Source organism: Homo sapiens, chromosome 6 (genome assembly GCF_000001405.40).
Source record: "Homo sapiens chromosome 6, GRCh38.p14 Primary Assembly".
Classification (NCBI taxonomy): domain Eukaryota; kingdom Metazoa; phylum Chordata; class Mammalia; order Primates; family Hominidae; genus Homo; species Homo sapiens.
In genome coordinates this window covers 170,456,389-170,513,720 of record NC_000006.12, presented here as the reverse complement: position 1 = coordinate 170,513,720, position 57,332 = coordinate 170,456,389, and the positions used below count along the sequence as shown (strand labels likewise).

Below are 57,332 nucleotides of genomic sequence, written 5' to 3'. Positions count from 1 at the left end.
TATAAAGAAATAAGAGAGCCTCCCTTGTTCCCTAATTACCCTCTAGCTATTGTACCCTCTAGCTAATTCTTTTCATAGTCAAACCTCTCATAAATGTTGTCTATAAATGCTGATCCCACTTCTTTCCATCCTTTCCTGCTTTCTGATCTGGCTTTTGTCCCCACTACACTAAAATGATCTTGTCAAGGTACAAGTGATCTCCTTGTGGCCAAATAGCATGATAATTCTCTTGATTGAAACAGTCTATTCTCTTAGCTTTGGTGATGCCACATTCTCTGAAGTTTTCTCCCGTTTCATTAGCTGCTACTCAGTTTTCTGTACACTTTCTTTTTCTCTAGCCAACTTCTAGTTGTGGCCATTTCTCAAGGCTCAGTCTCCTTCCACTCTCTCCCTAGCTTTTCAACCAGCCCCATGATACTAAATGTCATCTATATGCTGATCAGTCCTAAATTTATATTTCTGGACTAAACCTATCCTTTGAATCCTAGACTAAAATATTCAATGACTATAACATCACTACTGAGATTCTCCAATAGAAACATGTCCCAAAGTGAATGTTGGTATCCAGCTTTTCCTACAATCTGTTCATCCAGGAGTCTTCTTCATGTGCCCTTTCATCAGTTGCTCACACTATAGACCTGAATGGCTTTCCTTTCATTCCTTACATCTAGTCCAGTACAGATCTTGTCAGTTCTACCTACCATACATATCTCAGACTCAACCACATCTTGTCGTCTTCAGTAACCATCATTTAACTTATCATCTGCACAGGTCTGGGCCATTCGGATAGCCACTGCACTAATTTATCTAGCTATTCCCCCACCAATCTCACCAAACAGCCAGAATGACCTTCTTAAAGCATATGGAATCATACCAATTTCTCCATTGTGTTGTGTTGCTCATCCACATGGGTTGTCCATGTGCGGCCCCTGTGTGTGTGTGTACCCTCCACATGGCTCATCCACATGTGGTCTCTGTGTGTGCATCCCCTCCAGGTGAATCATCCATATGTGGTTTTTGCGTGTGTGTGTGTGTCCCTCCTGCAGGTAGTTAATGCATGTGTGGTCTCTGTGTGTGTTTCCCCCTCAGCCGCCTCTCCTCCCTCATTTCATGCCCCTCTCCCACTGACCACCGTCCTCCAGCTCCCCTGACCTCATTTTTTCCCTTGAACCTATAGAGTTATTTTCTCTCAGTGGCTTTGGCCAGTTTGGTGTGTCAACCTTGCATGCTCATTCATGCATGGCTCCTCATTCTCACCTGTCAGTACTTGTTGCGCCTCCAAAGAGCAACCTTCCTAGTCCTCCTTTTAAGAAGAAATAGGTTCCATACTCCATTGTTCACTGTGGCCTAGCCTGTTTGTCTCCTTTATAACATTACTCCATTTGCATTTTTATTAGTTTTTAATTTCCTTGATCTCTCTCGGACAATAGATGATAAATTCCATGTGGGAAGAAACTATGTGTTCCATATATCAGTGTATTCCCAGCATCTACATAGTATCAAGTGTATAATAGGCATTCAATAAATATTCTTAACAAACTATTTGTAACTCTAACACTCAAGTTCCTTCACTGTTTCACACGTCTAAACTTTTGTGTTGTGGCGGTATTTTCTTGCCTAACTGATCCCACCTTCTTAAGGACTTTTTAGAATGAAAGGTATTGGAGGTCTCAATGATCATTGGCTTCATAGTTCATACATGGTCTTCTCTTACTGAGGATGCGAAGTACCCACAACCCCCACCGCACCTGCAGGAAAATGAGAGTGATGCTCACTGGCCATCAGAATGCAGGTGATGAGGCCGCACATGATCCAGTGTTCGGGACAGGTAGAGTGGAGACTGCCCTGTCTCCATAGCCAGACTGCCCCAGCTCAAAGAGGTTGCACATTTCAAGCATTGTAGTCGTAGTATAAGAAGAGATTCTTAGAGCTAAGAAAACTCGATTTTTGCCAGCTGCCATTTGAATTCAAATTTTAGATTAGATTTGAACTCAAATTTTTCTCTTTTTGTAAAGCTTAGTTTCAAGAGGAAATGACTGAGCTATAATTTTTCTCAGTTTCCCATGATGTTAATATATATCTACAATTTTGGTAATGAATGTATGAATTCAGACATATTCTGAAATCCGAGTCTGGGTGGCAAAATTTTGGCAATAATTTGAGACTGTCAAACTTGTGAAAGTATGTTGCTTTGGTAAAAGTGTTGAACTAGAAAGTTAAAGATTCTATCATTGATGTAAACCCCACAGTACAAATGACAGACCTCAAGTGATATAGCCCACAGTCTAGTAGAATAAGTTAGTCAATCACATGTCGGCGTGCATTTGCATTGGTTTTATTTTAGATTGAGGAACATGTGCATGTTTGTCACATGGGTATACTGCATGCTGGCGGGCACAGGGCTTGTAGTGTGCCCATTACCCAAATAGTGAACATTGTAACTGACAGCTAATTTTTCAACACTCACTCCCCTCCCAACCTCCCAACTTTTGGAGCTCCCAGTGTCTATTATTTCCATCTCTATGTCCATGTGTACCCATTGTTGTTAGCTCCCATTTATAATCAAGAACAAGCAGTGTTTGATTTTCTCTTTCTGAGTTAGTTCACTTAGCATAGTGGCCTCCAGCTGCATCCATGTTGTTGCAAAGGATGTGATTTCATTCTTTTTTATGGCTGCTGATTAAGATGGATCAAAGGCTTACACCAATCTGTAACTGGGCACTTGTGTATAAATAGTCAATTTTCCGTTGACTGCTTTGGGAAGAGCAGGAGAAGTGACAGGGAAGGGGCCCCCAGGAGAGGGTGCCAGACAAGAATGCAGAGCAGAGAAAGCCACGCATGCAGCAGGGCAGAGTGAGCACACGCAGCTCACACGGCGTGAACGCGCAGCAGAGCAGAGGGAGCGCCCGCAGCTCACACGGCGTGAACGCGCAGCGGAGCAGAGTGAGCGCGTGCAGCTCCCACGGCGTGAACGCGCAGTGAGTGGGGAAGGCTTGCAGAGGCAGCTCCTTTTGGGCCTTGGGGAGCATGTGACAGATGATGACCTTTTATCTCAAGACCACAAGACAGTCAGAGAAAGGAGCCACACAGCCAGCTGTTATCCTGGTTGCTGTGGGGAGTGGTCCAGGATAGTGCTAGTAAGAGTGATAATGGTACAGAGGCTGCTGTGGTGTCCAGATGAGAGATGGACAGCTAACAAGCTCTCCCTATTATGTCAATAAGGACCACGAGGCCACCCTTAAAGAAACTGGAAAATGCTTTGCTTTGTTATTTTAAATATTTTCATTTATACTCTGCAATGTAAATATATTAATATTTTCATTAAAAATACCCCACAGTTATATAAAGAGTGAAAATTCCACTAACCACTCACATACAGCCCCACTACTCTCCCCAGAACCAAATAGGCCCATAGCTGGCTTCTCCAGCCACCGTGCCACAGGCTGCTGGCAGCCTGGCCCCCTCTCCCTTCTCCACACTGTTGGCAACGGCTTCCCTCAGTTCTCCAGCACAGGTTACATCTCTCTCAGCTAGCCTGAGTATTCTTTTTCAGAGCAACCTGATTATTTTGTTCTAGAAAAAGCACAACCTGTAATTATTTGTTCACTTGAGTATAATCTGACTCCTCCATTATAATAAACCCTCTGAGGCAGCAACGTGGTCTCAGTGTTTCTGCCCCAGTGCTTGAAACAAACATGATGTAAGGGAGAAGCGCAGTAAAGGGCTGACAGCTTCTACTGGGCAAGCTTTGGGGTGCAAATATTCACATTTTTTTTCTCTCCACACGCGAGGTCTTTCCCTCTCTCTCTAGTTGACCCTCATTATTCATGGATTTCTTATTTGTGAATCTACCTACTCACCAACATTTATTGGTAACCCTCAAATCAACCCTCTCAAGTGCACAGAGAAGTGAAAAGTTTGTGTCTTCAGAGCACATGCCCCCAGCTGCATGAGGTGAAAGTTTGTCTTCAGAGCACATGCTTCCAGCTGAATGAGGCGAAAGTTTGTCTTCAGAGCACATGCTCCAAGATGAATGAGGTGAAAGTTTGTCTTCAGAGCACATGCTTCCAGCTGAATGAGTGAAAGTTTGTCTTCAGAGCACATGCTTCCAGCTGAATGAGGCGAAAGTTTGTCTTCAGAGCACATGCTCCAAGATGAATGAGGTGAAAGTTTGTCTTCAGAGCACATGCTTCCAGCTGAATGAGTGAAAGTTTGTCTTCAGAGCACATGCTTCCAGCTGAATGAGTGAAAGTTTGTCTTCAGTGCACATGCTCCCAGCTGAATGAGGCGAAAGTTTGTCTTCAGTGCACATGCTCCCAGATGAATGAGTGAAAGTTTGTCTTCAGAGCACATGCTTCCAGCTGAATGAGGTGAAAGTTTGTCTTCAGTGCACATGCTTCCAGCTGAATGAGTGAAAGTTTGTCTTCAGTGCACATGCTCCAAGATGAATGAGGTGAAAGTTTGTCTTCAGTGCACATGCTTCCAGCTGAATGAGTAAAAGTTTGTCTTCAGAGCACATGCTCCCAGCTGAATGAGTGAAAGTTTGTCTTCAGTGCACATGCTCCCAGCTGAATGAGTGAAAGTTTGTCTTCAGTGCACATGCTCCCAGCTGAATGAGGCGAAAGTTTGTCTTCAGAGCACATGCTCCCAGATGAATGAGGCGAAAGTTTGTCTTCAGAGCACATGCTCCCAGATGAATGAGGCGAAAGTTTGTCTTCAGAGCACATGCTTCCAGCTGAATGAGTGAAAGTTTGTCTTCAGTGCACATGCTTCCAGCTGAATGAGTGAAAGTTTGTCTTCAGAGCACATGCTTCCAGCTGAATGAGTGAAAGTTTGTCTTCAGAGCACATGCTTCCAGCTGAATGAGTGAAAGTTTGTCTTCAGTGCACATGCTCCCAGATGAATGAGGCGAAAGTTTGTCTTCAGTGCACATGCTTCCAGCTGAATGAGTGAAAGTTTGTCTTCAGAGCACATGCTCCCAGCTGAATGAGTGAAAGTTTGTCTTCAGTGCACATGCTCCCAGATGAATGAGGCGAAAGTTTGTCTTCAGTGCACATGCTCCCAGCTGAATGAGTGAAAGTTTGTCTTCAGTGCACATGCTCCCAGCTGAATGAGTGAAAGTTTGTCTTCAGTGCACATGCTCCCAGCTGAATGAGGGGAAAGTTTGTCTTCAGAGCACATGCTTCCAGCTGAATGAGTGAAAGTTTGTCTTCAGAGCACATGCTTCCAGCTGAATGAGTGAAAGTTTGTCTTCAGAGCACATGCTTCCAGCTGAATGAGTGAGTTTGTCTTCAGAGCACATGCTTCCAGCTGAATGAGTGAAAGTTTGTCTTCAGAGCACATGCTTCCAGCTGAATGAGTGAAAGTTTGTCTTCAGAGCACATGCTCCCAGCTGAATGAGTGAAAGTTTGTCTTCAGTGCACATGCTCCCAGATGAATGAGGCGAAAGTTTGTCTTCAGTGCACATGCTTCCAGCTGAATGAGTGAAAGTTTGTCTTCAGAGCACATGCTCCCAGCTGAATGAGTGAAAGTTTGTCTTCAGTGCACATGTTCCCAGATGAATGAGGCGAAAGTTTGTCTTCAGAGCACATGCTCCCAGCTGAATGAGTGAAAGTTTGTCTTCAGTGCACATGCTTCCAGCTGAATGAGTGAAAGTTTGTCTTCAGTGCACATGCTCCCAGCTGAATGAGGGGAAAGTTTGTCTTCAGAGCACATGCTTCCAGCTGAATGAGTGAAAGTTTATCTCCAGTGCACATGCTCCAAGATGAATGAGGTGAAAGTTTGTCTTCAGTGCACATGCTTCCAGTTGAATGAGTGAAAGTTTGTCTTCAGAGCACATGCTTCCAGCTGAATGAGTGAAAGTTTGTCTTCAGTGCACATGCTCCCAGCTGAATGAGGCGAAAGTTTGTCTTCAGTGCACATGCTCCCAGCTGAATGAGGTGATGCTCGGCCTTCTGGTTTTAACTCATACTGTAAGCAACTGTTTTCTTTTCACAGTTTATTTTTTATTTTTTATTTTATTTTATTTTTTGAGACGGAGTCTCGCTCTTTGGCCCAGGCCAGAGTGCAGTGGCGCAGTCTTGCCTCACCGCAAGCTCCGCCTCCCGGCATGAACCCTCAGCCTCCCTTGTAGCTGGGACTACATTCACAGTTTATTTAGTGCCACTTTTTTCGCCGCATTTTTATGCTTTTTGTTGGTGATTTCACTGTTTAAAATAGCCTCAAGCACAGTGCGGAAGTGCTGCTTAGCGTTCCTGAGAGCAAGAAGGCTGTGAGGTGCCTTTCGGAGAAAACACGCATTAGATAAGCTTCATTCAGACATGAGTTACAGTGCCGTTGGTCATGTTACTTACTCTACAATATATACTAAGTAAGGTGTCTTTAAACAGAAACATACATAAAACAAGGTTGTATATTGATGGGGTGATGCTGTGTCCTGAGGCTCACGGGAACCTAACGCGGTCTTTCCTCCATGAGCGATGGTTCACTGTTCACTAATTCAATGTTCGTGCTGAAAAAGAAAAATGACATCCTAAGCCCCTGAGCTGACTGAATGGACTCCTTGTTGGCCAAGGGGGCGCCAGAGAAATTTTAAAAGCTGAGTTCCTGGCCATGATGGAATGGGGAGTTTGGACACGCCTTGTTATACCCCCTCCCTCGCTAATCGCCATTAGACTTCCTTACGCGAGGGTCAATCAGAAGCCACAGCCCTTTCCAAAGACTTGCCAGACTCCCCTTCCGTGGTTTTGACACAGTGACGAACCGGCATTCCTTCCTGATAAGAGACCACCGACCGTGGACTGCTTCTGGCCGGTGTACAGTGGCTGCACACGGGATGCCTCTGCGCCCTCCATTTCATCTTCTACATACAGACCTAATTTTAGTGCATTTAAACGTTAAGTGCTCACCCCAGATTGAATGTGGACGGACATGCATGCATGTTTGCTCTCTATGCATGCATCCATCCATCATGAATAACCTGTTAGATACATGTACTTAGCCAACCCATTTGGCATAAATCCCTGTTCCAGCCTTTCCGCCCTCAAAGTGCCTGCTTTTGGTTTCTGCTTCCTAGCCTGCAAGATGGCCAGCCTGCAGGGTGCAATCCTTTGTCAGAAATAAAGCTCTCCTCTCCAAATGTATGAACCTCGTGATTCTTCAGTTGACAGCAGTGACTTTACAAAACACAGCTACTATAAGTAATGAGCATACTTGTTTATTTTGCTCAAACTTGCCTTCCCCTTACTAACAGTTGAGGAGGAGGTTGGAAAATAAATGTGTATGTGTATGTTTGTGTATATATTTGTATCTTGTCTGTCTTCTATGAATTGCCTGTGGTTTTTTTTTTTGCCCATTTTTCTGTTGAGTTGTCTTTTTCTTGTCAGTTTGAATAATTCATTTATATATTATTCATATTAATTTTTAACCTCTTAAATACTTTGCAAATATTTTATTCAAGTAGACACCTTAAAAGAAACTTCATTTATGTGGGCTTTTCTCATAGGGTGGTTTTAAGTGTGTATGTGATGAAGTTTGCCAGTATTTTCCTTTGTTACTCCTGGGTTTGTTTCTTCTATATTTTATTAGTATAGGTTGAAGGCTTTCTTCAAACTATACTAATAAAATATAATTCTCTGTTTTCACTAGGTTTTAAAAAGTGAGTCTTTTAATTCATCTGGGATATTTTCTGGTGTGCCATAGCATAGAAAACTATTGAATTTAAGCAACTAGTCAGTCTCCTTTTCCTATTCTTTTCAATTGATGTACAAATAATAATACCTTCAGTATTGTTGTATTGCTACCGAGTGAGGAGCTCATTCCTCCCTTTTTTTTCTTCCAGTATTGCCTCCTCCTGCTGCTGTCAGTCTAGAGAGTGGGCTCAAGCTACCATGGTGGGAGTTCTGACCCAGAGCTGATTCTCATTTGTGAGAAATCTCCATTCCATTCCACTCTCCAGCAGCAGGTCCCATGAGCTTACAGTTATACTTTATCTATACTTCAAACAAACCTTTAAAATCTTTATATATAAGTTTAGACTAAAGTCTAGACTTCAAATAAGACTTTAATGGGGAGAGACCCTTTTAAACCTGAAGAGACTGGGAAGAGCAGAGTGCTCCGATTCTGTCAACATAGATGCATGCTGCTCTCTTATGAATTATGTCCCCGAGTGCTCCTTGTTGGCCGCATGCCAGCGTCATCGTGAAGACGTCAGGCATCAGCCAACTGGGGCAGCAGGGCTTGGCACCTGCCCTGAATCCTTAGGTGTCTGATCACGTCACTGAAGAGAGACAACCTCAGCCGGACGCCTCTGGCAGGATCCTCCATGCACAGCAAGACAAACCCTCCCTGACCTGTCAGCTGGCCATGGGCTCTTTGTGGGTGAAATTAGGTTTCCTCACATCAGTGTGGGGCTAAACTTTGCTTTGGGGCCTTCACTGGGCAAGAAGTTAATGTGCACAGATGAGCTCCTGCTCCCATCGCCTTGTCCTTTTGTGTCCCTAGCTCAATAAAGCTAAGGATGGTTAGAAAAGAACTTGGAAACTCCAGAGATCTGTTCCTTCACTGATCCCAGGGCCACAGGGGTGCACAAACCTCCAGAAACAAAAGGAAGTGAGCAGAAAAAAACGTCATAACACAACGGCCATCAACATGCAAAATGCAGGAGCCTTAGGGTCTTCCTTCCAGATACTCGATGTGTTCCAATTTCAGGGTAGTCTCCAAAAGCCTCCCCAGTAGAAGGAACCTTCATTTCTTTCATCCTCCACAGGCCACATGTCCAGAACTGTTTACTGTTTTTCAGATTCTTTAATACAGTTAATTATTTTAAAGGGGAAAAATTGCCTAAAGAATTTGACCATTAGGGACTTAATCCAGGGCCATATTTTCCTGGTGATCAGATGTTCACAGACACAGTGCAATGATGGTGAGGGAGAAGAGGTTTAAGCATAAGAGCAGAAAGGATCTTGTTCCCTCCCTTCAGGGGGCCTCTGAATATTCTCCAGTGAGTTACGACGTTGGTACCATATCTCAGGAAGTCACACCAACTAGACACTTGTAGAAGCCAATGTGTTCCCTTGCTGTGGTGTATGTGGGTTAGAAAATAATTTTCAAGTGTTTGCTTTTCCATTAAGCTTCATGAGATCAGAAGAAAATCTTACTCCCTGTCCAGAGCACTTGCAGGTCTCTCGTGCCTCCTGCTCTGCTTTTCGCTGGTGCTCTGGTAAATGATGCATGTGCTCAGAGAGCCTGACCAAGAAGGGCAGCCTTGATTTCCCACTCAGCAGGCAGGAAGCCACCTTCTAGATCAGCAGAGGTCCTCCCTGGAAACTCCATAGGCCTGTGGGACACCAGCTTCTGTGGCTTCCTGTGGGACACCAGCTTCTGTGGCTTGCTTGGAAGACTGGAGGGGAGCTGGACAAGCTTGATGCCTGCTGTTTGGTGACCTAGGACTCATTCCAACTCCCCTTCCCAGGTGGCTGCAGGACTTGCATTTAATTTCCTTCTCCAGACAGCTGCAGGATGTACCCTTCATTCCCTTCCCCTGATGGCTGCAGGATGTGACCCACATTCCCTTCCCCAGAAGGCTGCAGGACATGCCCCTCATTCCCTTCCCCTGATGGGTGTGGAACATACCACTCATTCCCTTTCCTTAATGGGGGCAGAATGTGCCCATCATTCCCTTTTCCTGATGGGTGCAAGACATACCAGTCAGTCCCTTCTCCTGATGGCTGCAGGATGGGCCCATCGTTCCCTTTTCCTGATGGGTGTGGAACATACCACTCATTCCCTTTCCTTAATGGGGGCAGAATGTGCCCATCATTCCCTTTTCCTGATGGGTGCAAGACATACCGGTCAGTCCCTTCTCCTGATGGCTGCAGGATGGGCCCATCGTTCCTTTCCCCTAGTGGAGGCAGGACATGCCACTCATTCCCTTGCCTTAATGAGGGCAGAATGTGCCCACCATTCCCTTCCCCTGATGGGTGCAGGACATGCCCATCAGTCCCTTCTCATGATAGATGCAGGACATGCCCATCATTCCCTTCCCCTGATGGGTGCAGGACATGCCCATCATTCCCTTCCCCTGATGGCTGCAGGACATGCCCATCATTCCCTTCCCCTGATGGCTGCAGGATGTGCCCATCATTCCCTTCCCCTGATGGCTGCAGGATGTGCCCATCATTCCCTTCCCCTAGTGGGAGCAGGACATGCCACTGATTCTCTTCCCTTAATGGGTGCAGGACATGCCCCCTCATTTCTATGCCCCAATGGCTGCAGGATGTACCCCTCATTGCTGCAGGGCATGCCCTTCATTCCCTTTCCCAGATGGCTTCAGGATGTGACCTTCATTCCCTTCCCCGATGGCTGCAGGATATACTCCTCATTCCCATCCCAAGTTGGTTGCAGGACATGCCTCTTATTCCTTTTCCCAGATGGCTGCAGGACATATCCTATCCCTTTCCCCCAGATGGCTGCCAGATGTGACCCTTATTATTTTACCCAGATAGCTGCAGTACATTCCCCTCATTTCCTTTCTCTCATGGCTGCAGAACATGCCCCTCATTCCCTTCTCCTGATGGCTGCAGAACATGTCTCTCATTTCCTTTCCCTGATGGCTACAGAACATGCCCTTCCTTTCCTTCCCCTGATGGCTGTGGGACATGCCCCTCATTTCCTTCCCCTGATGGCTGCAGGACATGTTCCTCATTTCCTTCCCCTGATGGCTGCAGAACATGCCCCTCACTCCCTTCCCCTGATGGCTGCAGAACATGTCCCTTATTTCCTTTCCTTGATGGCTGCGGGACATGCCCCTACTTTCCTTCCCCTGATGGCTGCAGGACATGTTCCTCATTTCCTTCCCCTGATGGCTGCAGAACATGCCCCTCATTCCCTTCTCCTGATGGCTGCACAACATGTCCCTCATTTCCTCCCCCTGATGGCTGCAGAACATGCCCCTCATTCCCTTCTCCTGATGGCTGCACAACATGTCCCTCATTTCCTCCCCCTGATGGCTGCAGGACATGCCCCTCCTTTCCTTCCCCTGATGGCTGCAGGACATGTTCCTCATTTCCTTCCCTTGATGGCTGCAGAACATGTCCCTCATTTCCTTCCCCTGATGGCTGCAGAACGTGTCCCTCATTTTCATCCCCTGATGGCTGCAGAACATGTCCCTCCTTTCCTTCCCCTGATGGCTGCAGGACATGCCCCTCCTTTCCTTCCCCTGATGGCTGCAGGACATGTTCCTCATTTCCTTCCCCTGATGGCTGCAGAACATGTCCCTCATTTTCATCCCCTGATGGTGGCAGAACATGTCCCTCTTTTCCTTCCCCAGATGGCTGCAGAACATGTCCCTCATTTCCTTCCCCAGATGGCTGTAGGACATGCCCCTCATTCCCTTCCCCTGATGGCTGCAGAACATGTCCCTCATTTTCATCCCCTGGCGGTGGCAGAACATGTCGCTCATTTCCTTCCCCACATGGCTGCAGAACATGTCCCTCATTTCCTTCCCCTGATGGCTGTGGGACATGCCTCTTTTTTCCTTCCCCTGCTGTGAGACATGCCCCTCATTCCCTTCCCCTGATGGCTGCAGAACATATCCCTCATTTTCATCCCCTGACAGTGGCAGAACATGTCCCTCATTTCCTTCCCCTGGTGGCCGCAGGACAGTTCCCTTATTTCCTTCCCCTGACAGCTGGAGGACATGCTCCTCAGTCCCTTCTCCTGATGGCTGCAGAACATGTCCCTCATTTCCTTTCCCTGATGGCTGTGGGACATGCCCCTCATCTCCTTCCCCTGACGGCTGCAGAACACGTCCCTCATTTCCTTCCCCTGATGGTTGCGTGATATGCCTCTCATTTCCCTCCCCTGATGGGTACAGGACATGTCCCTCATTTCTTTCCCCTGATGGCTGCAGAACACATCCCTCATTTCGTTCCCTTGATGGCTGCAGAACATGTCCCTCATTTCCTTCCCCTGATGGCTGCAGAACACGTCCCTCATTTCCTTCCCCTGATGGTTGCGGGATATGCCTCTCATTTCCCTCCCCTGATGGGTACAGGACATGTCCCTCATTTCTTTCCCCCGATGGCTGCAGAACACATCCCTCATTTCGTTCCCTTGATGGCTGCAGAACATGGCCCTCATTTCCTTCCCCTGATGGCTGCAGGACATGTCTCTTATTTCCTTCCTCAGATGGCTACAGGACATGTTCCTCATTTCCTTCCCCTGATGGCTGCAGGACATGCCTCTCATTTCCTTCCCCTGATGGCTGCAGTGCATGCCCCTCTTTTTCTTCCCCTGGTGGCTGCAGGACATACTCCTCATTTCCCTCTCCTGATAGCTGTGGGACATGTCCCTCATTTCCTTCCCCTGATGTCTGTGGGACATGCCTCTCATTCCCTTTGGCTCTGGGATGGGACATGTCCCTCATTTCCTTCCCCTGATGGCCGTGGGACATGCCCCTCATTTCCTTCCCCTGGTGGCTGCAAGACATACTCCTCATTTCCCTCTCCTGATGGCTGCAGGACATACTTCTCATTTCCCTCTCCTGATGGCTGTGGGACATGTCCCTCATTTCCTTCCCCTGATGGCTGCAGGACACGCCTCTCATTTCCTTCCCCTGATGGCTGCAGGACACGCCTCTCATTTCCTTCCCCTGATGGCTGCAGTGCATGCCCCTCTTTTTCTTCCCTGATGGCTGCAGGACATGCCTCTCATTTCCTTTTCCTGAAGGCTGCAGTGCATGCCCCTCTTTTTCTTCCCCTAATGGCTACAGGACATACTCCTTATTTCCCTCTCCTGATGGCCGTGGGACATATCCCTCATTTCCCTCTCCTGATGGCCATGGGACATGCCTCTCATTCCCTTTGGCTCTGGGAAATGACGGTTCCTCAGAGAGGTCAGTACTACTCTGCTTTGCCAATGCCTGCTTTTTGGTCATGGGCTTGTTCTTTTTGGGCCGGACATTCTCTGTTCTGATCTAGTAGATGGGAGCCTGGCATTTAGTAGTGTTCAGTAAATGCTTGTGGAGTGAATGCATGGGTCCAGCTCTCCTACCTGTGCAGAAAAGCATTGGGGCTACATGGCCATGTGACATGGGACAGGTGATCTCTTGTCTCTGAGCCTCAGCTGCTCACACCACATGGTTTTTGAGGGAGACTTGTTGATTTGGTCATGGAAGTGCCTGAGAAGACAAAGCGACACCAGGAACCACAGGCAGAAAGTGAGGCATCTGGTTCCATCAGTGAGCAGACAGTGGGGAGTCATCCAAGACCAGAACTAGAACCACTGGGGCAGGGAGTTTCAGAAACAGCAGGGGCAGGGGGGTGTGACTGAGGAGACAAATATAATACCAAGAGGCCAGAAGAAAACACTCCTGGTTAAGGGTTTCAGACCCCTCTCTCATCGGGACCCTCATCCCACCCCAGAGAGCCCACTCTGGGTGGTTAAGGTTTTCAGACCCTTCTCTCATTGGGACCCTCATCCCACCCCAGGTAGCACTGCAGTTCCACAACTGAGAGATAAGCTTAGTCAGAAAACAAAACAGGACAGAAAGGGAGGGTCCAGTGGGGGTCTCAAGGGCCTACAGGCCAGGAGGCTTCCTGGAAGGCCTTAAGTGTCATGCAGGGGTCTTTGGGTCTTGTAGGGAAGGGCCACCTTCCTGAGGGGTTGACGGTCAGGGACAGATTTCAGGGAATGCCAGCAGGGAGGGATCTGGAGTGGGCTGAGGGCCTGTGTTAGCCGGGCCCAGCAGGGAAGGTGCTTTGGAGAACAGGCTTTTCCACTCACACTATGGTACGCCCTCCGGGGGAGGGTAGGGGATGGCTCCACGTGCCATACCTTCTCTGTCTGTCTCTCATTAGCTCTCCGGTGGCACTACAGTGCTCAAATCAGGATTGCCAAAGTTCAGAATTAGCTGTTCTGAAGAAACGTGAGCCCACAGAAGGGCCCCAAGCCTCATGGAAACTCTCTCTAAAGCAGTGGTCTGAGCTGGGGCACCCAAAACAGACATCTTTTGCTTTCAAAAGCCTCTGCACTCCAAACAATACATGTGAGTCCTTCCTCGCTCCCTCTCCACGCCAACCCTGAGTGTGGGCTGGATTTAGTGGCTTTAGAACAGAATGTTAAATAGAAAAACTAGTTACTTACAGTGGAGAAACCTGGCAGACCCACCTCAACCAGGAGATGAAGGCTAACATCACCCAAGTCACATTGCTATCCTGGGAAGGGCAGCTCACATTCTTCCCCAAAGCCCACAACCTCAATCTAATCATGAGGAAACAACAGACAAACCCAATTCACGGGATATTCAAGGAAAGACTGAGGAACTGTCACAGACCAGAGTACCTGAGAAGGCATAACAACTAAATGCAGCACAGGGTCCTGGATGTGTCCTGGGGCAAAAGAACGGGTGAAATCTGAATATGGTCTGGAGCTTAGTAGTGGTGATGTGCCAATGTTAACTGCTAGTTTTGATACATGTGCTAATGTTAATTCTTAGTTTTGATACAAATGTCAACATAAACTCTTAGTTTTCATACACGTGCCAATGTTCATTCTTGGTTTTGATACATATGCCAATGTTCATTCTTAGTTTTGACACGTGTCTATGCTAATTTTTATTTATTTTAATTGTATTTATTTGTTTATTAATTACCATCTATGGACTCACAGAACCAATGTTATTTCTTAGTTTTGGTACATGTACCAAGGTTACACAGAATTTTGACATTAGCGAAGCTGGGTGGAGGATATATAGAAACTCTGTACTATCTTTGCAACTACCCTATAAATCTCAAAGACTATTCGAGAACAAAAAGTTAGAGGAAGGCCCGCAGCAAGATTCCACTCTGTTTCACCTGGGGTGTCCTGGTCACTCAGGCCCTGGGGCAGCCATGCAGTGGGTCCTGCCTGCTTTGCTACCCCCTTCATTCTGTTCACGCATGTTAGCTGTGGGCTACCCCAACTCCACTCCCCAGCCTTACAGCCATGCCCTGGGCCTCCACATGTCCAAGAGGGTCTTCAGACTAGGTGGGGGACAGTGTCCAGGACCTTCCTCACAAGAGGGGCAGTTCAGGCCAGGTGTGGTGTCTCACACCTGTAATCCCAGCACTTTGGGAGGCCGAGGTGGGCAGATCACCTGAGGTCAGGAGTTCAAGACCAGCCTGGCTAAAATGACGAAACCCTGTCTCTACTAAATAGACAAAAATTAGCCAGGTGTGGTGGCACGTACCTGTAGTCCAGCTACTTGGGAGGCTGAGGCAGGAGAATCTCTTGAACCCAGGAGGTGGAGGTTGCAGTGAGCAGAGATCCAGCCACTGTACTCCAGCCTGGGCGACAAAGCAAGTCTCCATCTCAAAAAAAAAAAAAAAAAAAAGAGGGGTAGTTTGGGAATCTCGCCCAGGTCAGCTCCCTGGCCATCTCAGCTGCTGACAACCAGCCAACTGGAAAGTTTCAACTGAAATTCTGTGCCGTCATCAACCTGCCCTCATCAGTAAATTCCTGGAGGGCCCAGGCTCAGACAATGGTTGTATTCAACTTGAAAGCAGACATATTTGAAGACAAAGCCCCTGCCATATGTCTATGAGCAAGAGCCAAACAGAGCAGTGGGCTTAAGGGGAGGGGCACAGCTGACAGTCTCTCCTCTCTGGGAGACTCTGGGAGGAGGATTACTTAGGGCTGCAGACATAAAAGGAAAGTGCTTCTTGCTCCTCCCGGGTCTGCAACTGGGTTTTGTTAGCCACTGTAGGTCAACAAAGGTAAGAAAGGAGCTTCATGTTAACCCAACCGGCCCAGAATCCAGGACAATGAGTTGGCCCAGCAGGAGGCAGGAACATGAGAAGGCAGTGGAGCCTGGCTGTGTGCTCGCTGTGGTGCTGGGCTCTTTCCATCATTATTTCATTGCAGACAGCAACTCTGTTTTGTCACATAGATGGAGAACCTGGGACTCAGAGAGGTTAAATTCTTTTCCAAAGTCATGCTAGCTAGAAAGTGGAAGAAGTTGAATCTGACCCCAAAGCTTGTAAGATTACAGCTTTTAGCTTCTTACAGTTCACTGAAAACTACAAACAACAGCATAATGTTTAAGAGTTCAGACAGGATGTGAATCTTGGCTTTGTCATTCAGTAACTGTGCCACCTTGGATAAGTCAATCTATCCAATGCCTCAGTTTCCACATCTGTTAAAAAGGAGGGATAATGGTAGCATCTATTTCATTGGACCAAGTAAATCAATTAACATATACAACCTAAAAGAATACCTAACATGAAATAAGTGGTCACTATAAATAATAGCTGCTATTATTACATTTAAAGAGTTATTACAATGATTTAAAAATCTATCTTTGCAGATTTATCTCCTGTTGGTTGCTTAACTTCTAGAACAACCTGTAGTTTCTTGGACTTCCCCTGCTTTCCTGCCTCAACATCTTGATTCACTGTGTCTACAGGACTTTGTAGGTTACAGGTAACAGAAAAACCCAACTAAAAATGGCTTAAACAATAAAGCGACTTCAGGCGAGACTTGGTCCAGTCACTGAATCCAAGTTTTCCTTCATTTATCTGGTTTGCCTTGTGTATTTGCCTCTTGTGTATTATAACATCATTGATTCTAACTGGGCTACAAGCCTGTCCCTGAAGTAATGGCTCTGATCAGGAAGATGGGAAATGCTGATTGACTTAAGCCACTGAGGACCCAGTCCTGGAGCTGGGACTAAAGGTCAGCTTTCTCCAGTTATGTGAAGAGGAAGCAGTAGTTTCTGAGAGGACAACCAGGGCCCTGTTGTCAGAAGATAGAACCAATTCACTTTGCTGGCTGCCTTACCTACTATTCCCTCAGCCCCTCCATCCTCGTTTTCACCACCGCTCTGTAGTTCCTCCAACCCCGTCCCCCTCTTCACCACCGCTCTGTAGTTCCTCCAACCCCATCCTCCTTTTCACCACCGCTCTGTAGTTCCTCCAACCCCATCCTCCTCTTCACCACCGCTCTGTAGTTCCTCCAACCCCATCCTCCTTTTCACCACCGCTCTGTAGTTCCTCCAACCCCGTCCTCCTCTTCACCACCGCTCTGTAGTTCCTCCAACCCCATCCTCTTCACCACCGCTCTGTAGTTCCTCCAACCCCATCCTCCTCTTCACCACCGCTCTGTAGTTCCTCCAACCCCGTCCTCCTCTTCACCACCGCTCTGTAGTTCCTCCAACCCCATCCTCTTCACCACCGCTCTGTAGTTCCTCCAACCCCATCCTCTTCACCACCGCTCTGTAGTTCCTCCAACCCCATCCTCATTTTTACCACCGCTCTGTAGTTCCTCCAACCCCGTCCTCCTTTTCACCACCGCTCTGTAATTCCTCCAACCCCGTCCTCCTCTTCACCACCGCTCTGTAGTTCCTCCAACCCCATCCTCCTCTTCACCACCGCTCTGTAATTCCTCCAACCCCGTCCTCCTCTTCACCACCGCTCTGTAGTTCCTCCAACCCCATCCTCCTCTTCACCACCGCTCTGTAGTTCCTCCAACCCCGTCCTCCTTTTCACCACCGCTCTGTAGTTCCTCCAACCCCATCCTCCTCTTCACCACCGCTCTGTAGTTCCTCCAACCCCATCCTCCTTTTCACGACCCCTATGTAGTTCCTCCAACCCCATCCTCCTCTTCACCACCGCTCTGTAGTTCCTCCAACCCCATCCTCCTTTTTACCACCGCTCTGTAGTTCCTCCAACCCCATCCTCCTCTTCACCACCGCTCTGTAGTTCCTCCAACCCCGTCCTCCTCTTCACCACCTCTCTGTAGTTCCTCCAACCCCGTCCTCCTCTTCACCACCGCTCTGTAGTTCCTCCAACCCCATCCTCATTTTTACCACCGCTCTGTTGTTCCTCCAACCCCATCCTCCTTTTCACGACCCCTCTGTAGTTCCTCCAACCCCATCCTCCTCTTCACCACCGCTCTGTAGTTCCTCCAACCCCATCCTCCTCTTCACCACCGCTCTGTAGTTCCTCCAACCCCATCCTCCTCTTCACCACCGCTCTGTAGTTCCTCCAACCCCGTCCTCATTTTTACCACCGCTCTGTAGTTCCTCCAACCCCATCCTCTTCACCACCGCTCTGTAGTTCCTCCAACCCCATCCTCCTCTTCACCACCGCTCTGTAGTTCCTCCAACCCCATCCTCCTCTTCACCACCGCTCTGTAGTTCCTCCAACCCCATCCTCATTTTTACCACCGCTCTGTAGTTCCTCCAACCCCATCCTCTTCACCACCGCTCTGTAGTTCCTCCAACCCCATCCTCCTCTTCACCACTGCTCTGTAGTTCCTCCAACCCCATCCTCCTCTTCACCACCGCTCTGTAATTCCTCCAACCCCATCCTCCTTTTCGCCACCGCTCTGTAGTTCCTCCAACCCCATATCCTCTTCACCACCACTCTGTAGTTCCTCCAACCCCATCCTCCTCTTCACCACTGCTCTGTAATTCCTCCAACCCCATCCTCCTTTTCACCACCGCTCTGTAGTTCCTCCAACCCCATATCCTCTTCACCACCACTCTGTAGTTCCTCCAACCCCATCCTCCTCTTCACCACCGCTCTGTAGTTCCTCCAACCCCATCCTCCTCTTCACCACTGCTCTGTAATTCCTCCAACCCCATCCTCCTTTTCGCCACCGCTCTGTAGTTCCTCCAACCCCATATCCTCTTCACCACCGCTCTGTAGTTCCTCCAACCCCATCCTCCTCTTCACCACTGCTCTGTAATTCCTCCAACCCCATCCTCCTTTTCACCACCGCTCTGTAGTTCCTCCAACCCCATCCTCCTCTTCACCACCGCTCTGTAATTCCTCCAACCCCATCCTCCTTTTCACCACCCCTCTGTAGTTCCTCCAACCCAGTCAAAATTCGATTCACCCTTTTGGGTCCCTCCTAAATGCCTGTGTGCCTGGGACATAGTGGGTGTCCAATAAATTTCTGCTGAGTGAATGAACTTCCCTCTTCAAGAAACCCTTCCTGATGCTACCGATAAAACAATTTCTGCCTTCTCCCAACTTCCACAGATCTTGTATGTAACTTGCTTATGGCATTTAGTGTCTTTCTGTTGTTGCTTATGTGATTGTTCTGTTCTCTTCATTAGACTATTCAATACTTTATATGTGGTCTTTTTTTCCTACCCTTTCTTTCCTGGTATGCAAGAAACCCCATAAATCTTTGGTGATTTATTTAATAAATGAAAGAGGAAGTGAATGGCAGATTAATAGACTGAAAACAGCCATTTAGGTGCTGAATTGTTGTAGATTTAAAGCTTGGGTCTGGGTGAAATTCCTGGGGAAGAGAGAAGAGCCATAAAGAACCTGGGCACACCAGCATCTGAGGGCTCAGCAGGAGAGACTAAAAGAGCAGGAGCAGGAACAGCCGTCTGGCAACCTCTATGCTCAGCAGTGCATGTGGCCTTGTTGTGGCAGCTGGAAGCTCCCCAGCTGTAGGAAGATCAGTAACATTTTGCAAAGGAGAATGAGGAGAGGGCAGATGGAGAGCCCTGGACTTCATTCTGAAGGCTTCAGGAAGCCAACCAAGCATTTCAAGCAGGGGGATGAGTGGTGAGACTAGTGATTTTGATCCATCATTCCAGCAGTTGTTCAAGTTCAGCTGGAAGAAGAGATACCAAGTCAGAACCAAGGCTGGGTTCTAAAAAAGCGGCCGGGCGCGGTGGCTCACACTGTAATCCCAGCACTTCAGGAGGCCGAGGCGGGTGGATCATGAGGTCAGGAGTTCGAGACCAGCCTGGCCAACATGGCGAGGCCCCATGGCTACTAAAAATACAAAAATTAGCCAGGCGTGTTGGCACGCACCTGTAATCTCAGCTACTCGGGAGGCTGGGGCAGAATAATCGCTTGAACCAGGGAAACAGAGGTTGCAGTGAGCCAAGGTGGCGCCACTGCACTCCAGCCTGGGAAACACAGTGAGACCCTGTCTCAAAATAAATAAATAAATACATAAATATTAAAAAGAGAGTTATAGTGGAGAAAAGTGGTGAATTGAGAGGTGCTTAGGAGGCAGATCTGCAGGACATGGTGACTGGCAGGTGTGAGGAAGAGGAGCAGCTACAAATCCGCCTTTCATGGATTCTGAGATCCGGGAGCCTCAGTACTCACATGTCCACCATCCTCCTCACCTTCCTCTCCTCCTCCCCTCCTCACCTCCTCTCCTCCCCTCCTCCTCTCCTCCTCACCTCCTCACCTCCTCTCCTCCTCTCCTCCCCTCCTCCTCACCTCCTCCTCTTCCCCTCCTCACCTCCTCCTCTTCCCCTCCTGCCCTCCTCCTCTCCTCCTCTCTTCCTCCCCTCCTCTTCCCCTCCTCCCCTCCTCCTCCCCTCCTCCTCCTCTCCTCCCCTCCTCCCCTCCTCCTCCTCTCCTCCCCTCCTCCCCTCCTCCTCCTCTCCTCCCCTCCTCCTCCTCTCCTCCCCTCCTCCCCTCCTCCTCCTCTCCTCCCCTCCTCCTCCCCTCCTCACCTCCTCTCCTCCTCTCCTCCCCCCCTCCTCCTCACCTCCTTCTCCTCTCCTCCTTACCTCCTGGTCCTCATTAGAAATAGGCACAAAGAGCAGGGCTAGGAATTAAGGGTGGGTGATGGAGTAGTACCTTCATGGGACCAGGGAGGCTGCTCAGGTGTATGACTCTAGACAAAGGAGTCCCACAAGTTCCTGGAGCACAGCCCCATTTACTTGGATTCAACAGTCTCATCTGGGAAGAAAGTGAGTCTTGCAGAGCCCTGTCCCCTCTGGGCCCCTTGGGGCCCTGTTTGTGAGTGGCATGTCTGCCAGGGAGAGGGTGGCTGTGCTGTCACAGGCTAGAGGTCTGAGGTGGCCAGTAGAACCAGTAGCCAGGTAGAGAATTGCAAGAAGGCCTGGGCCAATGGCATCCAATGCCCAGGTTAAAGGGCTGTCCTGGGGGCTCCTCCAGTAAATGGGAATGAAATGTAGGACTTTTCCCAGAGCCTGGGATCTTTTATTCCTTGGCAGGGGTAGTAGCAATCACTTTCACTATCACCATAGTGACATTAATAGTCATGACTTACTGATATTGTGCATTGGTCACTATGATCCATGATTGACACATATTATCCAACGCAATCTTCACAACACTCCTTTGAGGTAGATACTATCATTATGCCCACTGTGTAGATGAGAAAACTGACGAGGCACAGTGGCTCAGGCCTGTAATCCCAGCACTTTGTGAAGCCCAGGGGGGCAGATCACCTGAGGTCAGGAGTTCTAGACCAGCTGGCCAACATGGTGAAACCGCATCTCTACTGAAAATACAAAAATTAGCCTGGCATGGTGGTGCATACCTGTAATCCCAGCTACTCGGGAGGCTGAGGCAGGAGTATTGCTTGAACCTGGGAGATGGAGGTTGCAGTGAGCTGAGATAGCACTACTGCACTCCAGCCTGAGTGACAGAGTGAAACTCTGTGTCAAAAAAAAAAAAAAGAGAACTGAGGCACATAAGTCAAGTAATGCATTTGTATATACCTGGATTTTTGACCTGCAGGTTAGGGATTAGGAAATGGTAACCACCGTAATCCATGTAAGCAAACACTATACTGAATTCTATGGGAAAATTTGGCTTTCCCAATGACAGGGGAAAGAAAGTTCTATTCCCCTTGGGAATTTTGGACAGTGTGTTAATGTGCCCTGGATGTAGAAGGAGATTAATATCTTTCAGAAAGAGAGAAAGCATGGCAAACATTACTAGAATACCTAGTATTCTAGCATTACTAGACAACCCTGCATGTGCCTTGTCTCTAACCCAGCATTCAAAGATTTCACTGAAAAGTGAAGATTTCCCACCCTGTGAACAAGAGTTGTCTGATGGCATCCATTAGAGTCAAACAGGCACCCCCAAAACCACAGCCCTGGGCTCATATAGGCACTGGAATGCATTATCCTGAACAAGAAACTGGCCCCACCAAAAGCAGTTGTATATCATTGTTTTCTGAGTCAGTCTGCGGGAGTTGAAACTACAGACTAGTGAAATAAATTAATTCCCTAATGTTAGCATACATACAAAGAAACTCTGATATAATTAACACAATGAATGTAACAGGTATTAGTTACAGAATACTAGCTACCATAATGAACAAACCTGAACTTTTAGTGGCAAAACACAATAGAAGTTTCTTTCTTGTGAAGCTCATGGTAGGAGTTCCTGATGAGTGGTTATAGCAGTGGTGGTGGTAGGTCTCTGCTCCATGTAGACATTCAGGCACCCAAGCTGATGGGGGTTCTGCCACCTTCCATGTGTGATTTCCAAGGTTATCCTGAGTCTCAATATCCAGCAGGCAGATTGGAAAAGAGGGAACATGGAGTATCTGTCTTAGTCTGCTCAGGCTGCCGTAACAAAATACCGTAGACGACTGGGTGACTTAAACAACAGGAATTTATTTTCTCCCAGTTCTGGAGGCTGGAAGTCTGAGATCAAGGCATCAGCAGGGTCAGGCTCTGGGGAGGGCTCTCTCCTTGGGTTGCAGATGGCTGCCTTCTTGCTGTGTCCTCACTTGGCCTTTCCTTGGTGTGTGCATGTGGAATGAGAAACACTTCTCTTCCTCTTCTTGTAAGGCCACCTATCCTATTGGCTCCCGGCGCTATTCTTTTGACCTCATTTAACTTTACCTCCTAAAAGCCCTATCTCCAAACATGGTCACACCGGGATTAGGCCTTCAACATGTGAATTCTGGGGTGCATTCAGTTTATAGCAGGCCACCTGGGAAGGTTTTATGAGTCAGGCTTGGAAGCAGTATAAACGCTTTGGCCCATATTCCACTGACGGTACCTCAGTCCCATTGCACCCAACTGCAAGGGGGCTGAGAAGTGCAGTCCAGCTGTGCCCTGGGAGAGTGAGGTGAGTTTGGGGAACAGCTTTGTCAGCTTTGTCATTCCACAGTGCCTGCGAGTCTCTGGTTTCACCGAGAGGGAGAGGGCATTTACGTTAAATTTCAGCCTTGGCAATTGTGGTATCTCATAATAGGCATAAGGTAGATAAAGGTGGATGTCTTAGTTATCTACTGATGCATGACAAATCACCCCCCAAATTAAATGGTTTAATCAATAACCAGTTATCCTCTAACACAGTCTGTAAGTGTAGCTTTGCTGGGTAGTTCGGGCTCAGGGTCTCTTAGGACACTGTCATGAAGCTGGGGCTGAAGTCGTCTGAAGGCTTGACCTTGACCTTGACCTGGTTGGAAGATCTGCTTCTAAAATGGCTGAATCCCATGCCTGGCCAGTTGGTATTGGCTGCTGGGTGGGGGTTTCAGCTTCTCACCACAAGGACTCTCCATAGTGCTGCTTGAGTGGCAGCTGGGTTCCCCCAGAGCAAGTGACCCAAGAAAGTGAGCAGGGTACACATGCTTTCTTATGACAAGTGACACCTCTTCATTGCTTCATGTTCGATTTGTATGAAGTGAGTTGTGAAGCACTGCCACGCTTAAGGGGAAAGGAATTAGACTGCCTTTTGAAGGGAAGAATATCAAAGAATTTGTGGACATATTTAAAAATCATTGTGATGGGTGTGTCTAAACTTAACCCATAAAACTTGACCCCCAAGCCACCTTATAAATATTACTTGGTGATCTTAATTTTGTTGGTAGGTTTGTAATGCAATATAACCTAGTCACATACCAGCTGTGGGAATTTGGGCTAATTCCTGAGCAGTTTTGTCATCTGTTGATTAGGGAAGACTTGTGGCAGCCCCACTCCCAACCCCAGGGGACACCTCGTGTCTCTAGTGTGCACAAAGGTCTGGATAGTAGCAGAATCTACCTCATAGCAGCTGGGTGAAGACTAAAGGCAGTAAGAGAAGCTGGCACGTAGCATAGCATGGACTTCCCCACTGTGAGCTGTTTTTGTTACTAATGGCTGCGCCTGTGCCTGGGATCTCGCTATCTCTGAGCTCTGTTCGTTTTGCAAAGACCCATGGCTGCTCCGCTTTCCTCCTTTTCTCCAACTTCAGGCCTTAAGAATGAAAAAGCGGTGGAGTAAGAGTTCGATTAACTGGACTTATACGCCCCTTGGAGATTGATGGTTCTGCCACTCAAACAAAATGGTTCTGTGGAAATTAGCGAGGATGTGCGAAGTTTTGACATGGCCACAGTGTGGCTCTGCCTGAATTTTCCATCTGCACTTTGTTTTCGTCCTTCTTTTGTGCTGGGGTTGCTGGTTTGGAGTTTTCTGGGCAGCATACCCTCCATGGAGGTTCAGTGTCTGAAGGAAGGAAGGCCAAGCAGCTTGGATGTCACCTGCTGAGCCTGAAGAAGAACTTGAGTGAAAATAATCCCACTCTCCTTTGTTCTTCTCTGTTTGCTTTTTGTTTGCCTGACAGATGTTCAGCCTGGTCCATAGGCACCGACTGGCTTCTCAAAGCCTCCTGAGTGAGTCTCGGCTTATTGATTTCTGCACATCCGTGTTTTTGTCATTGTTACTTATGATGCCTGAGATCCCCAGCACCTCCGGCCTTCCCTTGGAACCCCTCACTCTCTCCTGGTACACCCCAAACATGGGGCCAACACCAGGAAGCTTGGAAAGCATAACTGCAGATAGTTTGGGACAGCCCTTATTTGGAGGATCTTTCCTCATGACTTTACCAGATGCTATAATACTAGTGCTCCTATTTCTGATGTAGAAGATATTATCATTCTTCTAGAGGACTCTTCTTTCTCTGTGGTTCTTATTATTCTTTCTGGTGTGCTCAGATGTTCACATTAATAAAAATTAGGAGTAAAGTCTGAAGCTAGAGTGGAACAGAAAACCTGGAATTAGAGTCTAGGTTCTTGCTTTGTTCAGTCTATTTAGCAAAACCTCCCAATCTGTGTCTCTTGCTTTGTTCAGTCTATTTAGCAAAACCCCCCAGTCATGTTGTAACTTCTAAGAATTTGCAACTTAACCAAACAGAATTAGGAACTCAGAGTACTGTATTATCTTAGGTTGAGATTAAAATTATATTGATATCATGTCAATAATGATATCCATCCTGTGAGCTAGGGCAGAGACCCAGAAATATGACCCAGAAAATACAAGTTTATTCTAGAAAGCTTAGAAAATACAAATAAGTAAAAAGAAAAACAAAGCAATATACTAACCAAGACAACCACTGTTAACCTTTTCTTCAACATTCTTTTTGACCTTTCCTACACACTCCGCATCACTCTCTCTCACGCATCCACCACGACCATGCTCAAGCCACTGTGATCTCTTGCAGGATTTATCTGGAAACTCTCTTTCCATTTGTGTATAAATGAATCTCACTGGCTGCCACAGCTATTTCTTGGAGGAATAAAAGCAAACGCTTGGACACTGAGGAGTGGATTGGTAGGTGAAAATAGTGGGTTTTGATGATACTTCTAAAATTTTGATTGTATATTTAAAATATGTTTAGAAAATCAAGTTGGAATCATGCTCTGCATATCAGCCCAGACTCCTTTAATCCCAAATGACAGGAAACTCAATTCGTCTGGACCCAAGCAGTAATAGAATGCATAGACTTACCAAACTGAAACTCCAGAGCAGGGTTACCTTCTGGGAGACAAGAATAAGTGGCTTGAATGAGTTGGTTTCTCTTTCTCTTCACTCTGCTCTCTGAGCTGTTGGGTCCACTGTCCCCAACCATCAAACATGGCAGCAAAGTACCTGTCATCATTCTGTACCACTCGGGGCAAGAGAGGATCCTGAGTGGCTCCTTAAGAAGAAACATATTTTCTTTTTTACAGAAGCCTCAGGAAACTCTTGCAATCTTATTTTTCATAATTGGGTGCCATAGCCACAGATGTGGCCAGTTGGGTGGGATGTGCTGACTGGCTTATGCAAGGGGACACTCCTGAGAAGCCAAACCACCAGCCATGTGGTGAAGATGGAAAGAGGTGGTTCTTAGAAACAAGTTTTGGTGCTGTTCCTAGAAAAAAGGAATGAACTTTGGACAGCAAACTTTTCTTTTGAGCTTTTTTTCTTTACTTAATAATGCTGGCTGGGTGCAGTGGCTCGCGCCTGTAATCCCAGCACTTCGGGAAGCCAAGGTGGGTGGATCACCTAAGGTCAGGAGTTCGAGATCAGCCTGGCCAACATGGTGAAACCCCGTCTCTACTAAAAATACAAAAGTTAGCTGGGCTTAGTGGCATGTCTATAGTCCCAGCTACTCGGGAGGCTGAGGCAGGAGAATGGCTTGAACATGGGAGGTGGAGGTTGCAGTGAGCCGAGATCACGCCACTGAACTCCAGCCTAGTGACACAGCGAGACTCTGTCTCAAATAAATAAATAAATAATGCGACATCAGCCAGGCACAGTCACTCACACCTGTAATCCTAACATTTTGGGAGGCAAAGATGGGCAGATCACTTAAGCCCATGAGTTCCAGACCAGCCAGGGAAAAATGGTGAAACATTGTCTCTACCCAAAATGCAAATATTAGCCAGGCGTGGTGGCATGTGTCTGTAGTCTCAGCTACTAGAGAGGCTGAGGCATGAGAATTGCTTGAGCCCAGGAGGCAGAGGTTGCAGCGAGCCAAGATGGCACTATTGCATTCCAGCCTGAGCTACAGAGCAAGACCTTGTCTCAAAAAAAAAGAAGGAAAGAAAGAAAGAATAAAGAAAATGTTACATCATGAACAACTTTGTGTGCACAAGCACATTGTTAGAGTTTTGTTGATTTATTTGTTTATTTTTATTCATTTGTTTTTGAGACAGGGTCTCACTCCGTTGCCCAGGCTGGAGTGCCGTGGCTCAATCACGGCTCATTGCAGGCTTGACCTCCCAGGCTCAAGTGATTTTTCCCACCTCAGCCTTCTGAGTAACCGGAGTAGCTGGGACTATAGGTGCATGCCACTATGCCCGGCAAATTTTTTTATTTTTTGTAAATCAGGGCTTCACCATGTTGCCCAGGCTGATCTTAAACTCTTGGGTTCAAGGGATCCACCTGTTTCAGCCTTCCAAAGACTGGGATTAAAGGCACGAGCCACCCAGAGTTTTATTTTTAATGGATGCATGGCTCAAAATATTTCCAAAGGTTATATAATCTATCCTGTGTGTGTGTGTGTGTGTATATATATATATATATATATATATTTTTTTTTTTTTGAGACAGAGTTTCACTATTGTTGCCCAGGCTGGAGTGCAATGGCACGATCTTGGCTCACTGCAACTTCTCCCTCCCAGGTTCAAGCGAATCTCCTGTCTCAGCCTCCTGAGTAGCTGGGATTACAGGCGCCCACCACTACGCCCAGCTAATTTTTGGTGTTTTAGTAGAGACGGGGTTTCACCATGTTGGCCAGGCTGATCTCGAACTCCTGACCTCAGGTGATCCAACCACCTCGGCCTCCCAAAATGCTGGGATTACAGGCGTGAGCCATCGTGCCCGGCTCCTATCATATACTGTTATTTAAATTGTTCACACTTTATTGATATAGTATTAATATTATACAAAGCCTCTTCAAGCATATCTTTTTGTTCACTTGTTTGATAATTTCATTAATTAATTTGAAAATTTTTCTTCAGTACCTACCATGTGTTGGTCACTCTGCTACGTACTGGGAATTATTTCGTGAGTGAAACAGATAAAACATGCTCCTTCATGGAGCCCATATTTTATGGCAGTAAACAAATGCATAGTATGTGAGTGGGTGGTGAGTGCTGAGAGTGAGTGCAGGGAAGAGATATTGTAAATCTTTTCTTCCTCTTCCTCCCAAATTATTTTGCACATAACTCTGTCATGCACCTGTCCCACGTTGAGAACATTGACCTCCCCTGTGAAAAGCACCTTGAAGGCAGACAGGGATGATAGAGCTTCTACACTCACATTCTCTATGTGAATGTAACTGCCAGGTGGTAGCTGATGTTCAGTAAGTACTCAGCAATGCAATTCCACTGCAATCAGTACTGGGCTAAGAAGGCATGAACTGTTTGTCACGGGGGTTGCACGAGCATTCCCTTTTCACTGTATCTATAGACTGGAGGACCATGCTAACTGACTTTTAGCTCCCTGATTGAGGTTGTGATGTCAGACATTTGTTAAGTAGGCTTATGTTACTCAGGCTCTAAGATTCACAGTGTGAGATGGGATTTGTGTCAGTCAGGGTCCAGACAGGAAAGTAAAAACTGCACTGGTAATTCAAACAGAGGGAATTTAACCAGATGAATTGGTTACATAGGTGTTGGAAGTCTGGAAGGGTAAAATGCGAGGTGAAACAACCCCGATATTAGGAACTAAAGAAGCTGCCCGTCCGTGGCTGGGGATGATGGTGCAAAAAAAGAGAGGGAAGGTTACCAGAACCTAAGGCAAGCAGTGCTCAGAGCAGGGTTCCTTGGCACTGGTGCTCAGCATGAAGTGGGTGGGACTCAACTGGGGCTGGAGCCAATTGACAGAAACAGGAGAATATGAGGAAGTCGCTCCTCTCTTCTCATCTTTCAAACTCCTAGGAGCTCCCATTGGCAGAACCTAATAAGAAGCCTGCTATGAAGGGAAATGCAAGTAATAAAAGCCAGCTATCTTGCAAGTGCAGTTTGCAGAGTGCTGTGGTTTGAGTGTTTGTCCCCTCCAAAAAACTTGTGCTAAAATTGAGCTGCCAGTGTGACAGTATTAAGAGGTGGAAACTTTGAGGGTGATTAGGCCATGCGGACTCCGACCTCATGGGCGGAATTAATGTTGTCATGAAAGGGTAAGTTTGACCCCTCTTGTCTGTGCCCTGCCTCCCTTCTCAGCCCATCTGCCTTCTATCATTAAAGGACACGGCAACGCGACCCTCGCCAAATGCTGTTGCCTGGATCTTGGACTCCCTGGCCTCCGTAATGGTAAGAAAATGAATTTCTGTTCATTGTAAATTATCCAGTCTCAGATATTCTGTTACAGCAACACAAACTAGACTGAGAAATGTAGTTTTAGCCCCAGCATTACAGAACAGAATATAGACAATGAGTCGAGAGACTAAGGTAAACAGTAGGCACAGTCCTCCTACTCGCTTCCATTGATTTCCTTTACCCGTGTTTGAACTGCCACACAAAACAACTCATGCTTATTCCCAATAAGACGCAGCCATAATTTGTACCAATGACATTGCTCAGCCAGAAAGGCGAGATGACAGTTCCATTAGTTGCTGCACCCATCTCAGTGTGACGTAAAGTCCCACTTGAGTCCAAGCAAAATCCCACCCAAATGTTCTAAATCTAAAAGCTAAGTTGTAAAGTTAACCACCATCAGTGATTATTACGTAAAACAATGGAAGAAAAGAGCAGAGGAAAATAATATATATAAACACATACATAACCAAAAGGAAGAAAATTCAAAGCTGCTATGGCCTTATTTATCCTGTAACTTATCTCTGGGCCACAGCTGACCTCAATAACATTCTTTTTAAAGAGAAATTTAGTAATTTACAGAATATACGCATCAGAGAGTATTGTATATCTATGAAAACACTGACATTAAGGGATGTCCATCAGGTATTATTGAATGAGAAAGGCAATTTTCAGAAAAGTGATACAATTATTACATGCTTGTTAAACAGTGACCCAAAAGGTCAAATATGTCTCTGTATCTATATTTGTATATGATTATATGTGTATTAAAAATATTGAAAAGTGGCCAGGCATGGTGGCTCATGCCTGTAATCCCAGCATTTTGGGAGGGCGAGGCAGATGGATCACTTGAGGTCAGGAGTTTGAGACTAGCCTGGCCAACATGGTGAAACCCTGCCTCTACTAAAAGTGGAAAAACTAGCTGGGCATGGTGGCACATGCCTGTAATCCCACCTACTCTGGAGGCTGAGGCAGGAGAATCTCTTGATTCTTCCCGAGAGGTGGAAGTTGCAGTGAGCCAAGATTGCACCACTGCACTCCAGCCTGGGTGACAGAGCGAGACCATGCCAAAAAGAAAAAAAAAGAAAAGAAAAAAATATATATAAAGGTATACAGAAATTTTGTAGAGCAGGTCTGCTGGTGATAAGTTCCTTCAACCTCCATATGTTTAAAAATGTCTTTACTTTGTTTTTTGAAAGATATTTTTGCTAGGCATGGAATTCTAGGTTGACAGCGTTGTTCTGTTGGTACTTGAAAAATGTGGATCCACTGCCTTCTGTCTTGCATTATTTCTGACGAGGAGTTGGCTGCCATTCTAATCTGTTCCTTTGCACATTATGTGTGTTTCTTGACTGTTTTTTGTGTTTTCTTTTTAATCATTGGTTTTAAGTAATTTATAATGTACCATGGTTTATTTTTTTTGTTTCTTGTGCTTGAGTTGTGTTGAGTTTTTTGAATCTATGGCCTATAGTTTTCATCAGATCTGAGACTTTTTCTACAGCCCACTGATGCATTATTCTTTACTTTAAATTAATAGACTATTTTTTTTTTAGACTGAGTCTTGCTCTGTCACCCAGGCTGGAGTGCCGTGGTGCAATCTTGGCTCACTGCAACCTCTGCCTCCCAGGTTCAAGTGATTCTCCTGTCTCAGCCTCCTGAGTAGCTGGGGCTACAGGTGTGCCCCAACATGCCTGGCTAATTTTTTGTATTTTTAGTAGAGACAGGGTTTCACTATGTTGGCCAGGCTAGTCTCGAACTCCTCACCTCAGGTGATCTGCCCGCCTTGGCTTCCCAAAGTGCTGGGATTACAGGTGTCAGCCACCATGCCTGTCTAATAGATTATGTTTAATGAACAATTTTAGACTTATAGAAAAATTGAACTATATGCAGAAAGTTCTCACATTACACCACTCCCCTCTCAGCACACACATTTTCTCTTATTGTTCACATTTTGCATTAGTGTGGTACATTTGTTCCAATTAGTAAACCATACTGATACATTATTGTTATTAACTAAAGTCCATGCTTTACAGTAGGGTTCACTCTTGGTGTTGCAAATTTCTATGGGTTTTGAGGAATATCATTTATCTATCATGACAGTACCATATGGAAGAGCTTCAGTGCCTTAAAACCCACCTGTGCTCTGCCCATTTTTTCCCTCCTTCTCCCAATCTTCCCTATGGAAGAGCTTCACTGTCCTAAACCCCCCTGTGCTCTGCCCATTTTTTCCTCCTTCTCTCAACCTCTAGAAACCACTGCTCTTTTCATTGTCTCCATAGTTTTGTCTTTTCCAGATTGTCATGTCATTGGAATCATATAGGATGTTGTCTTTTCAGACTGGTTTCTTTTACCTCATGACATGAATTTAAAGTTCTGCCACGTATTCACGGCTTCATAGCTCATTTCTTCTTATGGCTGAATAATATTTCATTGGATATACCACAGTTTGTTAACCCACTAGCCTACTGAAGGGCAGTTTTTGGTAATTATGAATAAAGCTGCTAAACATTTGTATGCAGTTTTTTTTGTGGACATATTTTTCAACTCATTTGAGTAAATACCTAGGTGCATGATTGCCAGATTGTATGTGAAGACAACACTTTGTTTTGTAAGAAACAGACTATCTTTCCAAGTGGCTGCACCGTTTTGCATTCCCACCAGCAATGAATGAGAGCTCCTCTTTCTACACATCCTCACCAGTGTTTGACGTCACTTTAAAGATTGTGGCCATTCTAATAGGTATGAACTGGTATTTCATTGGTTTAATCTGCACGTCCCTGATAACGTATGTTATTGACCGTCTTTTATTTGTTTTGGGCTTTTGTTTGTTTGTTTTTTGGAGAGAGGGTCTCAGTCACCCAGGCGTCAATGCAGTGGTGTAATCATGGCTCACTAAAGCCTCAAACTCTGGGCACATCTTTTATATACTTACTTGCCATCTGTGTATCTTCTTTAGTGAAGGGTCTGTTCAGATATTTTCCCCATTTTTAACAAGGTTACTTTTTAATTGTTGAGTTTGAGGAGTTCTTTGTGTACATTATATACAAGCCCTTTGCCATAATGTGTTTTGCAAATATTTTCTCCCGGTCCATTGCCTGTCTTTTCATTCTCTTGAGAATGTCTTTCACAAAACAGAAGCTTCTAATTTTAGTAAAGTCCAACTTACCAACATTTCATTTCACGCATCATTATTATGGTGTATTTACAAACTCATTGCCAAGCCTAAGGTCTCAGTATTTTCCCCTACATTATCTTCTGGAAGTTTTTTTTTTTTTTTTTAGACAGAGTCTCGCTCTGTCGACCAGGCTGGAGTGCAGTTGCGCGACCTTGGCTCACTGCAACTTCCGCCTTCCGGTTTCAAGCGATTCTCCTGCCTCAGCCTTCCTAGTAGCTGGGAGTACAGGCGCCCGCCACCACTCCCAGCTAATTTGTTTTTTTTTATTTTTGTATTTTAATAGAGATGAGGTTTCACCGTATTGCCCAGGCTGGTCTCGAACTCCTGAGTTTAGGCAATGCCCCCGCCTTGGCCTCCCAAAGTGCTAGGATTACAGGTATGAGCCACCGCATCCAGCCTTTGTTTTATGTTTAGGTCTATAATCTATTTTGAGTTAATTTTGAGAAAGGTATAAGGTCTGTACCTAGATTCATTTTTTTTTTGCATAATAATTTCCTTTTCCTACTTTTCTTCCCCCCTGGATTCCATTCGCCCTTATCTGTTACCTCAGCTTGATGGAGTTTTTTCACATTGTGAGGTAATCCAAGCCTTCATTTCTGAAGGGTCTGAATCCTTTGTGATTGTACCTTTGGTACATTGCTTAATTTTCCATTCATCTTTACTTGGATCTGGAAATATCCCTGAATTCCAGACATAGTCTCTCTTCTCTCCTTCCATAGCAGCAAAGCAATTTCCCCCGGGTAACTGGGATCAATTATCCCAGGGCACACAGTAACCCCTTTCTTTGTCTGTTGATTCAGTAGCATGAGGAGCGTGAAATGACCAGGTGGCAGTTTCAACTTCAATTCATCAGAACAATTCTGTCTTCTTTTGAGAACCAAAACCTCTAAATCAGCCTAAAGTTAAGGGGACACACAGCAAAGGTCCTCACATGGGTTATCAGACACTGCAGCAAGAGAGACCACTTTCACGTCTCTCCTTTGATTCTTGGGCTCTGGCTATAGGAGGAACCTTTGCTGGATCGAAGTTCATACGATATCCTGTTAGGGGAGCATTCAGATATTTGGGGTGTAACTAAGTTAAGCCATTCCATTATTCAACAGCCAGATGCTTGTAGCTGCTGGGGTGGGAGGAGATCCATGCTTGGTACACAACAGGGAAACTGAGTCTGTGTGGCTCCCTGCCACTGTGTTCCTGCCGTTTTAGAAGTGGGTGAACCAAGTCCTGGCTAGCCGCCAAGGTACTCAGAGGCCCTGGGCTCTGAACCTTTTCCAAGTTGTTCTGGAGGTCTTCCAGAATAAGTGGCTCTCTTTTCAGTTTCAGAGCATGAATGGTTTTGAAGCAGAAGTCAGTGAAGGCGATTGCTTAGAGCCAGAAGGGCCTGGTGGGGTTGTCTCAGGTTAGGAGCCCATTCTGTGAGCCCAATGTCCCTATGCAGAGACTCTGCCAGAAAGAGCAGGGGCCTGGCTGACCGTCCTGTTCTGGGATCCCCTTCAGCTGGAATGCAGTTTCTGTCACTGCTGCCCTCTAGGAGGCTTTGGGGAAACCGTCAGTATCTAACATTTCAGTTGTTTCTCCCTGTCCTCCTCTCTCTCTGACTCAAGGCTAGGGCCTGCCCTCTTCCCTCCAGTTCTTTCTGCTGCGTTGCCTTGAGACTTTTTCACTAGGAAACAAGCTGTTGATCCAGCTGCAAATACTCTCATTGGTTTTATTGTTGGATTTCTTCTTTTTCACAGGGAGGTAGTGGGGGACAGGACTGTTTTCCATGGCTCCAGGGTATATGGTGACTATGTTCACCTGGGACACACACAGTCCCAGGTATTAGCTTACCCATCCGAGCCCAGGGCCTTCACAGGAGGAGGCCTGTGATACGTAAGCTCTTTTCCTCAACCTTAAAAGGATATGGTGAAAAATATGACCCTCTGGTTCTCAAATCCAGTCCAAGGTTTAGTTTCCCCAGTTTCTTCTCTAATCTTCCAAATTCCCAAAAAGAGACTGGTCTAATTTTAGAGGCTGCTTGCGTCCCCACTGAGGAAAGTAGGAAAGGGCTGTTGAAGGAAGATTCCAGATCTGCGTTGGAAGTGACTCTAGACAGTTTTGCACCAACATTATCAAGGTCCCCAATGTCGGCCCAGGTCAGACGGCCACCAGAGGCAGGGCCTGCAGGAAGCCAACAAGGACCTGCACAGCCCCTGAGCTGTCAGGACAAGACAAGGCCGAATTCTGTCCTCAGGTTTGCCATGGCATGCCATAAAATCCCACCCAAGTGAAGAGGCAGGCCCAGAAGAGCAGTGTGGAGGCAGAGTGGATTAACTGGAAGATATCGCACATAGAAAGCATGAAGAAACCAACACCTCCCCAAACCTACCATGTTCCATGGCCTAAGGATGGGCGAATAATTGGGAGAGTGCTCAAATCTATTCTTTGGTTTGTGAGTACATAAAATTACTCAGGATAATTTAGAGAGATTTTTACTGTAAGACTATGAATAGTTCAGTGATCCAAAAGGCATAAAATTAGACAAAGGAGGAAAGCCTCATGGGTGGAGAGCAACCAGCCACAGAGAGCCTGCAGCAATGACAGGCAGGTCAGGATGCTCCTGGGAGGCCTGAACCACCTGGACTTGGTTTTTATGTCTCAAGCTGAGGAGACACCTGAGGGGTCTAAGACTGTGTCAGTTTAGACCTCGATAGGTCCATGATTAGTGGATGGCCCTGGCAGCACCAGCTAAGTGATGATGGGAAGGCTCTGAGAACCGCTGGGGAAGTCTGTACAGCTCCAGTCATCCCAATACTGTGAAGGGCCTCACCCCTGTTCATCTCGACACTGTGAAGGGCCTCACCCCTGTTCATCCCGACGCTGTGAAGGGCCTCACCCCTGTTCCTCCCGACGCTGTGAAGGGCCTCACCCCTGTTCCTCCCGACGCTGTGAAGGGCCTCACCCCTGTTCCTCCCGACGCTGTGAAGGGCCTCACCCCTGTTCCTCCCGACGCTGTGAAGGGCCTCACCCCTGTTCCTCCCGACGCTGTGAAGGGCCTCACCCCTGTTCCTCCCGACGCTGTGAAGGGCCTCACCCCTGTTCATCCCGACGCTGTGAAGGGCCTCACCCCTGTTCCTCCTGGTGGGGTAAGGGTCTCATTTCTGTTCGTCCTGATGGAGAAACAGTCTTATCTGTGATGATCTGGGTGGTAGGAACACCCTGACAAGTTTTGCTCATTTCGTGAGTGTGGCTAGGCCCTTGCTGCTCTTTTCATCCTTGATTGTGGAATGGTCCTCTGACCCCTGTTCATGCAACTGATGTTTAGATGACTGTGTATCATTAGTTTTCTGAGAATTCTGTTGAAAACATGCACCTTCCTGGGAGTGCCCAATTCTGCCTCAACTGCCAACAGAACACTACATGTGGGACCAGGAGATGAAGCCTGAAGAGGGTCCACTGGGGCTCCCCTTGGGTCCTGGACTCTCCCCTCCTTTTGGTGTCCGGAAGAGCTGCCCAAGCCATTTGTTTGCCTCTTTGCCAGGTGTTGTGTGGGGTGCTGGATCGTCAGGGCAGAGGAAGAGCGAGATGAGGGGAAACACTCAGAGTTCCACACAGCTGCTGTAACCAGATACCTCAGCCACAATTTTGTGATTGATAAAGGATGAAAGAAGATGAAAGAAGAACCTGGAAGAAAAGGAATTACCAACAGTCAGCTTTCAGAAATCAGTAGAAAGTTTTCAGAAACAATGTTTGATGCTTACTCTGGTAGGTAGAACACAGGTCAGCATATCCTGTGCATTTTCTCATTTTATTCTCAAAATTACGCTTGGAGGTTTTGCCAGCTTTTGCGACGATAATGCCCAAATCACCCCAGTGCTTGGTGATATACATGCATCATTTCTCACTCAGGGTCTTATGGCAGAATCCTGGGCTATTCCATGTGTCTCATCTGGAGCCTGGAGCCCGGGCAGGTTCTTCTCATGGGGTGGGAGTGGGGCAGCTCGGAGCAGAAATGCTGCTGTCCTTCAGCTGGGTGCAGACACGGTTCACTTTCCCTCCTGCCCAGGCCCCACTGGCCCAAGCAATCCTGTGTCCACCCAACACCCCTGAGGAGTGGACACGTGACCCTCCTATGGAGGGGAGATTCGGAGTGAGTGTTCACTGAACAATAACTCATTCTACCACCTATCATTTTATAGGTAAGAAAAAAGAGGCCCTGAGAGAATGATTTGTTAATCAATAGCACCTGATGACAGAGACCATATTCATAGTCTTGGTGTAAGACTCGCCACTGGAAAGACACAGTCAGGGCCCAGTTCAAGGCATATACAGGAATCTTTTGTTTTTAAGAGATGGGGTCTTGTCATCTAACCCAGGCTATAGACATTTTTTAAAATTGATCAGGGTTTATTTGCAGATATGTACATCTACTACAGCTAGTTTAAGCAGCCAGGAATGTCATACGGGGATTAGGAGAATCCAGAATCATCGAAATGGATGAAGGAGCAGGATCTAGGCTGAACTTCCTGAAATGACCCAGTAGCACCTCCACAGACCCGGCCTGGTAAGAGAGCTGATGCTTTTGCTGCAGTCAGAATTCACATAATGGAGTCAGCTATATTGAATTGTTTCCATGAGGTCAGTTAGACACAGAATTCGTTTCCAAAGTTTCTAATTTTTCAAGAGAAATTAAAGCCTAAATTTTTGAAACTCTCCTGCCTCACGAAAATAAATAAACAAATAGATTAATTAACCCTAATTCTGAAAACTAACAGTCAGAGAACTTGAAGAACAACTATGACCTAACCAGTGCTCATTACCTCCTCCATTAGCATTTGTCAGTCCTCCTCATCTGCCTGAATTACTGCCATAACCTTCTGACTGACCTGCTTGCCTCTGCACTAGCCCTGTTAAAACTCATCCTTAATACGGAAGTCAGAAATTTTACACTTTTAAAATGTAAATGCGAGTATTGTATATTAAAAACTGCCCAATGAGTTGATATCTTGATCACAATAAAATCCAAAATTGTAACAATAAAAAAAAAAAAAAACAAGAAAGAAATCCAGGGATCAGGAACCAGCCCCCGTGAGTGCCGGCTCCAAGCCCATGCTGCCTCTTCTACAGTCTATGCCAACAGAACAGAGGCCTGAGCTCTGCGTCACACACCACAAGACCACAGGGACACTCAGCATCGTAAAGCGAAAGAGGAACAGGTAGAATAAAGGGACATTTGCTAAGTCTTGTGGTATTTAATAACTAAAAACAAACTTTTCCCAAGAAAGTTGGCTTCCAATTCTCTTATCAGAATTGGAGGAGGTTCAAATTGAATTGTCAACTGATAGAGCATTACACATAAATCTTGATGAGATACTACCATGTCCATGTGATTTTTTTGTTGTTGTTGTTGCGATAGAGCCTCGTTCTATCATCCAGGCTGGATTCCAGTGGTGCACTCTCAGCTCACTGCAACTTCTGCTTCCTGGGCTTGGGCAGTCTTCCCACCTCAGCCTCCTGAGTAGCTGGGACTACAGGTGCTCACCACCACACCCAGCTAATTTTTGTATTTTTTGTAGAAATGGGGTTTTGCCATGTTGTCCAGGCTATTCTTGAACTCCTGGGCTTAAGCAATCTGCCCACCTTGGCCTCCCAATGTGCTGGGATTACAGGCATGAGCCACCGTGCCCGGCCTACCATGTGATTTTTGACATATAACTCTGGAGGAGTTCAAACAATTGAGTCCTGTTGCTCAATGAAACTCTGTATGTGGACAAAGTTTCCTCCATGCTTATAGCCCTACAAATAAACACTAGGAAAATAATTGATGCTGGACTCTCTATCATTCCAGTAATAGGTATTAGCCACCCACAGAAAAACTCATTGGAAAAAACTCCCAACCTCGTCCATCTCATCAAGACATACATTTTAACATAAATTTACTTGGAATGTTATTTATTTGTCAAATTGTATAGCACACATATGCTCTTTTGTTCAAGTATATATTACTAACAAGTTAGTACTGATGTAATGATCGTGCAATTCAGAATAAATTTCTTATGTTTAGAATAGGGTCAGATTCTTAATTTAGTGTGTTCATGAACTTGAATGAAAAAATTACATTTTTTCCCACTAACCTCTAAGTGAAAGTTAGCATTTCCTTCCATTATACATGCAAGCAATAAATGGTAGCGGTCTTAAAGTGTCTGTGACTTTGTCACCAAGAGAAATCAGAGATAGTTTCTATCACATTATAATTGTTGCAGATAACTTGAAACATCGTTTCTGCTTAGCATTGCTTCAAAGTTGCAATAGTTACTGGACTTACATATTGTTACTAGGATTAACAAACTAGACCTTGTTAATGTGTGTGTGTGGGAAAAACTCTCCTCAAACCGTGTTTCTCCTCTGCTCTCACACCACAGCAGTCATCAGCACAGAAGCCTTCTGTGGCCAAATGTGTGGGGTTTTCCCCACACACCTAGCAGCTGATGCCAGCTGAGTGTGCTCTGGTGTTCTGACACCATCTTCCCAGAGTTAGCATCAGATATCACAGGTTGAGGGCTCAGTCCCCAAGACTGCCGGCCCCCTGCACCAGTCACAGGCCCAGGCTTCTGGAACTTCCAACAGGCTGCCTTCAAGTTGGGCTTCCCATGGCTCCCTCTTTGGGTTCGATTAATTTGCTGGAGGAGCTCATAGAACTCAGAGAAACACGTTAACTGATTTATTGTAAAGGATATTGCTATTGCAAAGGATACAGATGAAGAGACAGGTAGGTCAAGATATAGGGGAAAGGACACAGAGCTTCTAAGGTAGGTCAAGGTACAGGGAAGGGACACAGAGCTTCTAAGGTAGGTCAAGGTGTAGGGAAGGGACACAGAGCTTCTAAGGTAGGTCAAGGTGTAGGGAAGGGACACAGAGCTTCTAAGGTAGGTCAAGGTGTAGGGAAGGGACACAGAGCTTCTAAGGTAGGTCAAGGTGTAGGGAAGGGACACAGAGCTTCTAAGGTAGGTCAAGGTGTAGGGAAGGGACACAGAGCTTCTATGCCCTTCCTGGGTGTCACCCTCCAGGAACCTCCAAATGTTCAGCTCTCTGGAAGCTCCCGGATCCCAGTCCTCTAGGGTTTTTATGGAAGCTTCAAGACATCAGCATGACTTCCCACAGGCTATAGGGGGTCTTGCTTCATGGGAGGGTCTTAGACCCACAACCAGAAAGGCAGGGAAGATTAGAATCCTCCCTTGGGACAGAACTCTAATCTGAAAGGGGGCAAGAGGTCAGAGGCTGCCCCTGAGACCTAACACAGCCAAGGTTATAACAAAAGACTGTAACAAGAGGCGTGGGAGTTATGAGCCAGGAGCCTTGTACGAAAACCGGTATCTATCATACCAGCACGATGTGTTAAAGAGGCACATGTGTGACTGTACCATGATTAAGCTCATTTGATGGGTGTATTTTGGTACACTTGTTTTCCTTTTTGATCTTGTGTATTTTACTTTCTGCATTTAAGGACATTATTCTGAGAAGAGGTCTATGGGTTTCACCAGATCACCAAAGGGATCCATGGCAAAAATTTAAAAAACACAAAATTAGTGGCTTACGGTCACAATATATTTTTTTAAATGAATTTTTTATTGAGGTGAAATTAAAGAAACATAACATTAACCATTTCAAAGGATAAAATTCAGACACATGTAACACATTTATAGTGTAGAATTCGGCCACACTCAGCACATTTACAGTGTAGAATTCGGCCGCACTCAGCACATTTACAGTGTAGAATTCGGCCGCACTCAGCACATTTACAGTGTAGAATTCAGCCACATGCTACGCTAGGAACCCACCTAGGAGGGGGTTCCTAGGTTCCCAGTTATAAGAATTCTCTTAGGGAGTGAAGCAGAGTTTTATTTCAAAATGGGGGTGCTTCCTAGTTTTAAGAATTCTCTTAGGGGCACAAGCAGAGGAGTTTTATTTCTGTGTGTGTGTGGTGGGCTCCAGGTTTTCAGAATTCTCTTGCAGGGTGCATGCAGGGTTTTGTTTCAGGCAGCTGTGTAGAGATCCAGGAGGGTCACTGCCTTGCAGCACCTTTTTGTTCACTCACCAGCTAAACTTTGTTTCCCAAGCAACTGCTGTACGTCAGGCATTCTGCCAGGTGCAGAAACAGAGCTGAGCTCGTGGCCGGGTCCTGTGGTTGCTCCTGGAGGAAAGGGGGCCTGAATATTGGATGGAAAAAGTCTTATGAGGAGCCTGGAAAAGAACCTGTCAAGTTCAACTGTGAGCACCAGAGCCTGGGCAGGCAGAGAGACAAGATGGGGCAGCTGGCAGAGGAGCAGCATCTCTGCCCTTGGCAGTGTGAGCATCTGTCTGTCAGCAGCTGCCTCTGGTGGAAGCCTGCAGGCAGCTTGTACCTCCTGGCAGTGGGAGGAGACACCCAGCACTAAGTGTCAGCCACGGAGGGAACTGTCAGTGAAGGAAGGAGGGATGTGACTTCAGTGACATCTGTTCAACCTTCTCCAAGGCCTGAAAAAGAAGGAGCCATATAGCTTAGAAAGACAGGGCTCTAGGAAAGGATGGGAATTAGGGCATTCAATAGAGTCCCAGAAAAACTGGACATGTGAATTGAGGAGCAGGCACAGCCCTGCAGGAAGTAGGTGAGGCAGGCAGGTGGAGTGAGCAGCTTTGCAGAAGTGGTCGCAGTGCAACCTTCAGGGTCTACATACAGATACATCTCGGCATTTACAGTGTGTGTTTTGTAGGATTTTTAAAATTGATTTTGGCCGGGTGTGGTGGCTCAAGCCTGTAATCCTAGGACTTTGGGAGGCCAAGGTGGGTGGATCACGAGGTTAGGAGTACGAGACCAGCCTGGCCAACATAGAGAAACCTCATCTCTACTAAAAATACAAAACAATTAGCTGGGCGTGGTCGTTGGTACCTGTAATCTCAGCTACTCAGGAGGCTGAGGCAGGAGAATCGCTTGAACCCGGGAGGCGGAGGTTGCAGTGAGCCAAGATCACGCCACTGCACTCCAGCCTGGGTGACAGTGCCAGACTCCATCTCAAAAAACAAAATAAAATAAAATAAAATTGATTTTCCTTCTTAAAATAACTTTGTGGCAAGATAAAGTGCCCTGTATTTCATATATTTCCAGGAATGCTGGGAAACGAGGAGAAACACTATGCTTTTCACAGCATCACAGACGGTACTGGACCCTTCCTATCAATGGGACCATTTCAGGGCTGCCACTTGGCCAGGGCATCGCAGTGGGCTGTTGGATCAGACCGAGAGGCACCAATTCAAACGCCCCCGGCAAGAACCTATGTCAGGTGGATGGGATGGTTATAAACGGCAGAGCTATGCCTGCTATCAAGGATTAGAATGAAAATATCTGAGCAGCCTCAGCAGACAGTAGCTGGTGGCACCTCAGGAGACCGGAAAAGCCCTACCTGCCAGGACCCCTAGACCCAGCCCTTGCCTGTCTTGAAACAGCAAAGGGAGTGATCTTGGGGACACCAGAACAGTCTGCTTGCAGAGATTAGGAACAGGACAGCTTATTCCAGTCAAACAGCGAGACTAAAAGTGAGTCTAAGGCTCCAGCCTCTCCAGATTCCTCCTGGCCCACGCATGAACATGGTCTCCGTGGCCATCGATTCTTCTGAGCCCACCTCCTCCACGTGAGTACACACGCTTGTCTACCTATGGTCTGTGAAAGTGCACAGACTTTGGGTCAAACAGATTTGAGTGTAGAGTCTGGCTTAGAATTCCAGACCCAGCTCTTCTTCACTGTGTGATTTGGGGCAAAATAACCTGGCCTCTGGAAGCCTGAGTTTTTCATCTGTAAAATGAAAGCAGCACTATTTTTCACTACGATGTGCCAGCACACCACCCATCTAGACCCTAAACAAGGTGGACCCCAGCTGGCTCCCTGGTGACCAGCTCCAAAATGCCTTCCTTTGGACTTCACGTTCTGTGAGAGAACGCAAACCCTGACATCTGGTTTCATCCAGTTCCTTAGCTTTTCAGTGACAGGCAGCTGAACTCAATTGTTAATTGACTGATCTCCATTGCATAGGGTTACTGTGAAGCGCATATGAGATCACAGCTGTTAAAGTGCCAAACCACGTGACTTATTTAGGACTCCTGACTTTCCTAATGTTGCATGGAGGATATTTAATCATAAAACAGTTAAATCTGGCATAGTGGGCTACCAAGAAGAAGGCAGGGTTCCGCTTACCATACTGAGAGAGGGATTGAGGCAGAAACTCCCTGGAACTATGGGCAGCAACAAAGGAGGGAGGGCAGGTCACCTGTGCAGAAGAACATGCACACACACAGGCATGCACACATATTTGTACACGGGCACACTCATCTGCACACACACATGCACGCATACGTGCACACCCTCCAGCACACATGTGTTCAGATCATGCTCTCATTTACACGTGCACACGGGCATGCACACTCATGCACATGTACTGTTGACTCTATCTTGAGCTTACACATCAAAGCCACGATCTGGTTCAGTACTTACTTGTTTATTGATATTCCATTTAGCATTTACCAAGTACCTTCTATGTAACTTGGCTAGGCAGTCTTTTTTTCTCAAACAAAATCCAGTACAAATCCTCCCTCATCCATGAAATCTTTCTGGATTCTCCAATGGGATTGAACTAATCCTCATAGAACTTTCCATGTGCCCCTGCTTGTCACGAATTTCATTTACCTTCAGAGTAAAATTGTTGCACATACTTCTGTTTCCTTAAGTGGCTGTGGGAGCTGACATTCTAGGCCCCAGTGAAAAGGTCTGGTCCTGAAACTGCGTCTCAGTTCTTGGCTTGAGAAAAGCACAGCTGGTTAGAAGTGCTTACACCACGGAGGCATGAAGAGGACGTGAGGGTGGCTCATTTTAAAAGCAATGCGTTTATCTTATCTTCCAGTGCAGAGAGAGAGAGAATCCCCTGCTTAGAGCACAGAAGCTGGTGCACCGTCCTGTGCCGCATTGTCCTCTGGCTGCCTGCCTGGGGAGACCCCTCTCCCCTCTCCTTCCTGAACGCAGGCACGAGGATTTGTACATACGTGCACATAAATATGGTATTTCCCAGAGGGCCTGGCATAAACATTCTTAATATGTGCTTGTTATATTGCAGTGAACTAACACCCACAGTCAGTCAGGAAACAAAGTGCATTGCATGTTACCTGGGGAACAGTCAGCAGAACCTTGATTTTACCTGGAGAGTCTGGGGCTGCACTTTTGGCACGTGGGAGTTCCCACAGCTACCAGTCCAGGAATCCCAGGGTGACTGCCATTTTCCAAGGGTTACATCCCCCAAATATGTCACAAAACATGTTTAAACAAATACCTTGGCTTCTGCTTTTTTATCTATACAACAGTTCTCAACATGGCCACAGATTAGAATCAATCCTGATGCCTTTTTAGAGTGTACATTACCAGAGCCCCCAGGCTGACCGAGCCAGAACCATGCCTGAGGCCATAGCACGTCAGTGGTCTCAGAGCACACGGGAGATTCCGTGGCACCCTTAGGCCATAGCACGTCAGTGGTCTCAGAGCACACGGGAGATTCTGTGGGCCCCCGAGGCCATAGCACGTCAGTGGTCTCAGAGCACACGGGAGATTCCGTGGCACCCTGAGGCCATAGCACGTCAGTGGTCTCAGAGCACATGGGAGATTCTGGGCCCCCTGAGGCTGTAGCACGTCAGTGGTCTCAGAGCACACGGGAGATTCCGTGGCACCCTGAGGCCATAGCACGTCAGTGGTCTCAGAGCACATGGGAGATTCCGGGCCCCCTGAGGCCGTAGCACGTCAGTGGTCTCAGAGCACACGGGAGATTCCATGGCCCCCTGAGGCCATAGCACGTCAGTGGTCTCAGAGCACACGGGAGATTCCGTGTCACCGTGAGGCCATGCACGTCAGTGGTCTCAGAGCACACGGGAGATTCTGTGGGCCCCCGAGGCCATAGCACGTCAGTGGTCTCAGAGCACACAGGAGATTCCGTGGCACCCTGAGGCCATAGCACATCAGTGGTCTCAGAGCACATGGGAGATTCCGGGCCCCCTGAGGCCGTAGCACGTCAGTGGTCTCAGAGCACACGGGAGATTCCATGGCCCCCTGAGGCCATAGCACGTCAGTGGTCTCAGAGCACACGGGAGATTCCGTGTCACCGTGAGGCCATGCACGTCAGTGGTCTCAGAGCACACGGGAGATTCTGTGGGCCCCCGAGGCCATAGCACGTCAGTGGTCTCAGAGCACACGGGAGATTCCGTGGCACCCTGAGGCCATAGCACATCAGTGGTCTCAGAGCACATGGGAGATTCCGGGCCCCCTGAGGCCGTAGCACGTCAGTGGTCTCAGAGCACACGGGAGATTCCGTGGCACCCTGAGGCCATAGCACGTCAGTGGTCTCAGAGCACACGGGAGATTCCGTGGGCCCCCTGAGGCCAGAGCACGTCAGTGGTCTCAGAGCACACGGGAGATTCCGTGGCCCCCTGAGGCCAGAGCACGTCAGTGGTCTCAGAGCACACGGGAGATTCCGTGGCCCCCTGAGGCCATAGCACGTCAGCGGTCTCAGAGCACACGGGAGATTCTGTGGCCCCCTGGCTAGAACACTGGACCAGATGGTCTGCAGGTTCTCCTCTGAGTCTGATGGTCTTGTCTATGTTAAAATGTCTCGGCCGGGCACGGTGGCTCACGCCTGTAATCCCAGCACTTTGGGAGGCCGAGGCAGGTGGATCATGAGGTCAGGAGATCGAGAACATCCTGGCTAACAAGGTGAAACCCTGTCTCTACTAAAAATACAAAAAATTAGCCAGGCGCGGTGGCGGGCGCCTGTAGTCCCAGCTACTCGGGAAGCTGAGGCAGGAGAATGGCGTGAACCCGGGAAGCGGAGCTTGCAGTGAGCCGAGATTGCGCCACTGCAGTCCGCAGTCCGGCCTGGGCGACAGAGCGAGACTCCGTCTCAAAAAAAAAAAAAAAAAAGTCTCCAAAGAAGATAAGTTTTAACTCATTTAAATAAATATAAGCTACATAGCACTTTGAATAGAGGGAAGGGCTGCGTCCCCCAAACAGTCATCCAGCATAGACATACTGCAGCCCCAAAGCCATCGCCAGTCACCCCTTGGGCTTTATTTGCTGAAAAGCATTGGCATTTGCTGAGATGGTTGTGCACCCATCTGTACCCAGAGAAGCTTGTCAGCCACTCTGAGCCTTTCTGAAGCAACTCGGCCCCAAAGGGAAGACTCCTCCTGTGTTTGGTCGTGGGTCTTCTGAGGAGGCTGAGGAATAATGTGGGAGAAAGGAAAGAAGAAGCAACCTCCGATTCAGGGTTTCTGTTCATAACAACATTCTCCCCAGAAGAAGGAGGGGGAATTGGATAGCTTTGGGAACCAGTAATGGGATAGGGAATTTTTAAAACCTGTATAGACCACCTGTTTGAAACTGTCTCACAGGACACGGGGACCAAAAGCCACTGTCGCCTGACAGCTGCTTGGTGGGAGACACGAAATGAACAGGGTCTCATTTTAGTGCCCGGAGGGACCGGTGTGCCACGGTCAGAGCACACTCTCAGCTGGCACCTCTGTGGACAGAGTCCAGGGTGGCCATCCTTCACGCTATTTAATTCGTTTGCTTGTCACAGGAGTGGTTACGGAGCAAAGCTCACAGTAGGGTGCTGAGGGGTCGATGACAGCAGCTTCTGCAGTCTCAGCACAGGGTGCATCTGGATCAGAGCCTGGGCACATCTAAATTATGCCTGTTTTGGAAACTGGCTGCACTTTCTCCTCCTCCCTGTCTGTGGAGCGAGGCCCAGTTCTGGCGTGGGATGTAGGCAGATTCTTCTGCAGGGGGCACCTGCTCCATCTACAGCTAAAGGGTGGACCTACCTGAAAGTTTTGTCACTGTGACTCAGACCACTAAGATGCTGCTCTTCGATGTGCCAACACGAAGGGGTAAATGGTGTGGGTGTCAGTCAGTCAGGCTGTAAATGGTGTGGGTGTCAGTCAGTCAGGCTGTAAATGGTGTGTGTGTCAGTCAGTCAGGCTGTAAATGGTGTGGGTGTCAGTCAGGCTGTAAATGGTGTGGGTGTCAGTCAGTCAGGCTGTAAATGGTGTGGGTGTCAGTCAGGCTGTAAATGGTGTGGGTGTCAGTCAGTCAGGCTGTAAAGGGTGTGGGTGTCAGTCAGTCAGGCTGTAAATGGTGGGGGTGTCAGTCAGTCAGGCTGTAAAGGGTGTGGGTGTCAGTCAGTCAGGCTGTAAATGGTGTGGGTGTCAGTCAGGCTGTAAATGGTGTGGGTGTCAGTCAGTCAGGCTGTAAATGGTGTGGGTGTCAGTCAGCCTGTAAATGGTGTGGGTGTCAGTCAGTCAGGCTGTAAAGGGTGTGGGTGTCAGTCAGTCAGGCTGTAAATGGTGTGGGTGTCAGTCAGTCAGGCTGTAAAGGGTGTGGGTGTCAGTCAGGCTGTAAATGGTGTGGGTGTCAGTCAGCCTGTAAATGGTGTGGGTGTCAGTCAGTCAGGCTGTAAACGGTGTGGGTGTCAGTCAGTCAGGCTGTAAATGGTGTGGGTGTCAGTCAGTCAGGCTGTAAACGGTGTGGGTGTCAGTCAGTCAGGCTGTAAATGGTGTGGGTGTCAGTCAGGCTATAAATGGTGTGGGTGTCAGTCAGTCAGGCTGTAAACGGTGTGGGTGTCAGTCAGGCTGTAAATGGTGTGGGTGTCAGTCAGGCTGTAAATGGTGTGGGTGTCAGTCAGTCAGGCTGTAAATGGTGTGGGTGTCAGTCAGGCTATAAATGGTGTGGGTGTCAGTCAGGCTGTAAATGGTGTGGGTGTCAGTCAGTCAGGCTGTAAATGGTGTGGGTGTCAGTCAGTCAGGCTGTAAATGGTGTGGGTGTCAGTCAGGCTATAAATGGTGTGGGTGTCAGTCAGTCAGGCTGTAAATGGTGTGGGTGTCAGTCAGTCAGGCTGTAAATGGTGTGGGTGTCAGTCAGGCTGTAAATGGTGTGGGTGTCAGTCAGGCTATAAATGGTGTGGGTGTCAGTCAGTCAGGCTGTAAACGGTGTGGGTGTCAGTCAGTCAGGCTGTAAATGGTGTGGGTGTCAGTCAGGCTGTAAACGGTGTGGGTGTCAGTCAGGCTGTAAATGGTGTGGGTGTCAGTCAGGCTATAAATGGTGTGGGTGTCAGTCAGTCAGGCTGTAAATGGTGTGGGTGTCAGTCAGTCAGGCTGTAAAGGGTGTGGGTGTCAGTCAGGCTGTAAATGGTGTGGGTGTCAGTCAGCCTGTAAATGGTGTGGGTGTCAGTCAGTCAGGCTGTAAACGGTGTGGGTGTCAGTCAGTCAGGCTGTAAATGGTGTGGGTGTCAGTCAGTCAGGCTGTAAACGGTGTGGGTGTCAGTCAGTCAGGCTGTAAATGGTGTGGGTGTCAGTCAGGCTGTAAATGGTGTGGGTGTCAGTCAGTCAGGCTGTAAATGGTGTGGGTGTCAGTCAGTCAGGCTGTAAATGGTGTGGGTGTCAGTCAGTCAGGCTGTAAATGGTGTGGGTGTCAGTCAGTCTATAAATGGTGTGTGTGTCAGTCAGTCAGTCTGTAAACGGTGTGTGTGTCAGTCAGGCTGTAAATGGTGTGGGTGTCAGTCAGTCAGGCTGTAAATGGTGTGGGTGTCAGTCAGTCAGCCTGTAAATGGTGTGGGTGTCAGTCAGTCAGGCTGTAAACGGTGTGGGTGTCAGTCAGTCAGGCTGTAAATGGTGTAGGTGTCAGTCAGTCAGGCTGTAAATGGTGTGGGCGTCAGTCAGTCAGGCTGTAAATGGTGTATCAGTCAGGTTGTACATGGTGTGGGTATCAGGCTGTAGGAAAACTGTTAGGAAAGCGATGACTCCATTGCAATGCTGTGTACATAGTTTTCATGTTGGCAGATGTTTGAATAAAAATGGTCTATTCTAGGAAATATTTTTCTATTAACAACCATCTCATTACTTCACGGCATATACAAGCTATTATAGGGATAATTTCTTGTAGACAAAAACCCAGTTGTTCCTGAAATGGTATTTTATAGGGTTTAGGATGCAGGATTCAGGCAGCCCACCTGGAATATGCTGTGTGAGGAACAAAAGATCCAGCTGCTCAGACTTATTGCTGCAAAAACATTAACCAAAATGAGCAGAAACAGCTACCAAAACATCATTTGAAGAGTTTCAGGCAAAATATTGTTCTACAACAGTGGCTAAGTCACAGGCAATATTATATCAAGCATAAAATCTTTACTAGCCTCCTAATAACAGCCTCCAGCCACCATTTTAGAGATTTATCTGAGTGAATGCACTCATTTCACGTAGACGAGGGGCTAGAGATACCTGTGGGAATGGCCAGTGCAGTTGCTCTCGTTAAAGCAAAGTCAGTTTCACGGGAAAAGTTCAGGAAACTCGGCTGCCTATAGAAATCCCTGTGGATCCACTCCAGCTACTAGCTTCAGTTTCTCACATCTTGACGTATCCACCCATTCACAACAGCGTCCCCGTCTCCCTCTTTCTCCTTCAAGATGGCTCCGCCTGGTGAAGGCCTATCAGTCAGCCTCGGAATCTCGCTTGCAGCCTCACCCTCTGGCTGCAGAGCTGTGCTGGGAGCACATAATCGGGGAGTGGGTGAGAGAAGGGGGAGCTCCGGGCCCTTCTGGGGCCTTGGTGACACCCAGTCAGCTTGTGGAAAGCAGGATCAGAGGCCTCAAGCCAAGGAACTGTGAAAAAAGGACCCAGTGGGATGTGAATTCCACAAACGCCTTCTGTAATGTAGGAAGGGAGACACCTTTTGTCTTGTTACCCCTATGGTGGCTTGGGGCCACCTTGTGAAAGTTCAAGCTCACTCACCTTTGCAGATGATGCCGCAGCCAACACAGTCCTCCACACCTTGGGCCCCCTCCACCACCAGCAGGTGTGAATTCCCGTCCTCTGAGGGCAGTTATGGGGCTGAGCAGCAGAAGGCCAGGGCGCTGGCCCCTTTGATCTCTGACACTCCTCAGGGCCATTTGTGAGCAGAGTGGGAGGAAGGTGGAGAGGCCCTACTTCTCAGCCAGGTGTTGATGGCTTAGCTCCATGAATCCCTGAGTTCACAAAGGAGGAAGGCAGGAGCCAGCCCTGTGAAGCACAGACCGGCCTGCACGGTGTTGATGGTCTCTCAGGGCGTGGGCGGGGAAACCCCCTAACTCTCCCAGAGAGAGGAGGGGTGAGGGCCAAACCTCCTGTTTCACACTTTAACACTCTTGTTTTATGTGGGAACCTCTCTCTCTTACAGCTTTGTTTTTTAACCATTCATGGGCTCTCATGAGTACACTGGTGGGGATTTGTGAGGGAAGGAATCCAAAAAGGTCCTTCAATCCAGCCTGCTGCCTCTTGGCAGAACCACACTTCTCAGGGATCTGGGGCTGAGGCGAGTCAGACGGCGGGTGCAGAGCAGCACGGTGCCCCCTTCCTCAAGTGGGAGGCTTGAGAACCTGCTGGCTGCCCCAGTCGGCCGCACGGAGGGGAGAGGGCATGGGAACTGCACATAGCTATAGGATCAGGCTCAGGCATCTGGGGTGCGGGTGAACTGTGTGAACCCAGTGCTGCTCACAAGACACCCAGGGCTACCCTGTGAGGGGTTCAGAAAGACAGGCAGGCTGCTTTGGCCTGGGTGACAAAGAATTTGGGCCTCTAAGCAAAACGATAGGAAAAAGGCTGCTTTCCTCTTGCAGGCTGAAAAATACCATTGAAAAGGGGCCCCTTTTCTCCTCCTGCCCTGATAAGTTTTCCCACAGTCTACCATGGAGGGTCTCATGAGCCTGGCTGAGGTCCCCAGAAGCCTCCTCTCCTTGCACCCCTGACTGCCCCCTCCACTATAACTATATTTCCTGCAAAGCCCACCCCATGCTGATTTGTAACTTGCTTCCATTTCTATAAAAATCTGGGTGCAGGGGGCAGAGTGATTGGTACCTGTGCCAGCCCCCTCCTCCCAGTTGTCCCTAGAGCTAGACCCTCTTCAAGAAGAACACCTGAGTCCTTCTCCCAGGCTGGGCCGGGGCAGGCAGGTGCTGATCCAGGAAGACACCTGTGGTTGTCCTCGAAGCCACATTGCTCTGGCCAAGGCCACTGGTCACTGAGCTGGGCTTCCCCTTCAACCAGACAACCTCAGCACGGGGGCCAGCATGCAGCCAATGCCTCTCCTTACCGACTGGGTGTCACCCTCCCCTGGTCCCGACAAGCCTCCCCAGACCAGGCCCAGCCTCCACAGCCTCCCCAGACCAGGCCCAGCCTCCCCAGACCAGGCCCAGCCTCCGCAGCCTCCGCAGCCGCTTCTTCCCTCCGCTCTTCCACTTCTCACCAGTCCCTCCAGGTCCAGCTCAGGCACCGCTTCTGCCCCTCCCGCCCCTGCCTGCTGAGCACCTCCCCTGACTGCCCCAGGCAGGCCTTGTTCCCTGGCTCCTTTGGAGATGAGTTGTTGGTGAACGTTACAGCTAACGTCTGTGTGGCCATCACCACTTTATGCACCCAGATGATCTCACCATCCCCACACCAGAGTGTGTGCGTGGCTAGGTGCTTTGCAATGTTCGCTGATTGGAGGCCTCCGTTCCAAACACGCCCGATGTGGAGGTCACCGTTCCAAACACGCCCGATGTGGAGGTCACCGTTCCAAACCTGCCCGATGCTCCAGGTGGACCCCCTGGTTGTGAGGGGTGCCCGGCGAGCTCTGAGCCTGCCCACCAGGGCCAGTGAAGGTTATGGCACAGCACCAGCCCCCTCCCCATCACTTCCCCCTCGCTGGCTTCTGCCTCAGTTTTCTCCCACTTCTGTCCTCCTCAGAGCCTTGGTCTGGGCAGTGTTCTGTCAACACCTACATGAGCAGCTCCAGCCCAGCAGACATCCAGTCTCTCCATAAAAGGAGCTGGCACCTGCTCCTCACGATGGGCACGTGGCCCCCCCTATTTCAGAGACTATGAAGGTAGGCGGGAGTTGAATGGCTAGCTCTTGAGCAGCTCCTATGTGGTAGGCCCAGATCCCAGCCCAAGCAGCCCCAAGGCAGGAATGCAGGTCCCTTAGGGATCCAAGCTCCATTTCCCTTCCTGCTTTGACTCCAGGGCTTCCACTCCCAGGACCTCTCACTGCTGAGAATCTCATTTCAGAGTGACTGCTGGGTTGAGGGGCATTATGTAAATGCTTTGATAATAACATGTAAGGTGTGGGGGGGACGGAGGGAGGAGGAAGAGCTAAAGGGTGCTCTGTGGTGTCTGCACATCCTGGTGCTGCTGGTCTGTGCTTGTTACCCCCTCTCTTTGTAGGACTTCCTGGTTTGTATGATACACACAGCCTACTTTTAAAAAGCCACCCGAAGTCCTACAAACACCACGGTTGATGCTCATTGGTGGACTTACCTTGTGGCCACAACCAGCTGCAGGGAGGTGGAAGGTGGGGGCTGGCCTGGGCTCCTGGCCTTGACCGTCTTCAGGAGTCTCGGTGACTGGGGCTGTGGCCGGACCACCTGCTGGATGGTGGTTTCCATTTTGTCTGCCTGGTCCTCTCCACAGGGCAGCCGTCGGGTGACCAGCTTTGCTGTGCCAGCAGTGGTCAGGGCTGGTCCCAGGACCCAGGAGCCTGTGTCACCAAGCAGCCGGCCCTAGCCAGCCTGGGACTTTCTGGAGGATGTGTGCCAGCATCTCTCAGAGGACACTTTCTTCCTCTCCAGGAGCCTCAGCCCCTTCCCACTTCCTTCAGCTCCCAGACTCAGGTCCACCTCCACCCTGCTCTGCACCTGGGGAACAGCGAGGAGTGGGAGGCTGGGCCGGGCACCCCCAGCTCCGTTCCTGGGCCCCAGCCCCAAGCACCGCTTGGCTCCCATGGCCCTTGCTACTCACTCTGGGCCTGGCACCTCTACAGCCTCTTTTCCAAGCCCTCCCTCAGCCCCTGCCACCCGACGTGTGTCTGCTCCCCAGGACGGGACTTGGCTCTCACTTCTCTGCCTGCCGGCATCTCCCACCCTTCCCATGTCTCCGTCCTGAGCTGCCTCTTTCTCGTGCTCATCCTGGGCAGTGAGGTCATGGACCTGAGTGTGCCTGTCCTTTCTGCATTCCCTGCGGTGCAGCGCGGTGTGTGGCTTTTTATCCGAGTGCACCTGTTCCCCTGCATTCCTGGGTGGCGTTCTTCTCCTTTCCCTTCTTGGACCTTCAAAGCACGATTCTTCAGGTTCTTTCCAGGTCTTCGGGCCAGATCTGTGGAATCGTACTGTGATTTCTCAGAAGCTTTGTTTCATAAGACTGTTGGTTGTGTTAAAGGAGCATGATCTGTGAAGGTCGGTGACAAAAGAGGAAAGTGAAGGGAAGGGCACCCTGACACATGGCTCCTGAGAGGGGCATCCCCTCGGCAGCTGCAGAAGTGAGTGAGCGTAACTCCACTGCGAAGGGGTCTCAGCGTCTCTGAGCGGAGCTCCCCCAGCGCAGTTCCCCCAGCGCCACCTTGAAGGCGTGAGGGGCATGGGGTCAGGGGGTGAGGAGGGGCCCTTTGGCCTATTTGTGGGTGGACAGGAGCATGCTGAGAAGCCCCTTCCTGCATCTTTTTCTGTCTTCTGGTCATCACCAGGGGAGGGAGAGGGTGCTGGCCACAAACCACTTGATGCTGGGGGCTAACGGGAGCAGGTGTGGAGAGGGAAGCCCATTGAGCTCTTTGCCTGGTGGATGTTGCTATGAATTTTGGATTTTGATTATACGATGATAAAAATTACACAAAAATGCAAATGCTCTGCTATTCATTCAAATATGCAACAAATATTTGTGTACCCTCTATGTGCCAGATATTATGAATGTTGTATCTGCCATCATTTTTCTTAGAAAATTATTCAGCATTTCTTAGGCTACGCACGAGCTTAGTTATTCTTGACCTCCTAGGCATACCCAAACATTTAGTTAGTGCCTCAGGGCGCCTCATCTCCAGGCCTCTGATGTGCAGGCCCCCGGCCCCTGTGTTTTGTGGTCAGAGCACTCAGGAGCAGCCCCTTCGGTCTGAATGCATGCCATGTGAGTGTCTCATCTTTGCCATTAGGTACAAGGGATTCATACACATTTAACAGTTTATATATTTAATAGCTATTTTTCTAAGACGCTTAGCACAATGAACGCCAGCCACACAGGTCCCTGTGTGTTAAGGATGAGTGGAGGCCTCCATTTCCCACCCCCGTGCCCAAACCTGCAGTCATGATGCCTCTCTTGGGCGAGATCCGAACCCTAGGGGGCTTTTTGGGGTCCTCAGTGCTTCTCTGCTACCTCACTTGTTTCTGCTGAAATGGAAAACAAAGGAAGCTGTCTTCAGCAATAGGAGGGTACCAATTTGGTTTGAGGGCAAAGTGAAAGGTTCTTTGTGGCCCTAAAAACCACAGTAGGACCACTGAACTGTGGCTTTCCCAGGCCCCAGTGCATGCAAAGTCCTTGACACTCGAGTTGGAAAAAGTGGGGTATTAGGAGGAGGAAGTCTCAGCGCTCCTCTGTGGTCACTCACTGCTTCTCTCTCACTCCCTTTCTCCTTTTTCTCTCTCTGCGTCTCAGGCTTCAAGACCTCCGACATCTGGAGGCTCCATGCAAATCCCACCAAACGTGTGAAACTGCCTCAGTAGCCCACACGAAGTAGAATTGATAGGAAGTATGTGAGGGTTGAGGTGCACTGTGCTCATATGCATTGTGCTCATAGATGGGAAATTTTGTTTGTAAGCATTCAAATATCAATCGGATTTTTTACTTTCATATTTTGGAGAAAAGAATCTTTGCTCCAGTTCTTATGTATTTTTGGGAACCCTTGCAGAACTCATAGACCCCATAACCCTGGGGCACAGGGTTGGGGGTTAGACACCCCAAGGTCCTGTTTCCTGCTGAGGGACCTGGGCTAACGCCTCTGGCAACTCCTATTTCAAGCTTTAAATGAAGTGTTTCTTGGCTTCCCTTTCCTGCATTTGCTGTTCACAGAGTCCCCACCACCTTCAACTGTCACCTCATTTGCTCCACCAGGCACCGCTGAGATGGTCATCCTGCAAGAAAACTCTGATATTGTCACTCTTGTACATAAAGACTCCTGTGGCAGCACTTGCTTACTGTGAGGTCCAGCATGCGGCTGAGCCAGCAGGACTTTCACTTTCGGGTCTGACTCACATCCTCTCTTGTGTCCCCAGCCACCCCGACCCCCAGTGTGGGCATTCCCACTCATCGCTCTGTCCCCTTCACAACCTTGTGTCCCCGGCCACCCAGGATAGGGGCTCCTCCTGTGGGATAGGGGCTCCTCCTGTGGGATAGGGACTCCTCCTGTGGGATAGGGGCTCCTCCTGTGGCATAGGGACTCCTCCTGCAGGATATGAGCTCCTCTTACGGGATAGGGACTCCTCCTGTGGGATAGGGGCTCCTCCTGTGGGATAGGGGCTCCTCCTGTGGGATAGGGACTCCTATGGGATAGGGACTCCTCCTATGGGATAGTGGCTCCTCCTGTGGGATAGGGACTCCTCCTGTGGGATAGGGACTCCTCCTGCAGGATATGAGCTCCTCTTACGGGATAGGGACTCCTCCTGTGGGATAGGGGCTCCTCCTGTGGGATAGGGGCTCCTCCTGTGGGATAGGGACTCCTATGGGATAGGGACTCCTCCTATGGGATAGTGGCTCCTCCTGTGGGATAGGGACTCCTCCTGTGGGATAGGGGCTCCTCTTACGGGATAGGGACTCCTCCTGTGGGATAGGGGCTCCTCCTGTGGGATAGGGATTCCTCCTGTGGGATAGGGGCTCCTCCTGTGGGATAGGGGCTCCTCCTGTGGGATAGGGACTCCTCCTGTGGGATAGGGGCTCCTCCTGTGGCATAGGGACTCCTCCTGCAGGATATGAGCTCCTCTTACGGGATAAGGACTCCTCCTGTGGGATAGGGGCTCCTCCTGTGGGATAGGGGCTCCTCCTGTGGGATAGGGGCTCCTCCTGTGGGATAGGGGCTCCTCCTGTGGGATAGGGGCTCCTCCTGTGGGATAGGGATTCCTCCTGTGGGATAGGGGCTCCTCCTGTGGGATAGGGACTCCTCCTGTGGGATAGGGATTCCTCCTGTGGGATAGGGGCTCCTCCTGTGGGATAGGGACTCCTCCTGTGGGATAGGGGCTCCTCCTGTGGGATAGGGATTCCTCCTGTGGGATAGGGGCTCCTCCTGTGGGATAGGGGCTCCTCCTGCGGGATAGGGGCTCCTCCTGCGGGATAGGGACTCCTCCTGCGGGATAGGGACTCCTCCTGCGGGATAGGGGCTCCTCCTGCGGGATATGAGCTCCTCTTACGGGATAGGGGCTCCTCCTGCGGGATATGAGCTCCTCTTACGGGATAGGGGCTCCTCCTGTGGGATAGGGGCTCCTCCTGTGGGATAGGGATTCCTCCTGTGGGATAGGGGCTCCTCCTGTGGGATAGGGGCTCCTCCTGTGGGATAGGGGCTCCTCCTGTGGGATAGGGAGTCCTCCTGTGGGATAGGGGCTCCTCCTGTGGGATAGGGGCTCCTCCTGTGGGATAGGGACTCCTATGGGATAGGGACTCCTCCTATGGGATAGTGGCTCCTCCTGTGGGATAGGGACTCCTCCTGTGGGATAGGGGCTCCTCCTGTGGGATAGGGACTCCTCCTGTGGGATAGGGACTCCTCCTGTGGGATAGGGGCTCCTCCTGTGGGATAGGGGCTCCTCCTGTGGGATAGGGAGTCCTCCTGTGGGATAGGGGCTCCTCCTGTGTGATAGGGGCTCCTCCTGTGGGATAGGGGCTCCTCCTGTGGGATAGGGGCTCCTCCTGTGGGATAGGGACTCCTCCTGTGGGATAGGGACTCCTATGGGATAGGGACTCCTCCTATGGGATAGGGACTCCTCCTATGGGATAGGGACTCCTCCTGTGGGATAGGGACTCCTCCTGTGGGATAGGGGCTCCTCCTATGGGATAGGGACTCCTCCTGCAGGATATGAGCTCCTCTTACGGGATAGGGACTCCTCCTGCAGGATATGAGCTCCTCTTACGGGATAGGGACTCCTCCTGTGGGATAGTGGCTCCTCCTAAGGGATAGGGGCTCCTCCTGCCCCTATCCCCTTTGGGTCCTTGGCCCCAGCAGCCAGGCTGGCACTGCTACCATTTGGGATACTTCTTGTTCTTCCCACCTCCCAGTAGCTCTGCAAATCCTTTGGACGCCATCTCTGCAAACACGTCCCATCTCCATGGTACCGGGCTGGCCCCAGTTTAGGTGGAGCTGTCAGCAGCTGCTGGGTGTGGAGGGCCTGGAGACCCAGTGGGCAGCTGCTGGAACCAGGCAGGCCCCTCTGTGGGAAGACTGGGCAACACCAGCCTCTGAGGGCTTGAGGTGCCCAAGGGTATTCAGGCAGGGCCCTGGAGCCAGGAGACACTGGTGATAAAGAGGCTGAAAGGCATTTACTCAGGCAGGACACAGGGTCATGAAGCTGGTTTGCTCCAAAGTTCCTCTCGCACTACCCTGGGGCCTTGTACGTGCCCTGCAGCTAAGAGGGCCAGGCCTGCAGCTGAGGCGAGTGAGCCGTGCTGGAGAGGTGAGCTCTGTGTGAGCAGGTGTGCTGCTTTGGAGCCCCGGACGTCAGTGCCAGCTCCTGACTTTTAGGAAGGTCCCAGGGGCCAAGATCAGAGCAGCAGGCCCAGCAGGCAGGGAAAGGCAGGGAAGTTGTGTGTAGATCACAGAGAAGCCCAGAGAGCATGCTAACCATCCCAACTGTCAGAGGTCGTCCTGTGGAGAAGGCAGGCAGAAAGCCAGGCTTCTGTGCCAAATTGTTAAAATTCTAAGTGTTGGCTTGAATTAGAACAAAACAAACCTCCTGGCCAACATGGTGAAACCCTGTCTCTATTAAAAATACAAAAACTAGCCAGGTGTGGTGGTCGGAGGTGGGGGGATGCCTGTAGTCCCAGCTACTTGGGAGGCTGAGGCAGGAGAATCACTTGAACCCGGGAGGCGGAGGTTGCAGTGAGCCGAGATTGCACCACTGCACTCCAGCCTGGGCAACAGAGCGAGACTCTGTAAAAAAAAAAAACCAAGCAAACAACAAACAACAACAACAACAAAACAAACAACCAAACCAAACAAGACAAACAAGCAAAAACAACAAAGCACAAGACAGCCCATCCAGAACATGCCTGCAGGTGGGCATGATGGGCGGGATGGCCTGGTAGGGCGGGTGCCGAGGAGGCTGTGGTTGGGACGTGACTCACAGGGACTCCAGGAGGAAATGTGCCCCCGACATGGAGCTGGAGAGGGCGCTCCCAGAGGGCAGACATGCGGTGCCCTAATGGGAGTCCATTCACTGAGTGGATGGAGTCTGGAAAGCAGGGGCAGATATGGGCAGGGGACAGAGCGCAGGAAGGGCTCTGTGCTTTGGCTG

The 57,332-nt window shown here is 48.6% G+C and overlaps 1 protein-coding gene and 2 long non-coding RNA genes across 5 annotated transcripts, besides 3 other annotated features; all 3 read left to right on the top strand.

The window, feature by feature from the left end:
- Nucleotides 4,631-5,830: an enhancer, noted in NCBI's record as "MED14-independent group 3 enhancer chr6:170816979-170818178 (GRCh37/hg19 assembly coordinates)". NCBI's record gives its function as "activates an origin of replication core promoter dependent on BRD2, BRD4, P300/CBP and CDK7 cofactors, and independent of MED14, by STARR-seq in HCT116 cells {active_cell/tissue: HCT116}" and the evidence as "EXISTENCE:reporter gene assay evidence [ECO:0000049][PMID:35650434]".
- Nucleotides 5,068-5,308: a silencer, noted in NCBI's record as "fragment chr6:170817501-170817741 (GRCh37/hg19 assembly coordinates)". NCBI's record gives its function as "represses an EF-1alpha promoter that drives an FKBP-Casp9 reporter gene in an ReSE screen in K562 erythroleukemia cells {active_cell/tissue: K562}" and the evidence as "EXISTENCE:reporter gene assay evidence [ECO:0000049][PMID:32094911]".
- Nucleotides 15,269-16,099: an enhancer, noted in NCBI's record as "OCT4-NANOG-H3K27ac-H3K4me1 hESC enhancer chr6:170806710-170807540 (GRCh37/hg19 assembly coordinates)". NCBI's record gives its function as "activates a minimal SCP1, AML or CMV promoter by ChIP-STARR-seq in naive and primed H9 embryonic stem cells {active_cell/tissue: H9 hESC(naive and primed)}" and the evidence as "EXISTENCE:reporter gene assay evidence [ECO:0000049][PMID:30033119]".
- LOC105378157 (uncharacterized) lies at nt 16,350-44,693 on the top strand. Of its 3 annotated transcripts, XR_001744492.2 has the most exons (5): nt 16,350-16,461; nt 25,215-25,324; nt 28,702-28,791; nt 35,490-35,713; nt 41,091-44,693. It is a non-coding gene; the product is annotated as an uncharacterized LOC105378157 (long non-coding RNA). The 3 variants fall into 3 exon arrangements; XR_001744493.2 differs by lacking the exon at nt 41,091-44,693 and having other exon boundaries at nt 28,726-28,791; nt 35,490-37,188; XR_001744491.2 differs by lacking the exon at nt 41,091-44,693 and having other exon boundaries at nt 35,490-37,188.
- Nucleotides 44,694-44,938: 245 nt separating this feature from the next.
- LOC124901476 (uncharacterized) lies at nt 44,939-47,880 on the top strand. Its single transcript, XR_007059899.1, has 2 exons — nt 44,939-47,477; nt 47,687-47,880. It is a non-coding gene; the product is annotated as an uncharacterized LOC124901476 (long non-coding RNA).
- Nucleotides 47,881-50,606: 2,726 nt separating this feature from the next.
- Nucleotides 50,607-54,390, top strand: LOC124901235 (uncharacterized). Its single transcript, XM_047419615.1, has 3 exons — nt 50,607-50,679; nt 50,808-50,903; nt 51,487-54,390. Exons 1-3 carry the CDS (start codon nt 50,607-50,609, stop codon nt 52,236-52,238), a joined length of 921 nt encoding a protein of 306 aa, XP_047275571.1. The 3' UTR covers nt 52,239-54,390.
- Nucleotides 54,391-57,332: the final 2,942 nt, after the last annotated feature.

Bases quoted from the DNA above. Each gene is read 5' to 3' on its own strand.
- LOC124901235 (XM_047419615.1), top strand. From the start codon at position 50,607: ATGCTCCAGGTGGACCCCCTGGTTGTGAGGGGTGCCCGGCGAGCTCTG. The intron at 50,680-50,807 runs GTTATGGCACAG...CTACATGAGCAG, and splicing joins GCCCACCAGGGCCAGTGAAG to CTCCAGCCCAGCAGACATCC. The intron at 50,904-51,486 runs GTAGGCGGGAGT...TCCTCTCCACAG, and splicing joins CTATTTCAGAGACTATGAAG to GGCAGCCGTCGGGTGACCAG.